Below are 72,089 nucleotides of genomic sequence, written 5' to 3'. Positions count from 1 at the left end.
CTCCAAAAATCCCGAAATAAATTTTCCCCGGCTTCTAAAATCAAGCCGGACTAGATAAACATTTATTTGGGGCCTAAATGCTAATTTTGAAAAACGCGCATTTTTCCTAAATTCAAATAAAAAGCGAAAAACTCCAAAATAAATCTTATTTGATTTTTTATTAAATCTTCATTATTTCTTTATTTTGGGAAAGTCATTTTATTCCCTCTCTGAATTTTTGGTAGTAGAAATAATTGAAGATAAAATAAATAAAATCAATGATCCTATTTTCAAAATTTGAGAAAAACCCCAAATATGAAAATAACGAAATCCCCAACTCTCTCCGTGGGTCCTTGAGTTGCGTAGAATTTCTAGGATCGAGCCAACAATGCAACAAAATATGATACGCAATGATGATCTATGTATAACATTCCAAATTGAAAATTTGGGATGTTACAAACCTACCCCCCTTAAGATGAATCTCGCCCTCGAGATTCGGGTTGGCTAGCAAATAGGTGAGGGTGGTCCTTGAGCAAATCTTCCTCTCGCTCCCAGGTGGCTTCCTCCTCGGTGTGGTGGCTCCACTGAACTTTGCAAAACTTGATAACCTTGCTGCGGGTAACTCTGCTGGCATAATCCAAAATCTTAACAGGTTTCTCTTCATAGGTCAGATCTTCTTTCAACTGAATCGTTTCCAATGGCACCGTATCTCTCAGTGGTATATCAGCCATCTCTGCGTGACACTTCTTCAACTGTGAAACATGGAACACATCGTGAACTCCTGACAATCCCTCAGGTAATTCCAACTTGTATGCTACTTCTCCCATGCGTTCCAAAACCTTGTATGGCCCCACAAAACGTGGCGCTAACTTTCCTTTAACTCCAAAACGCTTAACTCCCTGAAGTGGAGATACTCGAAGATAAACTCTGTCTCCGACTTTGTATTCTGTCTCCTTGCGTTTCAAATCTGCATAGCTCTTCTGCCTTGACTGAGCTACCTTGAGCCTGTCGCGAATCAACTTTACTTTCTGTTCAGACTCCTTAATCAAATCTGGTCCAAACAATTGGCGGTCTCCAACCTCATCCCACAACAACGGGGTTCTGCACCTCCTTCCGTACAAGGCTTCGAAAGGGGCCATCTTCAAGCTAGATTGATAACTATTGTTGTAAGAAAACTCCGCGTATGGCAAGTTGTCATCCCAACTTGATCCATAATCCAACACACAAGCTCTAAGCATATCCTCCAAAATCTGATTGACTCTCTTGGTCTGTCCATCTGTCTGTGGGTGGAAAGCTGTGATAAACTCCAGTCTGGTTCCCAATGTTTCGTGCAACTGCTTCCAGAACTTCGAGGTGAATTGGGTCCCTCTATCTGATACGATACTCCTCGGAACTCCATGCAAACATACAATCCTCGTCATGTATATCTTAGCCAATTTGGCACTGCTGTAGGTAGTCTTTACTGGGATGAAATGAGCTACCTTTGTCAAACGATCGACTACGACCCAAATCGAGTCATAGCCTGAACGAGTCCTGGGCAATCCCGTGATGAAATCCATGCCTAGTTTGTCCCACTTCCATTCGGGTATAGGCAATGGTTGCAAGAATCCAGCTGGCTTCTGATGTTCTGCCTTCACCCTCTGACATACATCACAAACTGCTACATACTCTGCAATATCCTTCTTCATTCCGGTCCACCAGAATGTTTCCTTCAAATCCAAATACATCTTTGTATTTCCGGGGTGGATCGAATATGGTGAATCATGTGCCTCTTGCAGAATCAACTTCCTGATCTCTGGGTCATTGGGCACATAAACACGGTCCTCAAATCATAGGGTATCGTACTCATCCTCACGAAATCCTTTAGCCTTTCCCTTGCTCATCCGTTCCTTAATAGTGGCAACTTCCGTATCTGCCTTTTGAGCTTCTCTGATTTTATCCATCAGTGTAGACTGAATCTCCAATGCTGCTACATAGCCTCTCGGAACTATTTCCAAACATAGCTCTCGAAGGTCCTCGGCTAACTCCTTGGGTATTTCTCCCGTCATTAGAGTATTGACATGGCTCTTGCGGCTCAACGCGTCTGCTACAACGTTAGCCTTCCCGGGGTGATAATGCAATCTCATATCATAATCCTTAATAAGTTCCAACCATCTCCTCTGCCTGAGATTTAACTCCTTCTGCGTGAAGATGTACTTAAAACTCTTATGATCCGTGTACACCTCACAATGATTTCCAATGAGAAAATGTCTCCACGTTTTCAGCGCATGCACTACGGCTGCTAACTCCAAATCATGAGTAGCATAATTCAACTCATGGGGCTTAAGCTGTCGTGAAGCATACGAAACAACTCTTCCCTCCTGCATAAGCACTGCTCCAAGTCCTCGTCGTGAAGCGTCGCAATACACTTCATAATCCTTGGTCTGATCTGGCATAATCAACACTGGTGAGGTAACCAGACGTTTCTTCAATTCTTGGAAACTAGCCTCACACTCCTCAGTCCAAATGAACTTAGTATCCTTCTTCTCCACTAGAAGTACTGGCGATCCCCAAGGCGAATAACTTGGGCGAATAAAACCTTTATCCAATAACTCCTTAATCTGCTTCTTAATTTCCTCCAAATCTTGGGCTGGCATCCTGTATGGTCTCTTGGATATAGGCCCAGTGCCTGGCAGTAGCTCAATTAAGAACTCAATGTCTCTATCCGGTGGCATGCCTGGCAACTCTTCTGGAAATACATCAGGGAAATCCCTTACCACTGGTACTTCTTCCTGCACAACTCCTGATAAGGAATTTACATGTGCTCTCCTCGGCTCATGCCGTGATACATACTTGATCCTTATCCCTTCTGGTGTTGTAAGCAAAATTGTCTTACTGGCGCAATCAATGTTTCCTCCATACATCGACAGCCAATCCATACCAAGAATTACATCCAATCCTTGGGATTCCAATATAATCAAATCCGTGGGGAAAACATGCCTTCCTATACTCAACGGCACCTGGAAGCATCCTTGACTGACCATAAACTCATCTCCCGGTGAACTTACTAGCATGGGTGTCTTAAGAGTCTTAGTGGGCAGGCTAAACTTATTCACAAATCCCCTTGATATGTATGAATGCGATTCACCAGTATCGAAAAGAACAACTGCAGTAAATGCCTTAACCAAAAACTTACCTATTACTGCATCTGGCTGAGCTTCAACCTCCTCCACGGTAACGTGGTTCACTTGCCCCCTGTTGAAAGGGTTTGGCTTCTTTCCTGAGCTTCCATTACCATTTTCATTTTGGGCTTCAGGACAATCATTTGCATAATGCCCCGTCTTGCGGCACTTATAACAGGTGATATGGCTCAGGTCTGCTTTGGATGGTGTTGACGGGGTGGTGCGGCTTTGTCCATTGCTTCCTCCATTCCCGTTTCCATTCTTTGCGCCATTGTGATTGTGCGAGCTGCCTCCTCCATGAGTATGCTGAAAATGTCCTCCTGACTATGGGGTAAAGCGTGGCTTCTGCTGAGCTCCAAAATTATACTTCCCCTGTGCATACTTCCTCTTACGATTATCAATCTGCTGCTGCTTCCCTTCAATCATAAGAGCACGATCTACTAACTCCTGGTAATTATTGAAAGTGGCTACCATCAACTGCATGCTCAGCTCATCATTCAGGCCTTCTAGAAACTTCTCCTGCTTAGCTGCATCCGTAGCAACGTCATCTGGGGCATAACGTGCTAGCTTACTAAAATCATCCACATACTAGCCAACTGTCCGTCCTCCTTGGCGTAAGTTGCGAAACTCACGCTTCTTCATGGCCATAGCTCCTACTGAAACATGGGCAGTACGAAAAGCTTGCTGAAACTGATTCCATGTGACAGTATCTACAGGGTAAGTGGCTGTAAAATTCTCCCACCATGCTGCTGCGGGTCCGTCAAGCTGATGCGCGGCAAACTTCACCTTCTCTCCATCTGTGCATCCTGCAGTGGTTAACTCCCTCCCTATCTTACGGAGCCAATCATCTGCTACTATCGGCTCGGTGCTACTGGAAAACACCGGCGGATTCAACCTTAAGAAACGTGCCAGATGGTCAACAGGTGGTGGTGGTCATGGGTTGTTGTTGTTGTTGCCTTGGTTATGTACCAATGTTTGAATCAAGGTATTCTGCTGCTGAATCAACTGAGTGATCTCTGGCGGGAAAACAAACTCGGGGTCGCGTCTCGGAGGCATTTGAGGGTTTAAAGGGAAGAGTTAAGAATAGAATGAGGTCTAGTGAGAAAACACTACCCATATGCACATGAGACAAAACCACACAATATCATTCCAATCAATTCAAACAAGGGCATACAACGGTCTAGCTATCGTTACAAAAAGTGCTTGGACTAAAACTAGTTAAATGGTGGAAAATTCTACTGCTGTTATGGTGGTCATCTAGAAAAACTGCTCCGATGCAGATTCCATGATATCTGCTCCAGCTTCATCAACATAGTCATCATCGCTGTCGTCGGGATCTGAGCCGGTGTCGTCGATGATGATATAATTATCTAGACATGTAGGTTCATCCTCTTCTCCTCGGGGTGCTGAACCTCCCATGAATACTCCAATCTTCTCCTTAAGGTCACTGTTCTATCTTACTAGAGCGACGATTTCTTCCATATAGTCTTTACGTGTAGCCTTGAGTTCTGCTTCTAGCTCCTTAATCCTGGTCATAGCCTTATGTAGCTCCTCCATATCTGCGCACATCTGGTTCTCCTGGCGTCGGATGTGTTGGTTTAACTCCTGAATATAAGCTGCGATTGATCTGTCCCTCCTGGTGGTGATCATCTCCCAATGCTCATCTCGGCGCCCACAAATCTGGTAGATAGTATTCTTGAGATCGTTGTGGTAAACTTCTCCAATTCGTCCCATGGCGATGTGAGCTACCATGCTCTTTCCTAGGCTCCATGTTGGTGCATCAAAGGTAAACTCTATTGGTTCCGTGACTGGTGCAAACGTCCTTCCTGGAATGTAGACTTGAATCCTCCAGCGCTCCTCTTCGGGTAAAGTGGCGTTGAAAGTTCCAGTGAAGCTTGGTACTCCTATGTTCAAGTATCTAGCGGCGTCCTTCAAGTGACATCCAAAAGGTGAATTCTCATCTGGTTGCGCGAACTTGATCCTTGCATCCGCCATCCTAAAGAATAGAAAAGATGAGGAGTCAGAAATGAGAAGAAAGAGTAGTGATCTAGGGCTTAAGCTTAGTGGCCGTGTCCTACAGTCAGCGTGTGCTCTGATACCACCTTGTAGCGATCAGACCTCAAACAGTCTGATCTCTGTGCTCAGTGTCATCCCTGGATCAGTAATGCTGACACCACACAGTACTTGGAGGATTTATAACAGAGTAGCAATCACACACTTATTACATCGAATGTCTCAAAAGAGAACTTATTGAAATAAATATGGCTTAAGGCCATCTAAAACGATAACAGCGGAAGGCTTGGAAGATAAGCGAGTCCATCAACTCCAACGGCATCACTGAGTATAGAACCACGACCTAAAAGCACCTTACTCGTCGTCTGAAAAGTCTGCAACATGAAACGTTGCAGCCCGAAAACGGGTCAGCACATGGAATATGCTGGCAATGTAACACATAGAGAATAACAATGGAGATAGGCTATACTACATGCATATTTGGCTGGTGGTAAAGCTCTATGGTTACAGTTTTTGCATAAAGCCAATTTTTCCCTACTGCAAAGGAATAAATTTATTTAACTATCATGGTGGTTGTTAAACATTGAGAATGGTTGACAGCATTCTCAATCCCAATTAAAAAGTACTCATTAAATCCCAACAGTATTAATTAAAGTAACATGACGAGATTCACAGGAAAATCAAGTACTAGATACTCAAGATGTCCATAACCGAGGACACGGCTAACCATGATTAGTTTATACACTCTGCAGAGGTTTGCGCACTTTTCCCACAAGACTCGATCGCCTCCGTTTGATTCCTCGCACTACATGATGTTTGAGAAACGGATGACCGAGACATAGTCTTTCGGAAGCACTAGCACCTTACTTGTGGGTAGACCGGTACACCTATATTCCCCTACATCTGCTAGTCTACTCGTAAGAGTTCGCACAACTTAGTCAACTATGCCAGAGCCCATAATGGCTTGTGGCTGCACACATAAGTTTCTAGTTTGAATAATCTCATGATCCCTTTGAGCCTGGGTGGCGGTCCGAAGAAATACAGGCAAGTCCTGCTAGAAAACAGGTGCCTCAATCCACCCAGATGTGTATTCAAGTTGCCACCTTAAATAAACCATTAATTTAACAATGTCACATCTGTCATGGATATTCACTCACCCAATCCACGTCTACTAGCATAGCATGGCATAATAAGCAAACGTAGAAGTAACTCCCAAAGGTTTGATAATAAAACAGGTAATAGGTACTACCTCAATCTACTTCCCATCCCACAATTTAATTAGATCCTAATCATGCAATGTTTGAGGATAGATCTAATGCATAAAAACTGGGTAGTAGAAAGGTATGATCAAGTGTTACTTGCCTTGCTGATGATCTGCGAAACCTAGAGACTCGAAGTAACAGGCGGCGCACTCCGGGTATTCTATCGCAGACAAACAAACAAGCATACAATAAGTACTCATCTAATGCACAGGTAAAACTCGAATAAAAGATCCAACCAGAAGGTTCAACTTAAGAACTCCGGTTTGCAAAAAGAATCAAATCAAATAAAGCAACGAAAGTCAAACGGCGAAAGAAAACAGCTCCGTTTTACTAATCTGGATCTAAGTAAAATTTTACAGAAGCAAAAACTTGTTTAAGTGATTATTCGGAAAGAGGGTTTTGAGACGAAACTCCAGGCGCTTGAATCGCCTGATTCCGATAAACGAGCGAAAAGTTAAACTAAAACGAAAATCGGATCAGAAATCGCGATCAGAAAATAACCGTGGAAAATCCGAGAAAAGAAAAAAATGACGAACGGATTAACGAACGAACGTTCGTTAATTAAATGAATCTGACGAAAACGTTCGTTAAAACGAACTAATGGATGAACGTCCGCTAATTAACCTAAACCGGAAAAAAAACCGAAAACTAAAATAAAAACGAATCTAAAAAAACCGTAAAGAAAACCGCCCGGTTTTAAGAAAACCGGCGGCACGCGGTTCGAGGCGGCGGCGGCGGCGAAGTCCGGCGGGTCCAGCGACGGCGGGCGGCGGCGCTGGCGGCGGCGGCGGCGAGATCGGGCTAGGGTTAGGGTTTTCGGCGGCGGGGTGGGCCGGCGGCGGGATCGGGCTAGGGTTAGGGTTTTCGGCGGCGGGGTGGGCCGGCGGCGGGGCGACTTGGGCCGGGGGGCGCGGGCTGGGGCGGCTGGCGGCGGGGTCCGGTGCTTTATATAAAGCGCCCCCGAGCGGAGTCCCGCTCGGGTACGGCCCCGAGTCGGTGCGCGTTTTTTTTAAATAATTACGCTCGGTAGAAAAATAAAAAGAAATACTAAACGGACTCCAAAAATCCCGAAATAAATTTTCCCGACTTGTAAAATCAAGACGGACTAGATGAACATTTATTTGGGGCCTAAATGCAATTTTGAAAAACACGCATTTTTCCTAAATTCAAATAAAAAGCGAAAAACTCCAAAATAAATCTTATTTGATTTTTTTATTAAATCTTCATTATTTCTTTATTTTGGGAAAGTCATTTTATTCCCTCTCTGAATTTTTGGTAGTAGAAATAATTGAAGATGAAATAAATAAAATCAATGATCCTATTTTCAAAATTTGAGAAAAACCCCAAATATGAAAATAACGAAATCTCCAACTCTCTCCGTGGGTCCTTGAGTTGCATAGAATTTCTAGGATCGAGCCAACAATGCAACAAAATGTGATATGCAATGATGATCTATGTATAACATTCCAAATTGAAAATTTGGGATGTTATAATCTTGGTGGGAGCGATGGGAACAACTCGGTGGGACTGATGTGCAAGGGCTTAGGGCAAACTTCATCCCGGTGGCACCGATTGCATCATCTCGGTGGGACCAAAATGAATGCAATGAGCAACAGAGAATTAGCCAAGCCAACTCGGTGTGACCGATTGCAATAACTCTGCGAGACCAGAGTGAATGCAAGAAGTCATAAAGCGCTGGCAAGGCCATCTCGATGGGACCGAGATCCGTATCGATGTGACCAAACTGTTAGGGTTTTGGCAGTGGCTATGTCAAGAAGAACTCGGTGGCTCTGGATGGGAAATATCCGTGGGGCCGAGTTGGAGTTTAGGTTTTGGACAGATTTGGATAGGGAAAGTGGTTGAGGGTTTTGGAGCAATAACACTAAGCACTTTGAGCAAGTAGACCATTAAGCAACACATCATCCCCTTTTAATAGTATTGGCTCTCCTATGGACTCAATGTGATCTTGGATCACTTAAACAAAAATGTAGAGTCTTGAGATTTTACCAATCCTTCACTAGTGCAGGATGCTGCTAACGCGACACTACGATCAGAGACCGTTCGAGAAACTTTGTGCAATGCAATAATCGCAAACGGTGGTGTCAGAGAACCGTCAAAAATGTCCAAAATGTTTGTGACGATGGATGCATCAAACACAGTTCGGATTTTAGTTGCGTGTGCGATGTAGGGCATACGGTTCAGTTCAATTAACTGTTTGCAATGAGGAGTACCAAAAGAAACGGGCAGCGAGATGAAAGCGTGTGTGATACACAGCATACAGTTCACTAGGATGAACTGTTTGTGATTAGGCAACACAAAAGAAACGGTCAGCCAGATCAAGGTGTGTGCGTATGCAGCATGCGATTCACTCGGATGAACTGTTTGTGTTGAGACAAGATAACATAAACGGTTTAATATAACAAGATGTGTGTGGTACGCGGCAAACAGGTCTGTAATCAGAAATGTGTGCGAACACCGATAATAACACAAACGGTTGCTGCTAATATGACGTGTGTGTTGTGCGATGGGATTGCATACAGAACAACAACATATATATTACATGCATGATTAACCAAATTAAACATCCAATCACATAGGTGACTACTACAACCATGGCATTTGCACACACCAAAGTAAACTACTACATGCATAATTTCATAGGTAGCTACTACACACATGACACTTCCACACACCAATAAAGTAAACTATATATTACATGCATGATTAACTAGCATAAACAATCATCTAATCATCATCTACTTATGACGCTTGCTCTGCTTGTGGCTCGATCCAGGCTCGTCGATTTTGGTAACGAGGCACTTCCTCATGTCAACGATCCGCATGTGCATCTCGTAGCATGTGTACACGCTCTTGGCCGCGAACCTGAGGTGAGGTTCATCCAGTCGCCGCATCCAGGCCCTGTTCCAGGATACAGGATTTGTTCTTTGGGCATCCCGCTTCATCTTTTTGTAGTAGGAGTCGATGATGGCTGAGGTGAGTTTGACCAGGAGTCCTTCTTTGTGCTACCCCAGACCCTGTAGTGGTCACGGATTTCGACAAGGTTCTGGCAGGCCAAGCCCGTAACACTGAGCGCTTTTACATCGTCGGTGGTTTCCACCATGGCGAACTTGTAGTTGGTGCTGTTGACAAACCTGTTGAAACGGTCGCAAGCCTCTCTAGACATACAGTAGTGGTAGATGAGGACATGATGGCGCACGCACAACTGGGCAATGACAACCTTCTGATCTATGCTGGGACTACCGACGATGTACTGGAGGTCGATGCCGACCACCTTGTAATTGTCTCCAGCAAGCAATTGCTCAACGGTGTTGATGTAGTCATCCACCACGGCCGGGTCGATGGTGTACACCACCGAGAGATCGGTCTCCCCCGCGTGGGTCTCCACTTTATGCTCGCCGAACTCCATTGGACCGCCGCTAGACATCCCCTCTCTATGTGTCGTCGTGGGTGTGCTTGTTGTGTTGTGGGGTGCGATCAAAAGGTTGAAGAGACTAAGGTTATAATGGCCGCAGTAATTAAAGGGGAAGCCGGGTGGCCCGGAATATCGATTGGGACGCCTTGATGGCAGTTCTAATTCACAGCTCGTAACTCCATCGTGCCGCACGTAACTGCATTGCGTGGCAACGCGCGCGGCACAACTGCATGCACGTAACCCCAACGTGATCGTGTGCAGGCCCAACCGCTGGCAGAGCGCGCGCGGAGGGACGCGAGCAGAGCGCTCCATGGTCGCCTCAACAGCGAGCAACCATATATATGCATATAGCAGTTGAACATGCAAGGAAAAGCTATCCACAAACCGAGCGCGCCGACGGACGCGAGCAGAGCACGCCACAGCGTCTAACGGCGAGCACAGCGCGCTGCGGCGCCTAACTGCGAGCAGAGCTTGCCGAGGGACGCGAGCAGAGGCCGACGCCGTGTGTGTTGTGGGAAAACGCTAGCTGGTATATACCTCAAATTTAACCAACAAAATGATAATGCATGTTACAAAAATTATATAACGGGAAACTATGTTCAAATATGAATCCGACGATATAATCTTTGGCGACATGCATTCATATTTTATTAATTAAATCCTACTTATAAATCAGGACGGGCTTATAGTAGTTAATTAAATCTCAAACATTTTTTTATTAAACGTATGTGTACGTGTCCTTTCGTCCTTCTTTCGCACATCTTGTCACCCCGCAACCGCAGACGGTTCGAGCGAAAGCTTGAGCAGCGTGTGGGGTCGTTCTTTTGGCCAAACGGTGCTGAGCCCGTTCCCGCGCAACCGCGCAGGTTCTCGCGCAAGCTTCCCGCCCGACTCGGTGAAATCCGCCAAGATCCCAATGCTTATCAGCCTACTATATAAACCCTCACGGCCGGCGAGTACCGCGTCGCATTTTCCCCTCCCTTCCTGTAGCTTATCTCGTCTGCTTCTCCCAAAATCGGCAATGGCATGGGACCGTCGTCGCTCAGCCACTCCACCGTCATCAAAGCATAGCTCCAACTGGGAGGCTACACCGCGACGGCGGTGCAGTTCCCGACGTAGTGTAGTGCGCGCAGCATCCCAGTTGGGTGTGCGCAGAACACGCACCACATGCTCGGCCGCCAGTGCCCGTCGACAGCTGTTGCCGCCACAGCTCCGTCGAAAGCAAGAGCCATCACCTGCTCCGCCGCTGTGGCCATCACCCCACTGCCGGCCATCGTGGCATCACCCGCTCCGCCACTGCGGCCTAAAGGCGGGAGGTGGTGGTCGTGGCCGCCACCCCATCATTGTCCACCGTGGCCGCTAGCCCACCATCGATCGCTACGATCATCACCCGCTCCACCACCGCCTCCCGCAGGAGGGAGGCGGAGGTGGAGGCCCGCACGTGCGGCAGCGATCTTGCGTGCTACATCAAGTTCCTGCGGGAGGAGGAGCGCCTCATCGAGCACGCAAAGAGCCTTACCGCTGCCGTGGCCACGGCACACGCCAACGCAGAGATAAGGAATCAGGAGATCTACGAGGAGAACCACCGCTTTGAGAGGGGTCATCTGGAGCGGCAGAGGGTGTTCGAGGTGAGCGTTGCTGAAGGTGCAGCAGCGGCAGGCACCGTATTGCAGTTGTCCAGCTCGTCGGTAGCCTCCTCCTCCTCTTCCTCTTACTGAGCACGCTCGGCAGAGGAGAGGCTACCGGAAGTAGTACAAAGCCCCTCCGTAGTAGTATTTAGGGGCTATTTTGTTCATTTCATCTGACTATAGATGTGGTGGAACTGTACAACATACTTAAAATTAGCTAGTATATATAGTTGAACTAGCTATTTCAGTACGTGGTTGGCAACAATTGGGGAAAAGTTTGGTCAGTTCAGCTATAAAGTTGAACTGTTTGTATAAATTAAGCACGACTGCTTAATCTATGAATGAAATCTATGCTTTATTACTAAATTTAAGTTGCCAAAATTAGATAGTGCTAGTGATTTTTAGTTGCATATTTTGACAAATCGCAATGTTACAAGGATTGACAAATGGCAATGTTACTAGATCAACAAATGTCAATCTTTCCAGTTTGACAAATGGCAATATACCCAATATGACAGATGCAAATCTTACCAAATTGTCTGTACGTGGTTGCACACGGGTCATCCAAAAAACCGTTTGCGTTGAAGGGGGTAGAAATCCTGCTTGCCAAATTTTCTCTTGGCTTAGCGCCGAAGTCTTGCTTTGCATACCTTATTCAATCTGAACTGTTTGCGTTGAAGAGATGCACAAATCCTACGCATCGAATTTTCCCTTGGCTTACTGTGAAAGACCATAGCTCTCACTTTTCATACAGGTGTTCTATCTAAAACGTTTGCAATTAAGAGCTGCACAAATCCTTCTTGGCACATTTTCCCTTGGCTGACTGGGGAAGCTGTCAGTGTACATACAGTTGTTCTACCTAAAACGTTTGGGATGTTAGAGTGGCAGCTAGTTGTTTCAAAATGCCTTTGTTGATTGTTATTCGAGTGCGCCTTCTCTCAAAATGGACACGAAAATTACCACAACATGTTGGGTGCCATTCCATGATAGCATGCCAAGTCTCATGAATTTCAGACGAGTTTTGGATTTACTAGACTTTAAAACAAAGTATCTCAACGTTTTGCCGGCAGTCGATAGTGCTGGTGTTTGAAATTCATTCCCATTTCTTGCATGGGACCTAAGCATGCACCCAAGGACACAGATTTGATTTTTCAACAAATTTATATGCACTGGAGCTTGTGCATGTAGTTCAAATTCGAATTATGCACATAAAATGCCTAGAAAACCCATTTAATATATAACAAAGTCCAACGAACCCCAAAATTTCCAAAATTGAACACAAAACTCCTATTGTTCTATGTCGACAGTAGATTTTTTTTGAAAGCAATAACAAGTAAAGGGTATCGTTTCGTCCCCATAGGTGGCACGTTCCCTACCGAAACCATCAAGCTTGTTGTCAGAAGCTATGGTTTGTGAGAAGCTTATACTCAAACCTGCCCCAAATGGGATAAAAAATTACCATGGCATGTCAGGTGCCATTCCACGATAGCATGCCAGGTTTCATGAATTTCAGACGAGTTTTGGATTTACTACAATTTAAAAACCAGGTATCTCAATGTTTGCGGCCGAGTGACGGTGGCAGGGTGTTTGACATTCATTCCCATTTCTTGCATGGGAACTAAGCATGCAACCAAGGACACATATTTGAATTTTCAACCAATTTATATGCATTAGAGCATGTGTATGTAGTTCAAATTTGAATTATGCACATAAATGCATTGAAAACTCAATTAATGCATAAGAAATGTGCTAACGAACCCCAAAAATTCCAAAATTTAACACAATACTCATGTTGTTTTATGTTGATAGTAGAGAAAATATTTAAATCAAGAAGAGGCAATGGCTATCGTTTCATCCAGAAAGGTGAAACGTTCCCTACCGAAACCATCAGGCTTGTTGTGAGAAGCTTTGGTTTGTGAGAAGCTTATACCCAAACCTGCCCCAAATGGGACAAAAATTTTACGATGACATGTTGATGCCGCTCCATGATAGCATGCCATGTTTCATGAATTACAAACGAGTTTTGGATTTACTAGAATTTAAAAATCAGGTATCTCAATGTTTGTGGCCGAGTGACGGTGACAGGGTGTTTGACATTCATTCCCATTTCTTGCATGGGACCTAAGCATGCAACCAAGGAAACAGATTTGAATTTCAACCAATTTATATGCATTAGAGCATGTGCATGTAGTTCAAGTTTTAATATGCACATAAATGCTTTAAAAGGTCAATTAATGCATAAAAATATCCAAATGAACCCCAAAAAATTCCAAAATTTAACACAACACTCCTGTTGTTCTATGTTGACATTAGAGCAAAAATTGAAATCAAGAAGAGGCAATGGATATCGTTTCGTCCGAAAAGGTGAAACGTTCCCTATCGTAACCATGAGGCTTGTTGCGAGAAGCTCTGGTTTGTGAGAAGCTTATACCCCAACCTGCCTCAAATGGGACAATATTTTTACCACTGCATGTTGCTGCCGTTCCATGATAGCATGTCAAGTTTCATGAATTTCAGACAAGTTTTTGATTTACTAGAATTTTAAAACCATGTATCTCAATGTTAGCGGTCGAGCGACGGTGGCAAAGGTGTTTGACATTCATTTCCATTTCATGCATGGGACCTAAGGTTGCAACCAAGGACACACATTTGATATTTCAACCCGTTTATATGCACTAGAGCATGTGCATGTAGTTCAAATTTGAATTATGCACATGAATGCATAGAAAACTCAGTTAATGTATAAAAATGTCCACGCGAACCCCGAAATATCCCAAAAAATTGCAACCATTCATGTTGTTCTATGTTGACGCGAGAAATTTTTGGAAGTAAGAAGATGAAACAAATATCGTTTCCTCCCCAAGGTGGCACGTTCCCTACCGAAACCATCATGCTTGTTGTGAGAGAAGCTCTGGTTTGCGAGAAGCTTGTACCATAACCTGGCCCAAATGGGACAATATTTTTTTACCCCAGCATCTTGATGCCGTTCCATGATAGCATGCCAAGGTTCATGACTTTCATACGAGTTTTGTATTTACTAGAATTACAAAAGCAAGCACCTCAACGTTTGCCGGAGAGCCACGGTGTTGTGGTGGTTGAAATTCATCCCCATTTATTGAATGGGACGTAAGCATCAAACCATGAACACATATATCATTTTACAACCAATTTTGGTGCACCGGGGCATGTGCATGTGGTTTAATTTTGAATTGTGCACCTAAAATGCCTAGAAAACCAAGTTACCGTATAAAAATGTCCAAACGAACCCTGAATAATTCCAAATTTTTGGACGACACACCTATAGTTGCATGTTCACTACAGATAGAAGTTATAGCAATTCAAACACCATCCTTTGCAGCTGTGACCCCATGATGTAATTCAAATCAAGATGAAAAATCAAGTAGATCCCACATAGTTTATTATCACCGACCATGCGAGATGCAGTACAAAATATCCTGGAGCACCGTCGGTGTATAGTACGCCTATGGCTTACAAGAGAAGGTTCGTCGGCTACAGTCCACAGCCGGCGTGTCAAGCACACTAGCTCGCTCCCCAAATATCATTCACTGTTCAATCGTCGCCGGTGAAAGATGGGGACGTGGACTTGCGTCCCAAGGGCAACTTCGGCGGCCAACTCCGGCAAGAGCGCGGCCGCAGCCGCCAAGCGCGTGCTAACAAGCTTCGTGAGGGCGACCAAAATCTGTGACCGGGCAGCCAAGGCAGCCCAAACGGCTGCTGTTGCTTCTCAGGCGGCGGCAGCAACATCTGCTTCGGGGATAGCAACTGGCGAGAGCGGCACAACAGCTGTCCGTTCCGCAGCGGCGGCCTTAGCCCTGATGGAGGCTGCCCAGGACCATGTCGAGGCCGCCCCACACCCAGCTCGTGGCGGTCACCGCACAAATCGAAAGAAGCTTCTCCGACAATGGTCGGCAACCCACATCCGAAGAGTTGGCAATCGCCGAGAGCGTTCAAGCAGCCGTCCATTCTTGCGTGGCATACCTTGCCACTATGGAGCCCGTGAAGGCCCAGATGGCGGCCGCCCACGCCCAGCTCGTGGCGGCCTTTTCAAAAGAGATGGCGGACGCGGATGGCGAGATGCTTGCCGAGTATGGTGCGATGGATGCCATGGAGCCCCTTCCCCAGTCGACCGTCGGGCGCGAGCTGGACATGGAGGAGGCGGCGGAGATCGACTAGCACCAGCCGTAGTAGTACTCTTTGTTTTGTTTAATTAAGAGTGTCAGTCTTTAATTTGTTAGAGTAATGTTTAGGCCAGCTAGCTCTGTTTAATTGCTGAACTTGCTCGATTAAGAAGTGTGGGTGTGCTATAGTCTCCTTTGTGTACCCAAATTATGCAATGACGTGGATGAGCACTGTAACCAGGGAAATTGGAACCAAAATTTTTGACATTCAAACTCATCACACACGGGTTAACCTATCTGAATTGTTTGTGATGTTCACATATCTACACAGTTTTGAATAAGGGACCGTGTCTGATGACACTTTGCGCGCCAGTTTTTCCGTTGAAGTGATTCCAAATTTTCGGCTTCCGCGGAAATATCTACCTCCCCGCCCCTCCTCCTTACCAAAAGCCAAATTTCCCCCGTTTCCGCCTTCCTTTCCAAGTTGAAACCTTCACTCCTTTCTTGCAGCACCGCCCCCCTCGTCGGTGACCCTCCTTCATGCTGCTCGGCCTCGCCTATCTAGGCAGGTAATCCACACCCGACCCCCATCCTCCTCCTTCTTCCACATCCCACATGCCCCGACCGCCGGCCCAAGCGCGACACCTTCCACCCAAATCACTGACCCCTCCACCAAATAAGCGCCGCCCTAAGCCATGGTGCACGCAGTATAGCCAAGATCTCAAGGAGCATTTGGCAGCAGAGAAGCAAATCGCGGCCGCACGCGCGAATGAGGTTGCGATGGCTGTCATTCGTGCCGACCCCCAGATCTTGGAGGAGCACCTTGACATTTGCTAGCTATGCCGGTTAAGCATGCTCGGTTTATCCGTTGCGTATGTCGCTCCTGCCTTTCCTTAACAAATTCTAGTGAATTGTGCTATCTACTTTTTACCATGCAATCTATTGCTCTAGTGTATATGTTCTATATGTCATGCAATGTGGTGCTCATTTATTAACTGTTTGGGTAATTAGTTGTCGTGTTCAGTTAACTGTTTGGTTCAATTCTGCAAATGTGATGTTCAATTCTTCAAGGTGCAATTTTGTATTGTCTTCCATGTGAGAAATAAATTGAATTTTTCTTTACAAAATACATGAGAAACAAATCCAATTGCTATATTTCCAAGTTATCAAGCATGCTTGGTTTGGTTATACATTGTGCAATGTGGTGCTCAGTTAACGTTTGGTTTATTTGTGTTGTGGTGTTTAGTTAACTGTTTGGTTCAATTCTGCAATGCGATGTTCAATAGTTGTGGGTGTATTCAGTTGTTGTATACCATGTGAGAAGCAATGGGAAGCACTGAGGTTTACAATCAAGGTTTGCACATGCATGGTCTTTTGTCTAATAGCAAATTATTGTGCAATTGCAGGAACCATTCTAATACTTAGGTTTTAAACAATTTGGCCTTGCACATGTAGGTCCTACTGTCAGAGGTTTTGACTCGACCCTTTTTGCATATGGGAAAATGAGTTGTTCATGAATATCAGTCAAGTCAACAAACTTAGAAAAGAATGTTAGAATAAAGAAATTAGCGACAAAAAACAACAAGATCTTTGTCTACACAATGAAAAAAACATCAGTTCACTACAGGATGGTACTAACTATTATACCTTGTCTTTTTTATTCCTTTGCCCCATTTCTAATATAGAGAAGATATTTATACACATCCTTGTTTTCAGGCCTTTCCAAAACAGTTCACTGGCGATTACCTCTCAAACACCCATGGTTCAATATTGAAGTGTTCCTGAAGAGGACGAAGGATGAACGGTCAATCATCCACAAGCACTGGCCTAAAGTTGCAAAGACATTCAACATCAATGAAGGCTCAATATTCGCCTTCCGCTTCAACAATTTTTCTGATGAGATGCATCTGTCTAAGTACCGTCTATGATGCTAATTTCAAAAGGTTCTAGATGTTGCATGTGAAACTTGGTGCTGGTGCAGTTGTGTAATGGGATAGCTGAGTGGTGAAGCTATATCATGTTGTACTCTGATATATTTCAGTTATGAAATCCTGCTTCCCTAATATGGGAATGAAATATATTATGTGTTTAATATGAATGTCAATTAGATTAATAAATGGATTATTAATAATAGGGCAATTAGCCTGCTAATTGGTTTTTGCTATTACAAACGGTTATTGAGAAAATACCGTGGGCGATGACCTAAGGCAACACACACAGTTTGTAGGAATAAACCGTGTTGGATAAACAATCACACGCGACATTCTCTTTAAAACTGTTTGCGTTAGGCCACCTTGCGCAAACGTTTACCGCATAAAAACTGTGTGTGATGGACAACCTTTGCCACACAGTTTCTTCTATGCACCGTGTGTGATGCATTCAATAATGCAAACGATAAAATTTTTAATATTGTGTGCGATGGGAATGCCATCACAAATGATTTAACAGGGAAAATTGTGTGTGATGTACCTACGAGCGAAAACGTTTTCCTTGCAGCGACTGTGTGGGATGTATATACGAACGGAAACATTTCGCGGGGACTGACTGTGTGGGATGTACTTACGACAGGAAATGATTTCGCCTATATAATTATATTTTTTAGCACTACTGTACGTATAACCGTATTTGCTGGCTCGCCGGTCGCACACGACCTCATTTTGCTGGGCGTGTGTGCCAGGAGGGCATATCCCCGATGGTTTCTGGGTCGTGTGGGAAGAACCCCTAATCGCCCACACTCACTAGGCGACGGTTCCAAATGTCGTCGCGGAAAGGGATTTAAAACCGTTTGTATAGCACTGACGTGTACCAGTGCTTGTCCTTGGCATTTTGAAGGGGTTCCACATCCTCTTGTCCTTGACAGTCCACTCTTGAACATAACTGAAATATGCTAGATAAAACTATCAGTCCAACAAAAGATATGTTGACATTAATTACGAAAATCACCCGGAAAGCACTTGTGCTTTCACTTGGGACTAGATTTTGAGCCCGATGGCCAGGCCGGGCCGGGCTCGGACCCGTAGTATTTGTTGTTTAAGGAAGAGGCCTGACCCGAGGCCCGACAATTTTTTTTGCATGATGGGTCGGGCTTGGGCCTGATTCTTAGGCCTGACGGCCGGGCCGGGCTCGGGCCTAGGTTTTCTGCGTCCGGCTTCGGTAGGCCTGGCCCGGCCCGACGAATGGCCAAGTATACTCTCAGGTGAGTAAGATTCGAAAATTAGAAATGCTAACCAGAATTCCTGCTTATCCCTAGGTTGCTACTATGTACTACCTTCACTTTGTTTCTTTCTCGGTTATTTTATTTTCCGTTTCGTTGCACTGTATTTCTTTAGTATTGTTGTTCTTTTTTCCTTTGTTTTCCTTTTTTTTTCAGTTTTCATTAGTTTTCTTTGTTTCCTTTTTGGTTTAATTCTAGATTTTTTGTATACATTTTGAATTGTTTCAACACACGCATTTAACATATTTCAAATACATAATTAACATTTGTTAAAACACATTTTTATGTCTACTATTTTGCATACACATCTGCACATTTTCTGTATACATCAGAAACATTTTATATATACTTGTTTAACATTTTTTAACATGATTAACACTATTCAGAACATATATTTTTATGTCTACTTTTTCCTTACACAATGTACATTTTTGTATACATCAACAATATTTTTTATATACGCATTTAACATTTTTAAATACATGATTGACAATTTATAAAAAATATTTTTTAGTCTATTTATTTCCATGTAATGTACATTTTTTACATACATCACCAATATTTTTTTATACATGTTCAACATTTTTTCATGTATATGTTTTGATGTCCATTTTTTTCCATACACATTTATACATTTTTCGTGGACACCAGGAACATTTTTTATACATGTTTAACATTCCTTAAATACATGATTAACAATATATATGTTTGATGTCTATTTATTTCCATACACATTGTATATTTTTCATTTTTATACACATTTAATATTTTAAAAAGAAAAACGCTATCAATCACCCGACGGATCGCAGCCCCACATCTGCTGCCTTCTTTGCATGCCACATGCCTCATGAGCATCACCACTAGTTTTTGCAACTAGCTCATTGTTGCAATCTCTCTCATCGCAACAATGACTCTGTTGCGGGATCTAGATCCTTGAGAGAAGTAGCCTCTCATGCTCCCCCCGAGCTCCCGTCGGGTCACCGTCTACCCACGCTGCTCCCACTGCCTCGAGATCCCGTCGAGTCATCGCCTTCTCGCGCTGCTCCAACCACGCCACTTGCTCCCGCCGCTGACTAGCACGATGGCAAGCTTCTCTGCGCGAGCTATACGATGTTGCAAGGCGTGCAAACCGAGACCGAGCTTCCCTATCAGCTGTCACCTCCGTGTGTTGATTCATCCGTCGCCGCCGGCGCTTCGTGCCGGCAAGCACGCCGACAAGCTTCTCCGATGTTGCAAACAAATTTATGTAACACGAGCTCTGTTGCAATTACGACAGAAAATGATCAACAAAGTTTTCTGCAAAACATCGTGTGTTGCAATTTTTTATGCAACATTACCTTTGTTGCAAAGATTTTCTAGAAGAAAAATAAAAGCTTCGAGGTGATGGCAATGAGCATCCTGATGCAGAATGCCTTCTGCAACATCACTCTTACTGCAAATGAGTGGTTGTTTATGTGGGTAGATCAAACGGCCATTAGCGTGCCCATCCTATGGTCATATTTTCTTATAACCCACCGGCCGATGCGTATCGTCGCCCTTTCTAAAATGTGCAATCAACATTTTTCAAGTTTGTATGTAAAGTATTTTCTATAATATATATATATATATATATTTGAAATATAAGAGAAATTTAAAAAGATTTCTATATACACTACTTAAAAATAAGGTAAGGTTTTCGTTTCACCTTTCTTCGCACCACCCCTTCGTCCAACCTTCCATATATATATGATAATCAATTGCCTTAATTTACTTACCTTCTGAAACAATTCTATTTTAATTTACTTACAAACTTTTAATCAGAATATAAGGTAATTCACGGTCAGAATTTGATGACATTTATTTACATAATTCTTTTATTATTGACAGGTAAATCACAAGCTAATGTACTAGAATATGTATATTCCATTGCAATGCATGGGCATTGTTCTAGTAAAGAAAAACAATCAAAAGCAAAAAAGGTGAAAAAAGGAAGAAAAGAAAAAGGCGTTGAAGGGCTCTGTTCCCCGTTGTGCCGGTCCATTCTGGTAGCCTTGTTGCGAGGCTGCGCCCTTCGAGAGGGAATTTCTGAAATCACTAGTTAAGGAGTACTCCTTGCGAAGATCACTCCAACTTTTCCAGGTTGCAACAAGTGGCGCGCTACATGTGCGCCACTTGTCGCAACCAGGGAGTTTTTCCTTTTTTCGTAGATCCGTTTATCCAAAACGTTTTATCTCTTAAACCGTGCGTCCAAATCTTGAACCGCTTTCGCAGTTGGATTCCTCGCGTCGAGATCTTCAAAACTAGATCCCATGTTGATAGGTTTTGACGAAATTTTTTTTCACGAAAAAACCGGACAAAAAAACCAACGAAAAAACCGAACCGCGAACACGGGTTTTTTCCCTTTTCGAAAGAGGCACGCCGTGCCTCTGACGAAATCACCGTGCCTCTCGCGGAAGCAAAACCGTGCTTCTCGCGAAAGAAAAAAAAACAGAAAACGCATTTTTTTCCTTTCCGAAAGAGGCACGCCCGTGCCTCTCGCGAAAGCATAACCGTGCCTCTCCCGGAAGCAAAACCGCGCCTTTCGCGAAAAAAACAGAAAACGCGTTTTTTTCCCTTTCCGAAAGAGGCACGCCCGTGCCTCTCGCAGAATCAAAACCGTGTCTCTCGCGAAAGAAAAATAAAATAGAAAACGCGTTTTTTCCCTTTCCGAAAGAGGCACGCCCGTGCCTCTCGCGAAAGCACAACGGTGCCTCTCGCGGAAGCAAAACCGTGCCTCTCGCGAAAGAAATAAAAAACAGAAAACACGTTTTTTTCCGTTTCCAAGACGCGAAAGCACAACTGTGCCTCTCGCGAAAACAAAACCGTGACTCATGCGAAAAAAATGTGTTTTTTTGCCAAAAATATTTTTTTTGTCGAAAAGCTAGGGAAGACCGGTAGAAAACCAAAACGTAAAAAAAACCCGTTTAAAAAGCCGAAAACGCATGCGGAAAAATAAAAAAACAAAATTCAGATGGAGCGCCCAGAGCGCGACACGTAGCGAATGGCTGAGAGCACGCCAAGTGGCGCTGATCGTTGCGAGGCTCCCGAAGGAGCGCTCGTTAATTTTGCTCGCGGGAATTTCCTATATGACGCACGTTGTGTCAAATTGTGTGGGAATCCCCGACGGGCCGTCCCATATCGCGGCGCAAATTGCGACCACTGACAACAGAAGGAGGAGTTGGGCTGCTGTCCCTTGATATTACATGGGCTGGACAGCCTGCACTGAGCCTCTCGCAATATTATCGTCTCCACCTCCTGCGCATCGTCACCGAGTTCCCGACTCTCGCCTTCCGCCGCCCGTCCAGGATTCCGCCGACGAGGAGGACGCAGCCTCTCGTCCAGCACTCGTTCGACGAGGAGGACGCCGCCGCCTCGCGGCTCGTCTGACCACGCCGACGGCGACTTGCATTGCCTCGTATCACCACTGACAGGGAGTACAATTCCCAAGTCGCTTCCCTTTTTCCGGGAGTGTTGGTACCGGCCGGTGCCATGGACCGGGATCCCGGGGGTATCTTTCGCGGCGACAGTGATGAGGATGAAGGCAGCCTCGATGTCCGCTCCCTGCTCCGCACGCTCCCCCGTTCATATTCCCCATTTTCTTCTATTGGTGCGTGCGTCGCGATGTGATTTGATCTAATGCCAGGGTTTGCTGATTTTGGATGCAGGAGAGATTGGCGAACAAGGAGATGGTTGTTTACCTATAGACGCCTCGCCCAAGATGTTGGCGCTTGCCCAGGTAAATCACAAGCAGACAATTCGAGAGCATTTTGATACTGTAATTTGGTCATAGCATTTATTGCGATCACAAGTTTTTCTATGTGGCACACCTTTCAAGTAGTATGTCTGGATTTTTGGAGATGCAAAGTAGGTAGCTAATCTCAGAATATTTTGAGAGTTTGCTTTCGGTCAAGGATTCTAGGTTATGGTTTAGAAAGAACGATTTTGGGAATAGCATGGTAAGGGTAAAACTTGCTGTATTTGCTGGGAGTTGGTTTGTGAAATTTGTGAAGTTCTGTGGTTACATACATTTACTAGGTGTAGCTTTTTTTGTCTCGTCGTTTCTTGCAGCCGGATAAAAATCAGGAGACTCATTTTCATACCACAGTGAACCACATCACGCAGTCCATGAAGACACAGAAAATCAAGAGGCCGCTTGACGAAGTTGCAATATGTTTCTTTAACACCGTAAGTTGCTACTCATAGTTGCAAGCTTTAACTTGATGCTTGATTAGTTAACTTATTTATCGCTGGTCAAAATAATGTGATTTTACCATAACTAATTGTTCAGACCAGGCAAAGGCAGCATATTTGAGTTCCAACCTGTTAGTCGAGATGTTAATCATTGCTGCTGTATTGCTCTCCTCTCATTTTACTTCATAGAATTGCTGTTACTAGGCCTGATGAATGGACACTGAAGTTTGAGATTAAATTATGCTTTTGAAGTCCACCTTATTCTCATCAAATGAACTGATTAGAACTGCCAGTTGTTGAAAGAATAACATGTTGCGACCATTTGTTCTTTCATATATTAGGCAGTTAAATGAGTTGAAAATTGACCTAAACTGTTTTTTCTGCACCAAGTCCACTTCATTCATCATCAAATGAACTGATTAGAACAAGTGTTGAAAAAATGACATGTTGCTATGATTTATTCTTTTGTCTATTAAGCAGTTAAACATCTGAAAAATTGAGCTAAAATGTTTGTTTTGCACCGTGTTGATTACTATATTTCAACCAATAGGTGGCACTATCTGGTAAGGTTCTTTATAATCTTCCTTACAGAGTGCGACTTTCTCGAGCACTTATGGAGTGGAACTGATATGCTAATATTACATGGTACACTTCTTTGATATAGTTGCCACATAACTCTTGCAGAAAGAAAAGAGAAATTTACAGGATCTGGCTGGCGTATATGTTTACAATGCCACAGAAAGAGATTCTCTCGATAGGCCTAATGAAGGATTGATTACCGAGTTTTCTTGCATAGAAGGTAATGCTATGAATTGTTCTTTCTGCATAGCTGATCAGAGTTTGAGTGATACACATGCTAGGCTACTTTCATGTACTACAGATTTGTATATAACTCTTGCAGAAAATTTAAAATTGTATAGTTGGATGATTGACTTATATCACATTATGCATGCATAAAAATCTTGCTACAAGACTGGAACTCGGACATTGTAGTATCTCAATTGATTCTGGCATTTGCATCTGATGCTGATTTCATCTTTTGTATTCTCTTGATCATTGAAAATTGCAAGGCCCATATCCATGTTTCTGGAAAGTTAGCTACGAAATCATTAGTAGCAGTACATGGACATCCTAAGCATGGTGCTTATTTCATTTTGTTTTCGCCTAAACAGAAAGGCCCGATGGATGAAATTGGAGTGGGATAATTGTGTATGAAAAGCTCAGCAATTGTGATTTTACTATATTCTTTGTTTTCACTCATGCTAGATTCTTTTATGAACAACATTGGAAGTCAATATGGAATGACCTCTGGATCTAAGGAAAATGCCCTGTACAATGCTCTTTGGGTTGCACAGGCACTACTGTGCAAAGGGTAACTCAACTTTTCTCTTTTGTTTCTTAAATGTCATAGTTTATATCAATTAACACATTCCAGTAGCCTTAAACATTTGCATAGAGGTGTAGCCTGTATACAAGTATTAACTGTACCTTTCTTGGGGGATACAGTACTACAACAAACTTTAAATTTCTTTGTATCATGCACAAAGATCTAGTTTGCATTAGCTTGATCGTTGTGCATATTATACTTACAAGTGAATGTAACATACTTTAGGTATTTTAACAATATTTTGCTGAATGCTGATGCATATATTTACATGTTAGTGATGCCTTAGCTATCATTTAATGTAATGGTTAACACCTATATGGTTCAACTTCAATGATTCCACTTTCTTCATTAAACATTTGTCAGATCTCTGAGGACTCTGAGTAAGAGAATTCTCATATTCACCAACCAGGATGATCCTTTTATTGGCATTACAGGAGCAGCAAAGACTGATATGATTAGGAGAACGATTCAATATGGAAAAGTTTGTCTATGACACAAACATCTATTCTTTTTTCATGCAAAGTAATGTGGTGTGTTCCTAATGATCTTTTGTTTTTGTTCTATAATTACTTGCCAACCTTCAGGATGCACGAGCTCTTGGCCTGTCTATCGAACTTCCATTGAGCAAGTCTGATGAGAATTTCAACATGTCCCTGTTTTATGCGGTAAGTCTCTTCAACTCCCCTCTACCCTTGTATCAGTGCCAAATGCTAAGCAACTTCGATCTCCCAGGATTTGATTGGTCTGGACGAGGATGAAATAGTGCCATATATGCCATCTTCTGGTGAAAAGTATTGTTCATTCTTTAAGCATCAGTACTTGTTGATTTTTTCCTTTGTCTTGTTGGTTACAGAAATGCAAATACTCAATAGCATCTTATTCTTCCCATTACCTTGCACAAACACAAGTAGAGAACAAAAATTGATGGTCGACTGTGGGCTTGCAATTCTTGCGAAAGTAGATAATCTGTGTCACAGAACTAGATCTGAGAGCAAATTTACAATCTGTTGTGGCTTGTGTCTATATAGACTTGTTATTGTCCTCCCAATGAAATTTGTCCGTAGTGGGTGTCAACTCCGTGCAGTGTCCTCCACATGTTTTAAGGATATAGTATAAAACATCTGAGTTGAATCGTTCACTTGTCATCTGTTTAATTTACAAATATTTTCATAACGTTTTTTGCTATTCTGCACGGAATTTAAGTTAATTAACCTCAGGGACGCTTGTATGAACTAATCCAGCTGTAAAACCATTGGTATGTGTTTGGGTGTAGGGAACCATCTCGGAAATTCAATTAGGCTCCCGGAACCATCTCGGAAACTCAATAGCCTCTTGGCTCGCTCCCGCTCAAGGCGGCTCGCCATTATGGCGACCTCCCTGCTGAGGCGATCCGCTGCCTCCTCCATGGTGGCCTCCGCCGTACGAAGCTTCTCGGTCATGGATTCAAGTCACTTGCGAAGCTTTGCACTCTCCTCTTGGTGGTGGAGGAGCGCGTCGCTCGTCTTCCGCTTGAGATCTTCAAGCTCCGCCTCCATGCATCGGAGCTCCCTGTCCTTGGCCCTGAGCTTTACCCTCGTCCTCTCCATGAGGGCTTTGAGCTTGGCGTCCTTGGCCTGGAGCTCCATCCTCTGGGCCTGAACCTCCTCCGCGAGGCGCTTCGCCTCGAACTTTGCCACTTCCTGAGCTGCCATGGGAGGTGGAAGAGGAAGGGGGAGGGGAGAACTGGAAGAAAGTAAGGAGTAATCCGCCTCTCCTTGGCATTTGTAGCCGAGCATGATGGATCAGCTCCTTGATCATGAGGGTCAGCGATCCTACCAATGCACGTTTGGGTTCCCAAGACGAACTCAAGTGGCGCCCTGTCCCGTCTACTTGGGGAATTAATGGAAAGCGGCATCATGTCCGCTCTCACTGGCGCAAGAACGAAGAGGCTCAAGACTCAGCCAGCCGCTCGCGCGTACCGACGCATTCCCAAATACTGACGCGGCGGGTTTGATTCCCTCCACCAATGTGAAAAGGGCGCCACGCATCGTGGGGATACTAGACGTTCAGTGTTCCGAGATCTAATTCATGTTTCCATCAAGAGAACATAAATCTAGTTACCAAAAGTGCAAGAAAAAACTAAAGAATAGAGGATTTAACTCAATCTCAAAAAAGGACTATGCAACCAAGGATTGAATGGATATGATTCTTGATTAAAAAGTCACACAGTTCATCTATACATTATTATCATTATACTTTGCTGCTGCAATAGGGCCCATTTTAGAGTTTGGCACAGGGCCTCCGATTTTGCCGGCCCGGCCCTGCGACCATTCCAATTGACTCGCATCCGGCAAGCAGTGATAGCCAGCCACCGCACCCTCCGCGTGGTGTACTGGTTCTGCGTACGCAGACCTTTAACAGCACGTGGCGAGGGGGCAGGCGATCCAGTGGAATACCAAGACGCAAGGGGTGACTCACCCCAGTATTCCCTGCATGGTGCACACCTGCACAGAGGCGTGTCATGCCTGCATCGGGTCAGCATCTTGGGCGGTGGTGACAAGACATGCACTCGTTCCTGGAAGCCAGAGGACGACGACACTTCATCAAGCATTTAATGAACCCACCTATCTCTTCATGGTAGGTGCCCTCTACTGTAGCAACTATGGTGTCCGTTGCAATATAAAAGGAGAACCGGGCTACAGTGGGAAAAGGGGGGGGGGGGGGCGGAGATTTTGACAAACACAAAACTGGATCTACTCCAGGGTTGGGTTGGACACTAAGGACATAGATAGGAGCAACACTGCACTTTCCGTTCTTGGAAGGAACATGTAGGTCACTGTCAGCCAAATCAACCACACACAAAGCAGGAGTAGCGTCTTACGCGGTAATGCAGCCCGGACTTGGGTAGATTGTTGTGTCCTTGTTAGAGTATGTAATGGGCCTAATGGGCCTGGGCTGGCGGTATAGCCCGTTAGTCTTAGGGTTAATTAGAGATAAGGGTCGCTTGCTTAGGGGTCAAGTAAGCCTTGCTTGGGAGTCAAGTAAACCTCTCTATATAAAGAGAGATGTATCAATCTAAGCAAGCAAGAATTAATAAGGAAATCCCTTCCCTCTTGCCCGGCCGTGGGTAGAAAGGCCCCCGGCCGGCCCTCTCGCGCCCTCCTTCTAGCAGCGCCATTACAATTTGGTAACAGCTAGCTTTGGTTTGATCATGTCTTCAACGCCGCCAAGCCTGTCTCTTCCTCTGCGGTCACCTCGTCGCCTCCGGCGACCACCACGACCTTCGCCCCGCTCCTACCCGCGCCGGGATCCTCCGTCGCGCCCGCCCCCAACGTCCTCACCCCGGAGGAGGTGTCCAGGGTGCTGCAGGACCTAACCCAGGCGGTCCAGGAGATCCTCCTGTTCTTGGCCGGGTCCTACGGGGCGCACCCGGCTGCGCCGCCCATCGCCGCCCCCACGCCGCCGTGGTTGTCGTGGCAGCCGCCGCACCAGGTGGCCTTCTCCGCGCTCGTCGGGCCGCTACAACTGCCATCCATCGCCACCACCGCCCAGCCCTGGCTGCAGTGGCAACCGCCGCTCTTGGTGGCCTCCGCCGCGCTCGGCGCTCCGCCGCAGCAGCCGCAACCGCTGCCCGGCGCGACACCGCAGCAGCCGCTGCAGCTGCAGCAACCACCGCCGGTCAGCTCCGCTGCCCAGTATGGGATGCCCTACGACGGGACTGCGACGACCTCGTTTCCATCAGCGTCGCCGCCATCCCAGGGCGTCTGCATCCAGCAGATCAAGTCCCCGCCGTCGCCGTCACCGCTTTCGTCTTGGATCGCTACCCGCCATGTGTCGGCGGCGGTGAGGTTGCAGGCTGCTGCGCGCGGCCTCCTAGCGCGTCGGTGTGTGCGGGCGATGCGTGATCTGCAGCTGCCGCTCCTCCAAGTTGTCCTTCGCTGCGCAAAGGATCTCGATCTCGTTCGCTGCGTCGGGGATCTTGGGCATGCGGTTTCCCCCACGGGCGGCAGGCATGCTGTTTTCCCCGCGGGCAGCGACCTCAAAGTCTGCGACATCGGCGGTTGGGGGAGGGGGGGGGGGGAGGGCGCACCCCTCCTCGTCATTCTCCATCGCAAGCCCTCCACTCTTTCCTATGCGGTGCAGACCAACAGCCGTCCGGCGGGGAGAAGGCAGGGTGTCACCGACAGGAGCGCACCGCGTAGCACCACTGCTTTCCGCCGCCGGCCGCCGCGAGGGCGCCTCTGCTGGTCGCTCTTGCGACCACTTCCAGGTGGCCATACACATGCACTCCTTTGGTCCAGGTGGTGTCCATGGGATCCAGGTGGCTGTACACGTGCACGTCCAACGTGCGGATGGTGTCCACTTTTTGTTGAGGGGTCCAAAATAAAGCGTCCCTGTCCATTTCAGGTTGAGAGTATTAAAACAAGCCGTGATGTAAAAGGCTTGTTTTCAGGTGTTAGGTTTGTGTTGCGTAGAGTCATGGTTATAAGTTGGTTAGGCTGCAGCTCGAGGACAAGCTGCATGTCGAGGTGGGGTGTAGTGTTAGAGTACGTAATGGGCCTAATGGGCCTGGGCTGGCGGTATAGCCCATTAGTCTTAGGGTTAATTAGAGATAAGGGTCGCTTGCTTAGGGGTCAAGTAAGCCTTGCTTGGGAGTCAAGTAAACCTCTCTATATAAAGAGAGGAGATGTATCACTCTAAGCAAGCAAGAATTAAGAAGGAAATCTTCAGTCCTTGGTAGCGCCCTCCTTCTAGCAGCGCCATAGCAGTCCTCTTGGCACCTTTTACGTTGAGATTGATCCATGCTTTGCGCCCCGTCTGCGAATTGGCAAGGGACATCTTCAGTCCTTGGTGTCTCACGTGTGTTCTGCACACGCGCGACGACTGGCTGCAATACAGATAGGTTGCATCCATAATACAGGCCATGGCTACGCCCTTCGATCCCAAACTTCTAGTACACGGTTACAAAGGACATGGAGCCTTCCTTTTGTGTTATGAAGGCCCATACTACTCAAAATTCATGGCGATTGATGATTTTGATCTAAGTTCAATGGAGTCTCAACCAAAACATACTACATGGAGCCTCAACCAACCTACCGTATCCCCCAAATCAAACACACCTAAGTTTCATCAAACCACTCGATCTGCTACTGTTTGTCTCACTAATTTTTCAAATCGTAGGATGGCTGCTGACAACAAGATGCATTTCCTGAAGCTGGAGGAGGAGGTGGTGATCCCGACTACGTTCAAATGTGCCATTACTTAGTAAGTTTCAGTGTTTCATCAACGCACTTAAAGTTCCAGTCCTCGATTTGTTGTGATGTCTCCCCTCGCCTGTCACACACCACACCCACTTATTTTATATTTCTCTATGATGCAGTGACTTGCTCTTCAAACCGGTGGTCTTGGGTAAGTTTTGATTCATTCTATCCAGAGTTACACACATGTTTTTCACTGAATTGTTTTATTGATAATATAGTTTGTGGACACACCTTCTCGTTCTGGAGTATTGCTGAGCATATGAGCATCTTAGTTGACACTCTATGCCCCTTGTGCAAGACGCAGTTTGCACATTTTCCAAAAATATGTGAGACTTATCATACTTTGGTTAAGAAATTGAAACCAGCGGAGTATGCAAGAGTTGAAGCGGAATTTTTAGGTGCGTAGCATTGACTACTCTAGTCTACTTTTGTCTTACCACACCTTACATTTTTTCAATTATATTGTTGCGATTGTCTTGCAGAACAAGAGAGAAGCTTGGGGAGATCATCTCCACCAGTTGATGGTATTAGTTTTATAATAGTTATCGAATTGACAATTTCTTTACTGTGTGCATTAAGGCATTAACTCCTTAAATAGTTGGTTTGCAGGATGAGCTTTGTTTTGAGTGTAACAAGCTACTATACAAGCCATCAGTCTTAAATTGTGGACACGGTATTAAAATTAGAGTTTTTGCCTACGTTTAGTGACTTCTTAATGTGAAAATTGATATTTTTTCCTTCTGTTTTTTTTTCTGAAGTTTGTTGCAAAAGCTGCTTGCCATCTAGTGATGGGCTATTGGCATGCAAGCGTTGCGGAGTGTTCATCCAGGGAAGTTTCCCTCTGTGTGCATTTCTCTGGATGAGATCATCCAAGAGTTCTTCCCGCGGGAGTACGCTGCAAGGGCTGAGGCTGTTGGACTAAGTTTTGAGCCTTTATCATCGGGTAAGCATCGGGAACGTGTTCAGTTGTTTCTTGCCTTACTAAAATATTGATCACACTTGGGTGGGGGAGAGATAGGGGAGCTGGACTCAGGAGAGAGAGCTAGAGAGGTGTGCTGCATGTGGGCACACATCGTCACACTTGTGATTTAGGGTTGCTTATCTTACACTTCTATTGTTGGCAAAATGATAGTCTGGGCACAAAACCTAGGGTGTAGCATCCACCCTCGTCGACCTGATGTCCATATGGCGTATAGCCTGAAAATCTTGGTGTAGATTATGAACGGCAGAGACATGCTCACTGCTATGTGTTCCGTGGTGCTCTGCTCCGGAGCCACCGGTCTACACAAGAAACTAAAGTTGAATCGCTCTCAAACCAACTGCTTTGGAAACTTTAGGTTCAGAGTTTGATTATCACATTGCCTTGCCTGCGTTCGGTACCCTGGTGGTTTACTGAATGCGTGGTGCAGCCGTGAGGTCACCTTATCCACTCCGCAACTCACTAGGAATGCCATCTCTGCCCAAGTCTCTTCTCCTGTCGGGACACCTTAGTGGATTACTACCGTTTATGGGCAAATAAAGCTGAAACTGGTAAGATCTCCTTCCTGGCTGAGCCCCATGATGCTCACACGGCTTGCTCTTCCCGTGGATGCTTTGTGGATCTTCGACCCGGGACCGCACCAGATCGTCAGCCGCAAGCAGAATGCCTTCATGGGTGGGCGGTCATTGCATGATAACTTCATCCTCTTCCGAGAGACTGCACACTCTCTCTACAACAACTCGTGTGCTACACAAATTGGACCTATCCAAAGCCTTTGATTCAGTCTCTTCCCTGTCTTCTTTGAAGTGCTCAAGAGTTGGGAGCATCGGTTTCAGTGACCAATGGCGAGATTGGCTTGCAATCCTCTGGCCCTCAGCTAGCACTCGAGTCATGCTCAACGGAGTGCAGGTCCACCAATTTGGCACAGAAAGGGGCTGCGCCAAGGTGACATGCTTTCCCCAATGCTCTTCGTCATCGCGGTTGATGCCCTCAGCTGTCTTCTCCACCACGCCACCACACTTGGTGTCCTGGAGCAATTGCAAGCGCTGTCCCGTGGCCGGAGTTTCACTTTATGCAGACAACTGGGTCATCTTCTGCCATCCCTCCGTGCACTGGCGGAGCTTAGGCAAGGCCGAATGGGCCGTGGCCCGCCCAGCCCAGCCGAAAATGGGGAAGGATGAGATGAAATTTGGGCCTCAAGTACAAGTACTATGTGTAATTCTTTAGTCCGGCCCGCCCAGCCTTTTTCCTGTAGCTCCGCCACTGCCTCCATGCATGACCTCATTGCCTCCGTGAATTTTATCGCTTTTCGGTGAAGCCTCACATCGGTGCACCAATTACACTGAAAGCTTGGCCATGTCTCTGCACTGTTCACCCGATGAGGTGGCCTTGGTCGCCATCCAGCTTGGTTGTGGAGGAATTCCCACTTCCCTACCTCGGGTTCACCTCACTGTGCGCCGACCTACTGCTGCTATTCCCTATTATCTTGTGCTAGCCAGCGGAGTTTGGTGGAATTGGTGTCAAAGACCAGGAGCGTCCCGGGGTCGCTCTACACCCCCACTTGCTTTGGTTTAGACGCACAGACAGTCAGCGATCCTGGAGCGGCCTTGAGTTGCAGTTCTCAGCTATAGAGAAGGCCATGGTTTTCGTCTCCACCTTCATGTGTGTCAGGAATGGAACCAAGTCCCTCTTTTGGAAAGGTCGATGGCTGGATGGCCGTGCCCCCAGCAGGACTACACAACTGATTTATGGGCATGTGCCCAAGAGGCTTAGGAAGTAGAGGAAAGTGGCTATGGCTGCGCATAACCATTCTTGGATGCTCAACATCCACGGATTGCTTGGCTTGCGTGAGCTCATCCAGCCTTCACGCGCTGTGTCCCAAGTGCAATTCAGTGACCAACCTGATCACCTCCTTTGGCGTTGTACTGAGAGCGGCACCGTGCAAAGCCTCCTTCGGAGGTTCCACCGGATGCAGAGCTTGGAAGCTTACCTGGCCCTCGTGGGCACCGGCACCACGCGAGGTGAAGGTCTTCTTTCTGCTTGCTGCCCGTGATAGATTCTAGACCGCTCAACGGCTTGAACGCCGCAATCACCCTCACCAGCCAGCCTGCATGTTCTGCAACCAAATCCTTGAGACTATGGCGCACTTCTGGTCAAATGCTCCTTCGCAAGGCATGTGTGTAGGAAAGCTCTGGCTTGGACCAGGTTCCCTTTCCGTCCACTCGACCCCGGTGAGCCTCTTGTTGATCGATGGCTCATGGCCAGGGCTTGCTCGCCCAAGGATCTTCATAAAGGTGCCACCTTGAGATGTCCTTCTCACCTCCTGGATGCTGTAGAAGCACTGCAATGACTGCACTTTTAACAGTGCCAATGCGTGTGTTGTTGTGCTACTGGGGCTAATCAAGGACGAGGCCAAAGGTTGGGCCCAAGCCAGCGAATAGGGCTTAGGATGTGTTCGCCCGGGGAGTGGGATGTCTGCCAAACCCCAGCACTCTGTTTCGTGTACCCTGCCCCTGCTTGGGGGTTTGTAGTTTTTTCTGTCTTTGTGAATATATTGAGACGCAAGCTTTGCGTTTTCACGAAAGAAAACAAGATTGATTATATATAACAAAAAATGTTGGCCATCTAATCATTTTGCTTCTATTAATTCATTAATATGATTACTGTTTAGTTTGAGATGAAAATAAATCTATAATAATGAGTTGCCGTTCATGAACTTGTGTTTCTTGACGTTTAGGTAGTTCGCTCAACAATGATAGCAGAAGCATGCCTCACAGGGTTGGCAATGTGCACGTTGGTGTTGGATGTGACAATTGTGGAGTAAGTGAAGTTGTACATACCTAGATTATAGTTTGTAATGGCCACATTAGGGCACTCACAAACTTGCATATTATGTCAAACGTGTGTGCAGGCAGAACCGATTCGAGGTAACAGGTATAGCTGCATGGACTGTGCGGTGGGTTACGATCTTTGTGAAGACTGCCATTCAAAGGGGTCAACATGCGGGGGGCGATTTAACCAGCAACACCTGCCTGGCCATAGAATGGAAGCTAACAATACACTGCTCCTGAAAAATGTTATGGACTACAACAGTATCACAGATAATGAGCTATGGAACGACAATGAGCAGCCTCAGCCAGGGGGTGAGGAGCATGATGAGGATAATGGGGTGGAGGAATATGCGGAAGATGAGGAATATGAGGAAGATGAGGAGGATGTTGAGGATGTCGATGAGGAACGTACAACCTGCAGAATTGTGTAACTGCGGCTCATGTTGAATCGTGATGCCATATACTCATGTTGAATTCTTAAGTGATTATCGCTTCACTAAGAGTTGCTTTGTAACCAAACAATTAGGGATTTTAGTCTGATTAATGGATACAACATAATCTGGTAACTAAACTAGCTGAAAGTACCCTGTCCACGTTTGTTTGCTGAGCAGAATTTTCTTGTGCTTTTTGAGCTCCTTCGACGAGCAGATCTTCACTTTTCCGGAGATATGTATGTCTGTTGCTTAGGATGCTTCGGAAGAACTAGAGCTAGCGAGAGTCGCCCTGCACGCTTTGGCTTCTGTAATTTTCCTTTCACCCAATCACATCAAAGCCATTGCGCACGCTTGGTTACCTGCATGACTTTTGACCTCCTTGCGCATTTGTGGCTGAGTTTATACAATACAACCCAAAAAAAATGATCTGCACTTTTAGCATATGTGGCTGAGTAGATACAAGCAAAAATATCATCAGACCCAATAACCATCGGGACAATGGCGCATCCTTGTGATGTCCACGTCGGACAGGAAGGACAAAAGGAACGCGACGCAGGAGTGCTGCTCAACATTGACAACCGGCCTGACTGTGGGTCATGCTTGCGTATTGGTCAGAATAATAGAGATCGATATCTAACCTAACCCGGGTCTCCTCGACGATTCCCTTCCCTCTTGCCCCGCTGGAATTGGATCCTCTACCATAGAGAAGGAAATTTAGAGAAGCTATGGTAAAAAAAAGAAGAAGACTAAAATGACTAAAATGATTTTGTAAATTGCTGATCTGATGTGTACATTTAGAGTAGAGGTAAAAACACACCAAGTCCTGAAACTTGTCCAACATGTGATGGTTTAGTTCTAAAACTTGCAAAAGTGAACTATGTAGTCCTAGAACTTGCACACAATGTGCAAATTTAGTCCTGAGCCAATCAGAGGTAACCAAGTGGCGCCAGCTGGCCCGGCCCATTCATCGCTGAACAATTCGCAGATACCTCCTGCCGTTTTGTCAATTCAACCAGTAGTATACCCATTGAATCCTTGAATCCGGCTGTCGGTTAACCCACGGCGGGCGGCACGGCCATGCCCACTGTGCCGAGCATCCGCACGGTGGCCGCCGTCTTCGGGCTGCTGCTTCTCGCCTTCGCGCTCTCCTCCACCGTCATCTACCTCGTCTCCCCGGCCCGCGCAGCCCCCCCCCCCCCAGCATCCTCCTCCTCAACCTCTGCCCCTTCTTTGCCAGGTGCTCGCCCGCCTCGCCGCTCCGCGTCTTCACGTAAGACACCCCCTCCCCCCGCGCTTCCACATCGCCATGATGACCGCCTCGAGGAATGGCCGCGGAGATGGGGGACTCCGAGGGGAACTCCACCACGTTCCTCGCGTGGCCGTCCTCCACGGGCAGGATCATGCGGCAACACAGCATGGAGTACTGGATGATGGCTTCCCTGCAGCAACAACAACAACAAGGAGGAGCGGCGAGGCCGTGGGTGTCGGAGGCCGTCCGGGTACGGGATCCAGACGCCGTCGATGCCTTTTTCGTGCCCTTCTCCTCGCTCAGCTTCAACGTGCACGGCCGCAACATGACCGATCCCGATACCGAGGCCGACCGCCTCCTTCAGGTAGCAGACGCTCCTCCACACTCCCTTATCACACTGCTTTTGCTGGTAGCTCTGTCCTTTGGCCTAGAATGGATCATCTCGGCTCTGATTGAGACATCTCTACTCTGAATTGTGTTTTGGACGCGTCTGGCTGGCGGTCGTTGGCTCGCTAGCGCTCGCGAGCGGCCGACCAGAAAAGGTAAGCAACTGTCCCCCTGGTCCTTCCGGGCCAGCTGTTCCCATGCGCTTACAAAGGAAAATCAGGATCCCCACCACCGGTCACTTTCACGTGATACCGATCAACTTCCAACGCCCCCTCGCCCACCCACTCTCCCCGCTGGTCGCCCAGCTTCTTCCCCACGAAAGAAAGGGATCCATGGCCATGAACCAAATCCTGTAGAGCTGACATGGCAAAGCACTCTAGGTGAGGAGATCTGGGTCAGAAAACAATAAGAGAAGAGAGGCTTACCAGGCAACACCATCAGGTGAGAAAATTCTTTTGCTCTCCCAGATCAAACCTTGTTCACTTTCCCCTGCCAGTTCCCCCTGAATCTCCCAAATCAAGTAAAAAATCTCCATGATTGGAGGGAGAAGGAAGACCAAGAAAAGCACTAGAAAATATGTGGATATGATATTTGCACAACTGATTCACTTTCCTGTGCAAGTAAACAATTGTTTCGAACCAACTATCTCCCGGATGTGTGCAACAAACACACCCAGGGAGAATTTTAGCAGAAAAAACTTGATGTAGTCCGTGTGCAACTAAACATGGTTTGAAAGCCAACTTTCCACTAGATGTGTGCAACAAGAACACCCATGGATGAGTTGCAGATACCATGGATTTCTAGCCAACTGAACATGTATTCTAGCCAACTAAACATGCATTCTAGCCAACTTTGTACCTGAATGTGTGCAAATAAACACAATAAAAAATTTGTAGTATCAGTGGAAACAAAAAAGCATAATTGTGCAGCTAAACATGCATTCTAACCAACCTGTGCATGGATGTGTACAAGTAAATACAAATAAAACTGTAGTATCTGTGCAAAAAACACCTGATGTTTGTGCAACCACACACATGATCCACGCCAACTTCTCTAGCGAAGTGTGCAACAGACAAACAAACCAAGCTAACGAAACCACAAACCATAGTAATCGTCACGCATATAATCTTGTCCCACACAAATTGCTGACCTAAAAGTGGAAAATATGTTCAATATACTAAAAGTAAAAACAGAAAAGCCGATGAAATCTATAACTATATGCTGTCATGTAAATCTTCTTTCTTCTTTCATCTGGACCTGTCATCTCAATTGTAGCATCAAATTATGTGCAGAAAAATCTACATCAGCTCCTTGCCAAACAAACCTGCACATCATTACAGCAACACAAAAATGTGCGAAAACATTGAAGTAAAAGTCCTATTTTCTATCTGTGCAACCTATTTACTGCAGAATGTGCAACAAACACAACCATTCTGTGCAAACAAAATGCAAACCTGTTGTAAATAGATTTTGATAAAAATACAGAGTTTGTGCAACTAATATGTCATACTGGTGTGCAAGTACTTATGATTGTGTCGTTGCACAAAAACAAAATGTTTGTAGGTTGTTTGAAACTCTTTGATGATTAATTTTATCATTTCACTTCCATCTTTTTAATGTGAAGGGCGCGTGTAGCAGCATCAAAAGAAAGATGATTGATCTTAATGAGTTTCCTCCTGATCTTAATGAGCTTCCTCATGATATGGATCAACATCAACCCAGCATACCACTAGGAGGTAATGCTGATTATGAGACAAAAAATGTGCACTCCATGCAACCAAGACCTGAGCATAGTCCTATGCGCCATGAACATGTGGCAGGGCAGTCATCAACCTGTGGTGTCCCTGTAGTGGTGTCTTTGCAGTCAAATAGCCATACTCTAAATGACACGGGCACTTGCTGGTCCAACCAGGACTAATAGCTAGGAGCTCGAGTTGTTGATAGTGCTGTACAAGGAGAAGAAGGAGAGGATGAGGTTGGGTCTCAGCCCATGGAACCCTATGTTGGCATGAGGTTTGACAACCTTCAAGTTGCTAAGGATCATTACAATAGCTACGCCCTACGGATGGGTTTCTCTGTCAAGATGAACACCTCGAGGCGGACACTTGACACAAATGAATTGGTAAAACAACAGTTTGGTTGTGAAAGTGCAACTAATCCTCGGGTGGTTCTGGTAATTCATTACAACATATAGCTCATTGAACTACAAGTTAAATATTTTAGAAAGTTCAATGATTGGCATGTGAAAGCACAAGTGCTCCCTGGGTGATTTTGGTAATTAATGTCAACATATTTCTTGTTGGACTAATACTTTCATCTTGTATACTTCAGATAAGTTCAACAGTGGAGTGGCATGGACAAGAGGATGTGGAACCCCTTCAAGATGCTAAGGACAAAGGATTAGCTCAAGCTCAAAGCTCAGGACTCTACATTTCCTATTTTAGTGATCCAAGATCACATTGAGTCCATAGGAAAGCCAATACTATTAAAAGGGGATGAGGTGTTGCTTAATGGCTTGCTTGCTCAAAGTGCTTAGTGATATGCTCCAAAGCCCTCAGCCACTTTCGCATATCCACATATGTCCCAAACCAAAAGTCAAACTCGGCTCAACCAATTTGATCCATCTGGCGCCACCGAGTTCATTTGACATAGCCACCGCCAGAAACCCTAATTAGTTCGGTCACACCGATGGGATCTCGGTCTCACCGAGATGGGCTTGCAAACTCTCCGTTGTCTATTGCAATACGGTCACACCGAGTTTGCCTGACCAACTCTCTGTTTTACTTATTACCAAACCGGTCCCATAGAGTTGTGTAATCGGTCAAACCGAGATGAGATTTTACCCTAACCCTTGCACATCGGTCCCACCGAGTTGATCATATCGGTCCCACCAAAATTGCCTAATGGTCATATATGCACTGAATCGGTTCGACCGAGTTTTCTGATTCGGTCCCACCGAATTTGGTATAATGTGTGTAACGGTTAGATTTTGTGTCAAGGCTATATATACCCCTCCACCCTCTCCTCATTCGTGAGGGAAGCCATCAGATCTTGCCTACACTTCCACTACTCATTTTCTGAGAGAGAGCCACCTACTCATGTGTTGAGACCAAGACATTCCATTCCAACCATATGAATCTTGATCTCTAGCCTTCCCCAAGTTGCTTTCCACTCAAATCATCTTTCCACCAAATCCTATCCTATGAGAGTGAGTTGAGTGTTGGGGAGACTATCATTTGAAGCACAAGAGCAAGGAGTTCATCATCAACACACCATCTATTACCTTTTGGAGAGTGGTGTCTCCTAGATTGGTTAGGTGTCACTTGGGAGCCTTCAATAAGATTGTGGAGTGAACCAAGGAGTTTGTAAGGGCAAGGAGATCGCCTACTTCGTGAAGATCTACCCTAGTGAGGCAAGTCCTTCATGGGCGATGGCCATGGTGGGATAGACAAGGTTGCTTCTTCATGGACCCTTCATGGGTGGAGCCCACCGTGGACTCGCGCAGCCGTTACCCTTCATGGGTTGAAGTCTCCATCAACGTGGATGTACGATAGCACCACCTATCGGAACCACGACAAAAACATCCGTGTCTCCAATTGCGTTTGCACACTCCAAACCCTTCCCTTTACATTTTTGCAAGTTCCATGCTTTACTTTCTGCTGCTCATACACCTTTGCATGCTTGCTTGATTTGTATTGTGAATGGTTAAACTTGTGCTTAAACCCCACCCAAACTTGAAAAACTTAAAAACTGCCAACTTTGTGTGTTGAGTGTCTAATCACCCCCTCTAGACACCTCTTCTCGATCCTTTCAATTGGTATCAGATCTTTGGTCTCCATTGCTTTGGTTTAAACAGCATTGGAGGAAGATGGATGAGTCTACTTTGGTGAGTCTTAGACATAGAGTGCATATACTTGATGGAGAGTACTTTCATGAGTGAAAAAATGAGATGCGTGTGATTTTCAATGAATATCATTTGAACAAGTACATTACTAGCCCTTGTGCACCTCATGTTGATCCTATGCATCCTACCCTTGATGAGTCAATTGACATGATTCACAATCTTAGGACTGTTAATCTTATCACTAGAGGTTTGCCTAGAAACTTAATAGGTTACTTGCCTACTCTTAAGTGTTCCTCACCATATGGAAATCTCTTGAGAAACGTTTTCCAAATTATTCCTTGCAAAATCTAGACGAAATTCTCCATAAGTCTATTGCTTTGAGTAAGATGAATTCCAATGATCCTATGTTTGGTGATTGTCTATTTGAGCTTACAAACGTGGAAGACATCGTGGACCCTGGAGAGGTGCGGAGGTAGCTCCAATTGGTAGGCAACTTCCCCTCGTTTGGCGAGAATGCGAAACGGTCCAATGTAACGAGGAGCCAATTTGCCTTTGATACCGAAACGATGGGTTCCCTTCAGAGGGGTGACCCGAAGATAAGCCTTCTCGTCAACCTCGAAAGTCATAGCCTTATGTTTTCGGTCATATTGACTCTTTTGACGAGATTGAGCTGTTTTCAACTTTTCACGAACGATACGAACTTGTTCTTCTGCTTCCTGAATCATATCCGGGCCAAAGAATTGTCTTTCCCCGGTCTCTGACCAGTTAAGGGGTGTTCGACACCGTCGTCCATAGAGAACTTCAAAAGGGGCTTTACCCAAGCTAGATTGATAGCTGTTGTTGTAAGCGAATTCGGCAAATGGAAGACACTTCTCCCAGTCCATTCCGAATGAGATAACAGAGGCTCGAAGCATGTCTTCTAGAATCTGGTTGACGCGTTCCACTTGACCACTTGACTGAGGGTGGAAAGCGGTGCTGAAGGAGAGACGGGTTCCCATAGCATTTTGGAAACTTTCCCAAAATCGAGAGGTGAAAAGACTTCCTCGATCCGAGTTAATTTCCAAAGGAACACCATGGAGAGACACTATACGGGAGATGTGCCAATTGACTAGCGGTTATACTCTCACGAACAGGTAAGAAATGGGCTACTTTGGAAAGACGATCGACCACGACGAAAATAGCATTATTCCCTCTCTTGGTCCTGGGAAAACCGGTAATGAAATCCATACCAATTTTATCCCATTTCCACTCAGGAATAGCTAAGGGTTGAAGGGTGCCAGCAGGCCGTTGATGCTCTGCTTTTACACGACGACAGACGTCGCAATTAGCAATATACTGAGCAATTTCTCTCTTCATCCTAGTCCACCAGAACCTCTGGCGTAGGTCCTGATACATCTTAGTACTACCGGGATGAATGGTGAGAGGAGATTCATGAGCTTCCTTAAGGATTAATCGCCTCAGGTTTCGCACTTTGGGAACCACTAGTCGATCCCCGAAGTATACGACCCCTTGATCATTAATGGAGAAACAATTCGCAACTCCTTTCTGGATGTTTCTCTTGATGCGGGAAATTCCCGGATCTACCTTCTGTGCTTTGATAATCTGATCCGTAAGGGTAGGTTTTGCCACCAAGGTGGAAAGAAAACCTTGAGGTACAATGTGAAGATTAAGCTTCCGAAATTCCTCATGGAGAAGCGGTTGACTTTGTTGTAACATCAGGTTGTTACAATAAGATTTACGACTTAGCGCATCAGCCATGATGTTGGCTTTCCCTGGGGTGTAGGTTATTCCTAAGTCGAAGTCTGTGATCAACTCAACCCAACGTCTTTGCCTGAGATTCAGATCCGGTTGGGTGAAAATGTACTTCAGGCTTTGGTGATCAGTGAATATTTCGCAACGATTACCGAGGAGGTAATGTCGCCAGGTTTTAAGTGCATAGACTACAGCTGCAAGCTCTAGATCATGAGTAGGATAATTCTCCTCATGTGGGTGCAATTGCCGTGAAGCGTAGGCAATTACGTGTCGATCTTGCATGAGAATGCAACCTAGTCCTTGTCGCGAGGCGTCGCAGTAGATAACAAAGTCCTTGGAAAAGTCTGGCGGTACCAGTACGGGAGCAGAAGTCAGGCGTCTTTTCAGTTCCTGAAAACTGTGCTCACACTGTGGAGTCCACTCGAACTTCTTATCTTTCTTGAGGAGTTCGGTTAGAGGTTTGGCAACTTTGGAGAAGTTCTCGACAAAGCGACGACAATAGCTCGCTAAGCCTAGAAAACTCCGAACTTGCTTGACCGATTCAGGTGGAGTCCAATTAAGGACGGCTTGAACTCGCTCAGGGTTAACAGCAATACCTTTACCAGATATTACATGACCCAGATAGGTCACTTCTGACAACCAGAATTCACATTTAGAAAATTTGGCATAAAGGCGATGCTCTCGAAGTTTCTTCAACACTAGCCTTAGATGTTCGGCATGTTCCTCCTCGTTCTTGGAGTAGATGAGGATATCATCGAGATAAACTACGACAAATTTATCCAGATACTCCATGAAGATTGAGTTCATTAACCGAGAAAAGGTGGCTGGAGCGTTGGTTAAACCGAAGGACATGACGGTGTACTCGTATTGGCCATAACGAGTAACAAAGGCCGTTTTAGGAATGTCCCCGTTTCTGATTTTGATTTGATGGTAGCCCAACCTCAAATCCATCTTGGAGAAGACTGAGGATCCAGCGAGCTGATCATACAGGTCGTTGATCCTGGGAAGTGGATATTTGTTTTTGATTGTGACCAAATTGACAGGTCGGTAATCTACAACCATCCGGTCCGTACCATCCTTCTTCTTGACGAATAGGACGGGGCAAGCCCACGGAGATGAGCTAGGTCGGATGAAACCCTTTTTCAAGGACTCATCGAGTTGTTTCTTAAGCTCGGCTAGTTCTAGGGGTGCCATCTTATAAGGTCTTCTAGCAATCGGAACGGTTCCTGGAATGAGGTCTATTACGAACTCAACATCCCTGTCAGGTGGAACACCTGGTAATTCCTCTGGAAAGACATCCGGGAAGTCACGGACTACCGGAATGTCCTCAAGGTCTGGCAAAGGGCTGGCGTTAAGAGAATATAATTGTCGCTTGGCTATTCGGGTTAAGACATTGACTATCTTCCCCGAAGGATGGGTGAGTTGAACAGTTCTAGAGAAGCAATCAATTTGGGCATGATGAACTGACATCCAGTCCATACCCAAAATGATATTAATATCTGAAGATTTAAGGGTTATCAAAGACGCGAGAAAAACAAGTCTGTCGACTTGGATTTCATTTCCATAACTTACCCTAGAGGTCTGCCATCTAGAACCAGGGGTAGAAATTTCCATAGTGGATGGCATGTCACAGAATGCAACGTTATGCAAACGAGCATAATTTTCGGATATAAAAGAATGAGAGGCTCCTGTATCGAAAAGAACAGATGCCGGGTGGCAATTAACAAGAAGCGTACCGAGAACGACGTTGGGATCCTCTTGAGCTTCTTCGGCCGAGATACAGTTGACATGGCCACGTGAAGCGGTGACCGGCTTGGCGTGGAATATTTTCCCTGTCGGCTTGCCACGGCCAACAGCTTTAGCAGACTGGTTGGGGTTGGTTTGGGGACACTCACGCATATAGTGACCAGATTCCCCACACTTGAAACAAGTCACGGAACTGGTACATGGAGGAGCATTGTTAGTTGGACCCCCATAGGGCTTGGCTGGAGCAGACTATTGAACAGGGCGAGGCGCCTGGAAAGATGGCCTCGGTGTGAACCTGGGTGGCAGGGCGGTGTTGGGCACCCACACGCGGCGCTTCTGAGGACCAGCACCGGATGAGGAACCCATGTCACGGCCATGCTTGCGTGTTGCGTCATAGTCAGTCTGACCAGTTTCAGCACTGATGGCTTTGTTGACAAGTTTCTTAAAAGATGTGCACTCATGCAGACGGAGGTCGCGGCGAAGCTCAGGACTAAGGCCCTTACGGAACCTTGCTTGCTTCTTCGCATCAGTAGAAACTTCCTCAGTTGCATATCGTGCGAGGTTACCAAACTCCCTGCTGTAAACATCCACAGAGAGTCAGCCTTGGGTGAAATTACAGAATTCCTCACGTTTACGGTCCATGAGACCCTCCGGAATGTGATGTTCACGGAAAGCCTCGCCGAATTCAGCCCAAGTAGTGACATGGCCTGCTGGGCGCATAGCTCCATAATTCTCCCACCATAGACTGGCGGGGCCTTCAAGATGATATGCAGCAAAGGTGACCTTGTCAGCCTCCGCTACCAGCGCGGAACGCAGCTTGTGAGCGATACTGCAAAGCCAGTCATCAGCGTCGAGAGGCTCGACGGAGTGGTGGAACGTGGGTGGATGTAATTTGATAAAATCACTGAGTGACACCACGTTAGTCCTTTGATGGTGTGCCGTGTTCTGTTCAATACGCTCCAACAAACGGTTGGTCTCCCGCTTGTTTCTCTCAGCTTCCATCATAACCTCGGCCAGGGAAGGAGGATGAGGCAGATTTGCATCCCTGACTTCACTGCCTTCGGCCTGCTCTTGAGGAGCAGGGTTAGTGCGCGTGTTGACCATCCTAGGTAAACAAGACAATGATTTAGTCAGGATGATAAAATTCCGACATAGGATATAAAATGTAAGGAATAACTCGAAATGCAAGATGATCATCCGTATGACATGGTAAAATACAGAAACTGCTTCTTTATTCCATCGTCATACACACCATACAGGGTTTAGTACAAGACCAAACAAAGTACTATTACGGTGAAAAGAGGATTACATCTCATCGGAGGCATTCCAAGCTCCTATACATTATTTTTCTACACCTCCGGAAAAGTACAGACTAGGTCATATCCCACGAGTCACGCGGGACGATAGACGACACAGCTAGTTGTGAACTAGTGATACTACCACTAACTCAGACCGATCCGTAGTAGTCCTCGTAGAAGTCACCTCCATAGCCTGGAAGCTCAACATGATCATCCAGAAACAGACGATCTCGCGGAGCTTGTGGACCATAGGGGCTAGGATGAGGCCTTGGACCAACAGACGGTGGCCTGCGGGGACCGCGAGGTGGGGTGATGCCTCCTACATCACGCCAACCCATCACGTCTGGCAAAGCAGATCTCACAGGATAGAGATAGCGCATATCTGAAAATCCAGCTTGCACCGCCGGTGCGAACCGAGTCAAAGTGGCCCAGTGGTCAGCACGGGTATTGAAGTGCTCTAACCTTAAGGCCCGATTTTCACGGTCCTTATCCTCGAGCATCTCAGCAGTGGTGCGAGTCCGTGAATCCTCCTGGGTGGGATCAGCATAGATAGCCTGGAGATACCCTTGTGCTCCCGGAAGTGATCCTGGCATATACCGGAAATCAGAGTCCCGAAATAGACCAGATCTGACTCGCATAATGGTCATCACAGAGTAGGCGGCGTCCTGCACAGCCATCTCAATAGTAACCCCGAGTCCATAGGAGCAGTGAAGAGGCTCGGTGGATCCAGGATAAGATGGAAATATCCGGACAGTGCAGAGATACTGGCTTTGATTAAAGTCTCGGAATTGCTCTTCGACCGTGTACTCAGGATACCAGCGGTATCCAGCCTCAGTCATTACCCTGACCAACTTGGCAGTATGGCCGGGTACATCCAGGCATCGAGTCAGGCGAACCACTTGATTGAGGTCACGAGTGGCCATCTGAAAACACAATCATAATGCAAAGGCATTAGAATTTCTAGCAAAATTTCGGCAGCATAACAGCTGTAAATGCTCAAGAAGGATTTGAGACATTTGACAAAGGATTTCATACACACTCAACATCATCATATCCAGGTTCTGGATCCATTCTAACAACATAATGTGGTAAAAGAACTGAACTAGGCTTGTATCCATCATACCTATAAGGTACTACTGATTAGTAACACGTGATCCTGATAGAGAGTATAGATCCTAATTCCTTAACCCCCGATGGAAGAATGGACTGACTCAGATCAGAATGTCATAAGATAAAGGAGTAAAAAGAGCCTTACGTTCCAACCCACAAACAATTCCCCTACATATAACTAAAGAATTTCTAGACTCAACATCGACCAGTTTGGCTTGGAGAACCTACAGGCAGTCCGGCTCTGATGCCAACGCTGTCAGGACCCCGACTCGATGTCACATCGATCTAGCCGGTAACACCTCATATTACTTTGCGGCCTCACGCACGGTATCCCCACGGGTGTCGTCTTACCTTTTCCCGGGACCGTTTGCGCCTTTTGGCTCACGTATATGATAGTGTCGCTAGCATCCATATGATAAGGAGCCCGGGCTGACATGACTAGTCGTAAACCCAAAGTGGCACAGACTTACAGGGACAGGCATCCATGACCCAGCTTCGAACGTGTCGGTCATCAGCAAGTGGGTCCGGGCTGTAGCACTGGGCTAGCAGGACTCCGGTAAACCGGGCTGTAGCGGGCTAACAGGACTCCGGTACTCAAAGCATGACATTTCCCCGAAGGGACAGACACAGGAACGAAGAAGGACACATGCCGGCCAGCCTAAGTGTTCCAGAGCAGTAGCAAGCTACCATGGCTCAGCGGTAACACTAGGAGACATTTCCCGGTAAGAGAGGCTACTAAAGATAAACAACTAGATAGTCAGATCCCACACATACCAAGCATTTCAATCATACGCACAATATGCTCGATATGTGCAAATACAACGAAGCATCACAACATGACTCTACGACACAAGTACTTTATTTAAGGCTCAGAGAGCCATACATAACACACGCAAAGATACGGGTCTCACGACCCTACATACAAGTCATACAGTCATACAAACCAGCAGCGGAAGTACATTGTCTGAGTACAGACAACTAGTAAAATAAAAGAGGCTTGGAAAGCCTAGCTATACTACGTGGTCCTTCACAAGCTGAGGATCACCACCTGGGTCTTTAGCCTACTCGTTGATGTCAACGTCTACATAGAACCCATCAGAAGGGGTTGCAGCGTCTTCTGTAAAAAGTAAATTATAACAACATGAGTACAAAGGTACTCAGCAAGACTTACATCAGATCCTACATACATGCATATTATCAATAAGGGTTGGTGGAGTTATTGCAGCAAGCCAGCTTTGACTCTTGGCTAGACTATCCTACGATACTCCAACTTGAAATGGTTTTGCGCACACGAGTCCACTACTCACCACTTCAATACACTACCGAGGAACCACCTCCGTCTTCCTACGGAAGAGCCATCCTCGGCACTCACACTTATCTTGAGGCTTTTAGTAGTTTCCATTTACTTGTCTATGAACTGTATAGGCAACCAAGTAGTCCTTTACCGCGGACGCGGCTATTCGAATAGATTATGATAACCCTGCAGGGGTGTACTTCTTCATACACGCTCTCACCACTTACCGTCGTTTACACGACATGTACTCGGCAACCTTCAAGCGGAAGCCCAACGTGGGTGTCGGCCACGACCTACCTAATGACCTAAGCCTCCAGTCCAGGTTTATTGCCTATTCAGGTTCCATCCGCAGGGAGTCCGGCCGAGGTTTCCCATACGGCCCCGAACGATGTGAACAGGGTTCCCGGGATACCTAACGGGTATTCGGTACACCCGGCCACGTACCTACCGCGTCACAGCCCACCCCTACGGTCAGCGCTGTCCACGGCCTCCAGTAGGCTACAAACACCAGAAACTACTTGCAACTCCTGGACGGAGAACTAGGGTGAATAAGAAGTCGAGAGGGTCCATTGGTTTCGGGCCCAATGCATGGTAGTAGCTGATTCTTAAATCACACATACAGATCTCAGTGCTTAAGGTCGGCTTCAATGAAACAACCCACCATGTACTCCTACATGGCCTCCCATCGATACCTTTACCAAATCGTGTTCACCATACCACTCTCATTACCGACATAAACATTTCACTCTAGCCCATCACCCAGATGAACCAGACCTGACACGACTCTAAGCATAGCAGGCATAGCAAGGTAGGAACAACACATACATATGGCTCAATCAACTCCTACACATGCTAGTGGGTTTCATCTAGTTACTGTGGCAATGACAGGTCATGCAGAGGAAATGGGTTCAACTACCGTAGCACACAACAGTTTGAAACGCGTTGTCTTAATGCAGTAAAAGAGAGCAGAAGCGAGAACATGGGATTGTATCGATATGATCAAATGATTGGTTGCTTGCCTGATGGTTCGATGCACTGATACGGATCTTCGTTAGGGTAATCACGGTACTCCTCGGAGGCAGAACCTGTCGCAAAGGACACCGATACACAACCATCACCAAACAATGTGCAACAATATGATGCATGCATGAAACATGGCAATATGAGTGTGTTGGGCTAATGTAACTAAGACCAGAAGGGTTTGAACAAATTTGAATCAAAGATTCAAATTTCAAACTCAAGCATGGCCTTTTAAAGTGCTTTTCCTTGTTCTGCTTAAAACATCAATTTAACTTGTTTGATCATGCATGAAAATAGTACAGATGGATAGATTGGATTTTTCTGATCATTTTTCATATATAATTTGTCCAATTTGGAGTTACAGAATAAAAGTTATGAATTTTTGAAGTTTAAATAATATTCTGGAATTTCCTGATTTAAATTAAATCCAGAAATATAATTATTGCGCCAGCATGACGTCAGCATGACGTCAGTGGTCAACTGCGGCTGGCTGGGGTCAAACCTGACGTGTGGGGTCCACACGTCAGTGACAGGGTGTCAGGACCCCAACTCGATGTCACATCGATCTAGCCGGTAACACCTCATATTACTTTGCGGCCTCATGCACGGTATCCCCATGGGTGTCGTCTTACCTTTTCCCGGGACCGTTTGCGCCTTTTGGCTCACGTATATGATATTGTCGCTAGCATCCATATGATAAGGAGCCCGGGCTGACATGACTAGTCGTAAACCCAAAGTGGCACAGACTTACAGGGACAGGCATCCATGACCCAGCTTCGAACATGTCGGTCATCAGCAAGTGGGTCCGGGCTGTAGCACTGGGCTAGCAGGACTCCGGTAAACCGGGCTGTAGCGGGCTAACAGGACTCCGGTACTCAAAGCGTGACATTTCCCCGAAGGGACAGACACAGGAACGAAGAAGGACACATGCCGGCCAGCCTAAGTGTTCCAGAGCAGTAGCAAGCTACCATGGCTCAGCGGTAACACTAGGAGACATTTCCCGGTAAGAGAGGCTACTAAAGATAAACAACTAGATAGTCAGATCCCACACATAGCAATACACATTACACGTACGCATAACATGCAAGTATGTGCTGTACAACATGGCATCACAGCATAACTCAACAATCATATAGATAAAGGCTCAGAAGAGCCATCAGAGCATTTATTGCAAACAGGGGTCACAAGACCCATCATACAGAGCATACAAGCAACAAGCGGAAGCATTACATGTCTGGGTACAGACATCTACAAATGAAAAGGCTGAAGAGCCTGACTATCTACAACATCCGATCAAGATCGTAGCTGAGGTACTAGCTACTAGTTGAAGTCCACGAGAACACTAGTAAGACCGAAGTCTCCGCTGCAAAAACATAAATAAAGCAACATGAGTACAAAGGTACTCAGCAAGACTTACATCAGATCCTATCATACATGCATCTGTATCAAGAGGTAATGTGGGGTTTAGTTGCAGCAAGCCAGCTTTGACTCTGTGGCTATCCTATTCTACGACTACCAGAAACTCTGGAGGTGAAACAACGTACACGAGTCCACTAATCACCACACAATACACTACTATGGATTCATCCCCGTCTCCCTACGAGAAGGCCATCCATAACACTCACACTTGTCTTGAGCATTTTATAGTATCCACTTCAAGTTGTCTATGTACCATGTAAGCATCCAAGAAGTCCATAACCGCGGACCCGGCTATTCGAATAGATCATGTTAACCCTGCAGGGGTGTACTTCTTCACACACGCTCTCGCCACTTACCGCCATGTACACGTCATGTACCTCGGCAACCTTCAAGCGGAAGCCTGGCGAGGGTGTCGGCCACGACCTGACTAACCACACAAGACTCTAGCCCAGGTTTATCGCCTATTCGGGTTCCATCCGCAAGGAGATCCGGCCGGGGTGTCGCTTACGGCCCCAAACGATGTGTACAGGGTTCCCGAGCCCACCAACCGCGTGCCACTCGGTACACCGTGCCACGTGTGCCTAGTCTGTCCCAAGCCCACCCTGCCGGGTGCCACTTGGTAGAAAAATAGCACTACCTACAAACACCAGAAACTAGTTGCGACTCCTGGACAGAGACCAAGTTGGTTAATAAGTCGAGAGGGGTCGAGTTACCGGAACCCAATGTGTGGTAGTATCGAGTCATTGGACAACATACACAGAACTCAGTGCTTAAGGACGGTTCCAGTGAGACAACCCACCATGTACTCCTACATGGTCCCTCACCGCTACCTTTACCAAATCGTGTTCACACACTTAACTCTCAGCAATAGAACATATCGTGACACTCCAATTCATTCCCAATGAACCAGACCTGACACACTCTAAGCAATAGCAGGCATAGCATGGTAGGAACACATCAATGGCTTCAATCAACTCCTACACATGCTAGTGGGTTTCAACTATTTACTGTGGCAATGACAGGTCATGCAGAGGAATGGGTTCAACTACCGCAGCACAAAGTAGCAGATGAATCGTTGTTGTCCTAATGCAATATCTGAGAGCAGGAGCGAGAGAGTAGGGTTTTATCGAAATGAACAAGGGGGGGGGGGTTGCTTGCCTGGTAAATCAACAAGGGAGGCACTGCTTCACAGACAGGTACTCTGGAACGTCTCCGGAGCAGGACCTATCGAGAAGGAACGGTGCCGGCAATCAATACACAATCATATGCAACAATATGATGCATGAACATGGCATGTAGATGTGATGCTGTTGAGCTAATGCAACTAGTGTTCAATTTGCTTAAAGTCCATTTGAACCAAAGGTTCAAATGCATTTCTAAATTAGGTCTCTTATATATGCCATAATGTGTTTTCCCATATTCAGCATGTATAAGTTGGTTTTTCATGCATGAAACTAGTACAGATGGAAAGGTTGCATTTTTCTGATAATTTTTCATATATAAATTATTTAAATCTGAGCTACGGTTGAATTGATATGAATTTTTGAAGTTTAAATCAATTTCTGGATTTTCTGAATTATTTTAATTCCAGAAAATGTATAATTGTGTCAGCATGACGTCATCATTGCATCAGCGGTCAACGCGGCTGTCCAGGTCAATCCTGACGTGTGGGGTCCACACGTCAGTGACACTGGGGTTAAACAGGGGTTAAACTAACTTAATTAAAAGGTTAGGGGCACCGGGGCCCACATGTCAGCCTCAGGGGGGGGGGGTTAGCGTGGTTGACCGGTCAATCCCGCCGGTGTTTAGCCGCCGGCGAGGCCGAGCGCGGCGGAGGGGCTCGGGATCGCCGTTCCGGCGACCATTCGGGCGGCGGAGACCACCCACGCGAAGCCCGCGCTCACGCGCATCCAGTGGAGCACGCGGAGGGCTGCGGGGGCGGCGGAGCTCGCCGGAGCAGAGCTCAGGGCGGCGGCCGGAGTTCGGCAACTTGTGGCCGCGGCGTTGTGGTGCACGGCAGTGGAGACTGAGGGTTCCTACGGGCTCCTGGCGCCACCAGGAACACGGGGACGCGCGCGGAAGGGACCGGCTTGGGCTCGTGCCACCGTGGCACCATGGCCGGCGGCGAGGAGCAATCGGCTCCGGTGAGAAGGCGGCTGGAGTGCGGGGACGAGCGCGGGGAGGAGGGGAAATGGAAGAGGAGCTCACAGCGAGGTCGATGAGCAGCTCGGTGGTCTCGGGGAGGCAGCGGAGGCGGCGAATTGACCGCGGTGAACTTCGGTGGCCGGCGACGGAAACGGCGATGGTGGCGGCGTTGCAGCACGTCCGGGAGGTCCGTAGCTCAACGAGGAGGTGGAGGGGGTTGTGGCGGAGCTCGGAAGCGGGTCGGGGAGGCGAGGGGAGGCCAGTGGCTACGGCGATGCCCGTCGGCGGCGGCGGTGGTTCTCGGGTGAGAGGGAGAGAGAGCAGGGGGAGAAGAGGAGGGCGAGGGAGAGTGAGAGCGGTGCGGGGCAGCTGCGTGGCTTCGTCCGGGGCATCGAGGGAGTCCGGGGAAGCAGGAGGTGGCCAGCAAGGGGGGAGGTGGCGCGCGCGCGTGCCGGCGAGCGTCGGGCACACGCCCTCGTCCTTCTGTCCGAGGAGGGAGACGACAGAAGGCAGCGGGGGTGGGCTGGGCCGCCAGCTGGAGATGGGCCAGGTAAGTTTCTCTCCCCTTTTCTGTTTTCTTTTCTAATTTTCTGACATTTGTTTGATTTAATAAATATATTAAATCATTTAATTTTATTATGCCAATTTTTGTAGGGGCTAATGGTATTATTCCAGGGCTCTTTTATAATTGGCATAATTTTTGGACCATATTTCATATATATAGAAATATATTTCCAATGCAAATATTTATCGAATTAATCCAAATGGCCAAAATAAATGTCCATGAGCTCCTAAAAATATTGTTTTGATTTTTATCTCTGTCCAATATTTTCAGAGGGCAACATGAGCATTTTCTTGGACCCTTTTGGAGAAATTTTTATTTGGGTCATTTTCAAAAAATGATTCTGAGGTTTCCACCAATCCTCATTTCAAATTTAAATGAAATTTAAATATGAAGCACAAATAGCTAGCTAGCCTAAGTCATACCAGACTAGGAATGTGACACAGGGGGGTTTAACAGGGTTAAATTAATCCTAATTAGGGATTAGTGGCGCTGGGGCCCACTGGTCAGTGTCAGGGGGTTAACTAACAGTGGTTAGCGCTAATCCTAATTAGCTACAGGGCTGGGCCCACCTGTCAGGGACTCAGGGGGGGTCCTGCCGTGGTCAAGGTGGGTCAAACCCACCGGCGACATGACGCCGGCGAGGCCCGAGACGGCGGCGCGATGCGGAATCGCGCTACAGGGCACGGGCGAGGCCGTGCTTGGGCTCGTTGGAGAGCCCTTGCTCCCGCGCGTCGAACGGTGGTGGTGGCCGAGCCTGGGGTGGCCTGTACCGACGACGGCGAGCTCGTGAGCGGCGGCCGGAGTTCGGGTGCGGTCGGAAACGGCGTTGCTGTTCGCGGGCGAGGGAGCTGAGGCGCTGGGGATGCTCTACGGGTCCTTACGGACTTGTTGGACTCGCCGGGGTGACCAAATGGTCACCGGAGCTGCGTCGACGGCGAGCTCGGCGATGGCGGAGGTTCGGCCGTGGTGGAAATGGGGTTACGGTGCGGGAACGAGGGGGAAAAGAGGGGGAAGCGGTGGCGGAGCTCACCGCGGTTGCAGTGGGCGTCGAAGCGGGCTCGGGGACGCGCTGGAGACGGCGAATCGACGGCGATGGTCTCCGGTGGCCGAGGAGGGGAACGGCGACGTGGCGGCGATGCAGGGCTTCCGGAGGCCCGTGGAGCGGTGGGGAGGAAGAGGGAGTCGAGGCGGAGCTCCTGAGCTAGTCGGGGGAGCGAGGGGTGGCCGGTGACGGCTGCTATGGCGAACGGCGGCGATGGTGGTGTTCGGCCGTGTGAGAGAGAGAGCGAGGGAGAGTGAGAGAGAGCAGGGGGGAGGCGTGGCGTCGTCCGGGGCATCGAGCGAGGAGGGGAGGGCAGGCAGGCAGCCGAGCAGGTGGCGTGGCGCGGTGGCGCGCGCGCGCGCCGGCCACACTCCCCTCCCTCTATCGAGGACGAAGACGACAGAGGAGGGAGGCGGGCTGGGCCGCCTGCTGGCTGGGCCGGCCAGCTGGCTGGGCTGCACAGGGAGAAGCCCAGGTAAGCTCCTCCTTTTTCTTTATTTCTGTTTTTCTAATTTCTGACATTTGTTTTGATTTAAATAATATATTAAATCATTTATTTAACTTATGCCAATTTTTGCAGGGGCTAGATATATTATTCCAGAGCTCCTTTATAATTGGCATAATATTTGGACATATATTAATATATATAAATAATATATTTCCAATGCAAATATTTATGCATTAATTCCAAATGCCCAAAATAAATACCTATGAGCTCTTAAAAATATTGGTTTGATTTTTATCTCTGTCCAATATTTTCAGAGAGCAACATGAGCATTTTCTTGGACCCTTTTGGAGAAATTTTTATTTGGATCATTTTCAAAAATGATTCTGAGGGTTTCACAGATCCCCATTTCAAATTAAATGGAATTTTAAACATGATGCACACACTCTGATGCATGACTAACTAGGGTGTGACAAGGTGTACCTCCCCTGTCCATACTTCCTCTTGCGATTGTCAATCTGTTGCTGCTTGCCTTCAATCATAAGAGCCCTGTCTACTAACTCCTGGTAGTTTTTGAATGTTGACACCATCCATTGCATGCTCAACTCATCATTCAGTCCTTCCAGAAACTTCTCCTGCTCAGCAGAATCTTTAGCTACGTCATCAGGGGCATAGCATGCTAACTTACTAAACTCATCCACATACTGGCCCACTGTACGTCCTCCTTGGCGCAAGTTGCGAAACTCATGCTTCTTCATGCTCATAGCTCCAGCTGAGACATGGGCTGTGCGGAAAGCCTGCTAAAACTGGTCCCACGTAACAATGTCAATGGGGTAAGTGGCTATGAAATTCTCTCACCATGATGCCGCGGGTCCATCAAGATGATGTGTGGCAAAACACACTCCCTCCGCATCTGTGCATCCTGCAGTGGTCAGCTCTCTTCCAATCTTGCAGAGCCAATCATCTGCAACAATCAGCTCGGTGCTACTAGAGAACACCAGCAGATTCAGCCTTAGGAAACGGGCTAAGTGATCAACATGTGATGGGGGTGGTGGGTTGTTGTTGTTGTTGTTGTTGTTGCCTTGGTTCTGATTCTACACTAAAAGCTGCATCAGGGTATTCTGCTGCTAGATCAATTGAGTGAGCTCCGGTGGGAAGGCAAATCCATTGTCACGTCTCAGAGGCATGCTACCTCTTGAGCACTGCGTTGGTTTTCCCTTGAAGAGGAAAGGGTGATGCAACAAAGTAGCATAAGTATTTCCCTTAGTTTTGAAAACCAAGGTATCAATCCAGTAGGAGGCTACACACAAATCCCTCGTGCCTACACAAACAAATAAGAACCTCGCAACCAACACGATAAAGGGGTTGTCAATCCCTTCACGACCACTTGCAAAAGTGAGATCTGATAGAGATAATAATAAGATAAATATTTTTGGTATTTTTATGATATAGATTGAAAAGTAAAGATTCCAAAATAAAGTAGGTCGGAAACTTATATGATGGAAAATAGACCCGGGGGCCATAGGTTTCACTAGTGGCTTCTCTCAAGATAGCATAAGTATTACGGTGGGTGAACAAATTACTGTCGAGCAATTGATAGAAAAGTGCATAGTTATGAGAATATCTAGGCATGATCATGTATATAGGCATCACGTCCGCGTCAAGTAGATCGAAACGATTCTGCATCTACTACTATTACTCCACACATCAACCGCTATCGAGCATGCATCTAGAGTATTAAGTTCATAAGAACAGATTAACACATTAGGCAAGATGACATGATGTAGAGGGATAAACTCAAGCAATATGATATAAACCCCATCTTTTTATCCTCGATGGCAACAATACAATACATGCCTTGCTGCCCCTGCTATCACTGGGAAAGGACACCGCAAGATTGAACCCAAAGCTAAGCACTTCTCCCATTGCAAGAAAGATCAATCTAGTAGGCCAAACCAAACTGATAATTCGAAGAGACTTGCAAAGATAACCAATCATACAGAAAAGAATTAAGAGGATATTCAAATATTGTTCATAGATAATCATGATCATAAACCCACAATTCATCAGATCTCAACAAACACACCGCAAAAAGAGTTACATCGAATAGATCTCCAAGAAGAACAAGGAGAACATTGTATTGAGATCCAAAGAGAGAGAAGAAGCCATATAGCTAATAACTATGGACCCAAAGGTCTGTGGTAAACTACTCACACTTCATCGGAGAGGCTATGGTGTTGATGTAGAAGCCCTCCGTGATCGATTCCCCCTTCGGCGGAGCGCCGGAAGAGGCCCCAAGATGGGATCTCACGGGTACAGAAGGTTGCCGCAGTGGAAATAGGGTTTCGTGCTGCTCCTGGATGTTTTCACGGTGTTTGGATATATATAGGCGAAAGAAGTTGGTCAGGGGAGCCACGAGGGGCCCACGAGGGTGGGGGACGCGCCTACCCCCTGGATGCGCCTTCCTACCTCGTGGCTTCCTTATTTGTTGCTTGACGTCCACTCCAAGTCTCCTGGATTGCGTTTGTTCCAAAAATAACTCTCCCGAAGGTTTCATTCCGTTTGGACTCTGTCTGATATTCCTTTTCTGCGAAACACTGAAATAGGAAAAAACAACAATTTGGGATGGGCTTCTGTCGGTGTCAAAACCGGCGGATCTCGGGTAGGGGGTCCCGAACTGTGCGTCTAAGGCTAATGATAACAGGAGGCAGGGGACACAATGTTTACCCAGGTTCGGGCCCTCTCTATGGAGGTAATACCCTACTTCCTATTTGATTGATCTTGATGATATGAGTATTACAAGAGTTGATCTACCACGAGATCGTAGAGGCTAAACCCTAGAAGCTAGCCTATGATTATGATTGTTGTCGTCCTACGGACTAAACCCTCCGGTTTATATAGACACCGGAGGGGGCTAGGGTTACACAGAGTCGGTTACAGAGAAGGAAATCTACATATCCGAATAGCCAAGCTTGCCTTCCACGCAAAGGAGAGTCCCATCCAGACACGGGACAATGTCTTCAATCTTGTATCTTCATAGTCCAACAGTCCGTCACAAGTACATAGTCCGGCTGTCCGAGGACCCCTTAATCCAGGACTCCCTCAGTAGCCCCTGAACCAGGATTCAATGACGATGAGTCCAACGCGCAGATTGTTTTCGGCATTGCAAGGCGGGTTCCTTCTCTGAATACTCCAAGGTAGATTTTGAACACATGAATCATGCCCGACTCTGCAAAACAAATTCCACATACCATCGTAGAGAGCACAATATTCCACAAATCTAATCTGCTGACAACTTTTCACAGCATGACATCACACCACGGCCCGGTCATTATTCAAACCGTTTTTTGCAACCTACTACTGCACATATTGCGAGGCGGTTTCATTGGCACGTCTTGCGGAAGCAGAGATCATGTCCCCTTATCATGGGATTCTCATCAATACGGGTGTGGGTAACCCAACCATGCCATCAACACGACGCTTGGGGAATAAGCGAGTTTACATGGCAAGTGGGGAGACACATGGTTTCTACCGTCTTTATAAAGAGATAAGGATTCCCTTTTTCCACCCACGCCTTCTTCTTTCTCTGCTCATCCATTCTCCCTCGCTCGAGCTCCAGCGCCCAAGTTTTCACCTTCTCCGCAAAGCCATTCCAAGCATGTCTGGAGTGGGAGGCAAGTGGATGGCCTCCTCCGTTAAGGAGGAGGACATCACGAAGCTCCGGGAGGCCGGATACCTGTCCGCGAACATCAGGCACCAGCTTCCGGCTGAAGGGCAAATCGTCCCTACCCCGGAACCCCAGGAGAGGGTAGTGTTCCTCTCTCACTTTGTCCACGGACTGGGATTCCCCCTGCATCCATTCGTCCACGGACTTATGTTCTATTAAGGGCTGGACTTCCATGATCTGGCCCCCAATTTCATCCTCAACATCTCAGCGTTTATCGTCGTGTGCGAGTCCTTCCTTCGCATTACGCCCCACTTCGGCCTATGGCTGAAGACCTTCAACATGAAGCCGAAGGTGGTGGTCGGCCAGCAAGCAGAGTGCGGAGGCGCCATGGTGGGCAAGATGCCCAATGTCACTTGGCCCTAAGGCTCCTTTGTGGAGACCGTGAAGGGGTGGCAATCGGGGTGGTTCTACATCACCGAGCCGCGTGACACCAACTGGGCGGCGACCCTCGAATTTCGATCCGGCATCCCCATGTGGCTCACCTCTTGGAAAGAGAAGGGCTTGGCCTGGGGCTCATTGGTGGAGCTGACCGGACTTCAGACCTGCATCAAAAATATGATAAGCAAGAAAATCAAGCTTGTCAACATGGTCCAGGTCATGCTCTTCTGCCGTATCCTTCCGTGTCAGAGACGGGCTTATAATATGTGGGAGTTCGACCCGGCCAAACACCAGATGTTGCGAGAGCTCTTTGACACAATGCACGAAGACATCTGGAAGGTGCTGTTCAAGGCCGCCGAGGTACCACCACCCATAGCCAAAGATCGCGAACTCAGCGCCAAGCGCCCCGCCAATCCGGTAATTTTTTATGTTTTGCAACATGTGCCTTTCCCCAGCATGTTTGTGGGAGGAATCTAAGCCTCCATGCCAATTTAACAGGACTGGGTGGCGATAGCGGAGCAAATTGACTGCCCGGCTCCACTACCCAAAGATCCAGCATCGCCTATCTTAACGAAGATGCTGTTTCCGGTGCCCTATGAGGTGCCGGAGAAGAAGGCCAAGAAGAAGGCCACGGGGACCAGGAAAGGTCTCTGACGCAAGGTTGTACCGGACTCATCGTCCGAAGACACAGAAGCGCGCTCCTCCAACAAAGACGAGGAGGAGGTAGAGGAAATCCCTCCCCCCGCAACCGGGGGGAGAATATAAGGAAGGCCGCCCCGTCTGGGGAGGCCGAAGGGTCCAAGAAGGGAAAGACCCTCCCTCCAGACAACTCCACCACCGCCACCTACAACGACGAGGAGTGGTTGCCCAGGGACAAGCCCCTGGTGAAGTCATAAGTATCCGGACACCATAATACTTCTGGTATGTTTTGCATTATTGCTTCTTATCATGCCGAACATGCATATGCAGTCCGGCCAAGTCTCACATCGGGTTATCCTCCTAGGATGGGTCTTTGGGCCAGTCAGCGATGAACATTGATTCACTCCCGACGGCCACCTCCCCCCGGCCCGCGGACGACACTGAGGTGTTGCCTCAGAGGATACCGGACCAAGGGGAGACAGTTCTGGAGATGTCCCCAGGTGAAATCCCAGCCGCCGGGCTCATGGGGTGGAAGGCCCCCATGGATTCCGATAACGGGGGCCGCAACAAGTCAGGCCCCCAGCCGGATACTGCGCCAGAACCCCCAGTGGTTCCGGATTCAGGCAAGCAGCCTCTCACTAAGGGGGGCGTGCTGCCTGTGCCAATGAACTCTGTCCATCCAGAGGCATCAGACAACTTGCTGGAAGCGCTTCGCGGCGCTTCTAGTGACGAAGAGCACCGCACCATCATGAGTGCAGTGATCGAGAAGGTCCGGTCCGCCAAAAGCGGATTGACCGAAGCCTGCGTCAGCCTCCTAACAGGCTTTAAGGTAAGTAATAAAATTATAAGAAAATATCACAGTATAGACAGTAGCCCCTGATGCTCTATTTGGCATTCAGAAAGAAAGGCCGAACAGAGGATCATATAACATCCGCAGGAGTCTAACAGAAAATGTCCATGTGAATAAGCAGGCGTCACTGCTGGCCGCTGCCACTCATACTGCGGAGGTCTCTGGACTGAAGCAGGACCTGGAGTGGACCGCAGGAGAGCTCGGCCTCGTGAAGAGGCAGCTCGAGGAGAACAAAGGTACATAATACCCCGTTTGTATATTGATAAATAAAAAATGGTTTTAGCTCATAGAAGCGTCATGAAATTTAATAGGGGCCAGGACCGAAGTGGTGGCCCTTAAGAAGGGGCTGACCGAGGCCGAAGACAAAGCAGCCAAGGAGCACACCGAGCGCGAGAACCAAGAGGCCCGGGTCGACGAGGTCCAGCAAGAGCTCCAGGATTTTGTCAAAAAATACGAGTCCTTGGAGCGTGACTCTAAGACGCGAGAGTCCGAGCTTGCTAAGGCCCTCTAGAGCGTGAAAGACGCCAGAGCCGAAGCCCAAAAGGCCCTCCAGGAGATTGAGGCTGCCAAGAAGATAGCGGCGGGTAAGGCATTCCTTATGCAAAGCAAGCATGCAAAGGAGACTTTCCTTTTACCGACTCAAATTTGGAGCTCTCCAGGAGCGTTCGCAGATCTGCCGCGCAGCATATCGGATGCCGCAGAGTTCTACCGAGCCGAAGAAGGGAGCTCGATGGAGAAGTTGTTCTGGCCTCACTATATTGGGGCCGAACATCCGATGCCCTTGAGCGACCAGCTGAAGCAACTGGTCGAACTGCACAAGGCACCCAAACGGGCCATGAAGGACCTTATAGTCTGGCTGTGGCCTGCCGAGCCCTTGCCGAGCAGCTACTTTGGCCTCGTGAAGCGGCTTGTAAATGCCTGCCCGTGACTTGAAGTCATAAAGCGGTCAGTTTGCATTGAGGGTGCGCGCATGGCCTTCGCCCGTGTGAAAGTGCACTGGGCGAAGATGGATGCCGAGAAGCTGGTGACGGAGGGGCCACCGAAGGGCAAGGAGCACCGCCACCCCAAAAAGTATTATGACAGTGTCCTGAAGGGCTCCCGCCTTGTGGCGGAGCTATGTGCTAAGGATGTAATATGTGAATGCATGTACTCATTTGATCCTGTAATATGAAAACAAGTTCATTTGCGCTATATAACGCTTGTTGATTTTTTTACCTTCTGTGCGGCCGTTTATAAAATCTGAGAGTTGGCCAGTCGTCGGCTTCTGCCCCCATGTAACTAGTATTGGGGTGTTCAGGATAAATCTAAACACTCTTTATCCAAGTTTTTGGTCCTTTAAGGAGGTGTTTAGCGCAACGAACAAGGCAATCAGACTATACAACTTTATCACTCTCACTTAGCCATAGAATTCTATAATTTTAAATTTTGGCGTAGCCCCTAGTATTCGGAAGGCCGAACTTGGGGCGCTATACACGCCTAAATCGGGCAAGGCCGATTCCTCACCCAAAGCGGAAAAAATCTTTAAGTATTTGAGACCTCTCGAACAGCGACCAGCTCTCGCCGCATCATGACAGTCAGTTTTCGGCTTTCTCTACTGAGGAGCTCGTCCGAAAGAACCGGGACACAATCGCAGTAGTTCTCCCTGTGCCACCTTAGCCGATATAGCGGAACGTAAGGCAGCAAAACAAGGGAGCCGGGCATACCCAACTATTGACCCAAGACATGATTCGGAGCTGATGCATATAATGCTATAAGTTCAGGGTGCCGCACTGTCGAAAGTGTTCGGACTTTTCTTGCCGTGTTATGGGGTACACTGAAGCCCCTGGCAGACTGAACGTACCAAAATGTACGGGTGCAATTTGTAATAAATAAACAGTCAAGGAAAAAGATGAAGACATGTAATAATAAGCTAACGCTGTACATTATTTTCCATTGTTATTTGAATAATACGTCGAGGCGTATGTATAAAAGTAGTGCGATAAGCAAAATAGGACTATTTGACATGTCCTAACCAAAGGCGAGCTGCGTGTGGGTATGTAAAACAGGTATAGCGGTCGTTATCAGATACCACCTGGGGATTCCCTTGTACGTCAAAGCTCCTTGTCTCCTTGGTGTTTCCGTCCCGTGATGGGTCCGATAATCAGGTTATCGGAAAGAGCCTCGAGAAAATAGGGACCTGAAAGAAAGAAAGAGGGGTGAAGGTATACGGATCCTGGGGCGGCTGAGCCGCATTGTGGACCGCATTCTAGCTATGCCTCCGCCAATGCCCATGGTATTTTAAGTGTGTAGTTATGTACGCGCGACACGAATGTCGCCGCTTGACTGAGACTAGGACGGAGGGCGAATTGCTAGGCGAGCTCTGGACGTGCCGGACGATCCTGTTGCGGAGTACTTTGGACCCGCTTAACAGTGTCCGGGGGCTTTGTAGCCGAATTGGAGGTCTACCTAAGAAGGCTGCTCTGAACCTCTGCTGCGAGGGCCGCAGTGTGCTCCTCCGTACGGAGGGAGCGCTCTGTGTTTCCATTGACTGTTATAACCCCGTGAGGTCCGGGCATCTTGAGCTTGAGGTATGCATAGTATGGTACCGCATTGAATCTAGCAAATGCGGTTCGTCCGAGCAGTGCGTGATAGCCACTACGGAAAGGGACGATATCGAAGATTAACTCCTCGCTTCGGAAGTTGTCCGGAGATTCGAAGACTATGTATAGTGTGATTTAGCCCGTGCAACAGGCCTCTACCCCTGATATAACACCTTTAAAGGTGGTTTTGGTGGGTTTGATCCTTGAGTGATCAATTCCCATTTTGCGCACTGTATCCTGATATAGCAGGTTTAGGCTGCTGCCACCGTCCATGAGGATTCGTGTGAGGTGGAATCTGCCGATGATGGGGTCAAGAACCAGTGTGGCCGAACCGCCATGACAGATGCTGGTCGGATGGTCCCCGCGATCAAAGGTGATCGGACAAGAAGACCATGGGTTGAACTTTGGGGCAACTGGCTCCATCGCGTAGACGTTCCTTAGTGCACGCTTCCATTCCCGCTTGGGAATATGGGTTGCGTATATCATATTTACCATTTTTACTTGTGGAGGGAATTTATTCTGTCCACCTGTGTTCGGCAGCCGAGGCTCCTCGTCGTCTTCACTATGCGGCCCCTTTTCCTTGTTTTCGGCATTCAACTTGCCGGCTTGTTTGAACACCCAACATTCTCTGTTAGTGTGGTTGGCTGGTTTATCGGAGGTGCCGTGAATTTGACCTGAACGATCGAGTATGCGGTCCAGACTGGACGGGCCCGGATTGTTTCTTTTGAATGCCTTTTTCTGCTGACCAGACTTAGAGCCACTGAATCCATCATTGACGACTGTGTCTTCGAAGTTATCACCATTATTGCGATGCTTGTGTCTGTTGAGTCGGGGCTTGCCGTTGCTGTCTCTGGCACCTGTGGTGCCAGGATTTCTTGATGTGCTGTTGCTATGAGCCAACCAGCTGTCCTCGCCCGCACAAAAGCGGGCTATGAGTGTCGTGAGGGCTGCCATGGTCTTCGGCTTCTCTTGGCCGAGGTGTCGGGCACGCCACTCGTCACGGATGTTATGCTTAAAGGCCGCTAGGGCTTCGGCATCCGGACTATCGACTATTTGGTTCCTTTTAGTTAGGAACCGAGTCCAGAATTTCCTGGCTGACTCTCCGTTGGATTATGTGACTTAAATCGTCAGCATCCGGTGGTCGCACATAAGTGCCCTGGAAGTTGTCAAAGAATGCGTCTTCAAGGTTCTCCCAACTGCCAATGGAGTTTGCCGGCAGGCTATTCAGCCAATGCCGAGCCAGTCCCTTGAGTTTCACTGGGAGGTACTTGATGGCATGTAGATCATCGCCGCGGGCCATGTGAATGTGGAGAAGGAAATCTTTGATCCATACCGCGGGGTCTGTTGTCCCATCATATGATTCAATGTTCACGGGTTTAAACCCTTCTGGGAACTCATGATCCATTACTTCGTCAGTGAAGCATAGCGGGTGTGCGGCGCCTCTATGCCGGGCTACATCACGATGCAGTTCAAATGAGTCTGGTCGGTTGTATTCGGCCTGGCTGGATTTGTATTTAGTGTATCCGGCATGGTGATCATCGTCACGCATTGGGGCACGCCCCCGTGATCCGTAGATCGATCTTGGCTGTCCTGCTTTGTTTTCCAACACGTCTCGCAGGTCCTGCGTGTAGCCTCGGGCCTTCGTGTTTTTATTTGATTGGCGACGGGGTGCGGGCTGGTGTTCGGGGTGATACGCCGCTTTGTCCCGGCCACGAGGTGGCCGGTCAGCCGCATTCTACGCTGGTAGTGTAGGCTCTGCTACCTCTTCCTCGAATTGAGGCAATAACCTGCATTTCAGGTAGCTTTTGGTTGGGCGCTATAACGCCCCGTTTTCGATGCGCCAGGTGTCTGCCAGTTATTCGCCGTTGTTGCCATGTCATGTGCTTGCGTGTTGCATTTTGCCATGTCATCATCTGCATTTCATGTCATGTCGTGCATCTCATTTTGCATACGTGTTCGTCTCATGCATCCGAGCATTTTCCCCGTTGTCCGTTTTGCAATCCGGCACTCCTATGTCATCCGGCGTCCCCTTTTTGCCTCTTCTCTTGTGCGGGTGTTAAACATTCTCGAAATGGCCCGAGGTTTTCCAAGCGGCCTTGGTATAGCACCGGTAGACCGCCTGTCAAGTTTCGTGCCATTTGGAGTCCGTTTGATACTCCAACGGTTAATCGGGTAACCGCAAAAGCCTCTGTTGTCTTGCAGCCCAACACCCCTCCAAAGTGGCCCAAAACCCAGCAAACTCCCCTCCATGCTCTCGGTCGTTCAATCACGATCGTGTGAGCAAAAACCGCACCCCATTTGGAGCCTCCTAGCTCTCTCTATCTATAAATAAGCCCTCCCCTCCATTTTTCGCGGATGAATCCCCAAACCCTAGATCAAATCGCCCCCGCCGCGCCCGGACATGTCCGCGCCCGCCGGACAAATCGCGCCGCCGCCCCGCAGCCAGTGGCCGCCCGCCACGTGGCACCTCCGCCGCCACCCGCCGCCGCGGCCCGGCGAGCCTGCAGCGGGCCCGCCCGGCCCATCGCGGCCTCCCGGGCCCCGAGCCCCGCGCCCGCTCGCCGGCGCTCCTGGCCGCGCCTCTGCCGCCGGCCCGCGCCTCCGCCGCCGCCGATGCGCCGCCTCGGTGCCGACCGCGCCGGCCACCGCGCAGCGCCCCGCCGCCGGTCGTCCTCCATCCCCGCCGCGTCTCCAGCCCCGCCGGTGGCCGCCTCCACCTTGACCGGACCTCGCCTGCCGGAGCTCTCCACCGCGCCGCCGCCCGGATCCGCCGGCCGGCACCCTCGCCGGAGTTCCCCTCCAGTCCGGCCGGATCTACCCCGGGTGGATGAGATCCACTAGGTTCCCGATCCAAACGGGCGCCTCCCCCCCGGACCTCGCCATCCCGCCTCTCGTCGTCCCGTTTTCGTCGGTATAAATTTCTCGAAGTCCCGAGATATTTTACATTATCATGCCATGTTCATCGCATCATAACTTGCTGCATACTGCTCCGTTTCTTGCGTGTAATATGTCAAATTGTTCGTCTCAACGAGTACTTCATTTTATTCCATTGAATCATGTTCATTTGAGTCCATCTTGATGCCTGAATCTTCGTTGCAAGAGTGCTATATGATGTTAATCTGCTGAAACTGTTATAACTTGGTGATTTGTCATTTTTGCCATGTTTGATGTGTGCATCTTATGAGCATGAGCTCTACATGTGTTTTGAAGTATGTCATGCCATCTTTATATTGGTGCCATCCATGTATTTTTGTGATTCTTGTACTGAGTGCATCGAGCTCGTGAAGTAGGGTACTTGCTGTTGCTGTTTTGCTAGGCTGATTCTGTTATATTTTGTTGCTATGTAAACCTCCTGCTATAAGTCATTCTATGGATAGTCTGGAGATGTTCACTAAGGATGGTTTGTTATACATGTCATTATCTATCCAGTCATGCCCCTGGTTGCATTTATAGCCTGATGTAATTTGTTGTTATCTTGCTCCAAACTTGCTAAATAATGTTGCTGTCAGCCTGTTAACATTAAGTTCAATGTTGACATGATTGTTGTTAGTGATCAAATCATTCTATGGACTTGTTCTTTCCATACTTAGCTTCATAAACATGTATTATTACTGTTGGTTGCCTTGCCATGCCATGTATTGCTCTGTGGTGAGTGATTCAAGTTCACCAACATGCCTACTTATTTCTGTTCCTGCCATGTATGAATCTGTCATATCATTTGCCATGTTTACATGGGTGCCATCATATTTTCTGTGTATTTTTGGCTCTTAGTCAGCAAGGGACTTTTGTTATATGCAACTAGTAGATTCATGCCATGCCTTTGTTTGCCATGATAAGTTTCTGTAACATGTTGTTTGATAGCTCTAAACATTACAAGCTGATGTTATTTCTGCTAAGCCTGAAACTGTTATTATTTGCAATCTTTCCATGTCCTTTTGAGCACGTTATGGTGTTTTCTGGAGTTAGCGCAGTGTTCATGTTTTGTTGTGCTTTACCTGTACATCATGTCCATCCCTTTTGTTTTCATATTGTGGTACTTTAGCATGTTGTTTTGGTGCTTGCTAGATGCCTAGTTGTTGTTTTGGACAACTTGTCCTTTAAACTTGTATAGAGTGTATGTGTTGAACCGTTGCTCCGTTTTGAGTGTGCTTTATGTGAAACTTGCTTGATTTTGCATGTAGTTTCATATTATCATGTTACATCCCTGTTTTGGTGTGTTTGCTTGATGTTTGGATGCATTTATCATCAATGCCATGTTTAACTTGTTTTGCTCATATCTTCTAGGCCGTAGCTCTGAACTAAATGAACTTTATATGTAACTTGACTAGAATTTCATGTAGATCATCTTGGTGCATCTTAACTTGCTGTTTAACTACTTGAACTTAAGGTTTATTCAGTTATGGACCAATTTCTAAATTTGCATATGAGGACTTACCGGAATTGTTATATGTTGTTTCCGGCCTCATTTAAACTTGCTTTGATGTGTTGTTCTTGTTTGCATCATCTCTTGCCATGAGTAGCCTCATCTAGCTTTCTCATGCATCATGCTTGGTTGTGCATCATGTCTTGTCTATGTGTGGTGTGTTTACTATGTTGTGTGCTTCTTCTCGATAGTTCCCGTTTCGTTGCGATCGTGAGGATTTGTTCGTCTACGCTTGGTTCGTCTTCATGGCTTCATCTTCTTCATGGACTCGTTCTTCTTCCTTGCGAGATTTCAAGCAAGATGACCGCTACCATGGATCTCACTACTATCATTGCTATGCTAGTTGCTTCGTTCTATCGCTATGCTGCGCTTCCTATCACTTGTTCTTCAAGCCTCCCCAAATTGCCATGAACCTCTAACCTTTGACACCCTTCCTAGCAAACCGTTGTTTGGCTATGTTACCGCTTTGCTTAGCCCCTCTTATAGCGTTGTTAGTTGCAGGTGAAGTTGAAGATTTGCCCCATGGTGGACAGGGTTATGTTGGGATATCACAATATCTCTTATATTATTAATGCATCTATATACTTGGTAAAGGGTGGAAGGCTCGGCCTTATGCCTAGTGTTTTGTTCCACTCTTGCCGCCCTAGTTTCCGTCATACCGGTGTTATGTTCCCGGATTTTGCGTTCCTTATGCGGTCGGGTGATTTATGGGACCCCCTTGACAGTTCACTTTGAATAAAACTCCTCCAGCAAGGCCCAACCTTGGTTTTACCATTTGCCTCACCACCACCTATACCCTTCCCTTGGGTCGGCCAACCCGAGGGTCATCTTTATTTTAGCCCCCCGGGCCAGTGCTTCTCTAAGTGCTGGTCCGAACTGAGCTGCCTGCGGGGCCCCCTCGGGGAAACTCGAGGTCTGGTTTTACTTGTAGCTAGTCTCATCCGGTGTTGCCCTGAGAACGAGATATGTGCAGCTCCTATCGGGATTTGTCGGCACATCGGGCGGCTTTGCTGGTTTTGTTTTACCATTGTCGAAATGTCTTGTAAACCGGGATTCCGAGACTGATCGGGTCTTCCTGGGAGAAGGAATATACTTCATTGATCGTGAGAGCTTATCATGGGCTAAGTTGGGACACCCCTGCAGGGTATAAACTTTCGAGAGCCGTGCCCGCGGTTATGTGGCAAATGGGAATTTGTTAATGTCCGGTTGTAGATAACTTGACACCAGATCCGAATTAAAACGCATCAACCGCGTGTGTAGCCGTGATGGTCTCTTTTCGGCGGAGTCCGGGAAGTGAACATGGTTTGGGTTATGTTTGACGTAAGTAGGAGTTCAGGATCACCTCTTGTTCATTGCTAGCTTCACGACCGTTCCATTGTTTCTCTTCTTGCTCTTATTTGCGTATGTTAGCCACCATATATGCTTAGTCGCTGCTGCAACCTCACCACTTATCCATTCCTTACCCATTAAGCTTTGCTAGTCTTGATACCCATGGTAATGGGATTGCTGAGTCCTCGTGGCTCATAGATTACTACAACAACAGTTGCAGGTACAGGTTATGCGATGATCATGACGCGAGAGCGATGTTTGCTTGTTTTGGAGTTCTTCTTCTGCTTCTTGTTCGATCAGGGGATAGGTTACAGGTCGGCAGCCTGGGCTAGTAGGGTGGATGTCGTTTGAGTTTTTGTTTATGTTTCATCCGTAGTCAAATGTTGATCTTATGTATGATGTATTGTTGTATTCGTGTGGCATTGTATGCCTTTGGTATGTATCCCCATCTATTATGTAATGTTGATGCAATGATATCCACCTTGCAAAAGCGTCTTCAAGATGCGCTTCTATCCTTGGTGGGACCTTTGAGTTCCTTTAGGATAGGGTCGCATCTTGGGCGTGACAAGTTGGTATCAGAGCCTCGACCGACCCTAGGAGCCCCCTTGATTGATCGTGTAGTTTGGCCATTGTTGAGTCTAGAAGAAAAATGATTTCAGAGTCTAGTTATATCGGAGAGTAGGAATTCTTTTTACTCCTCAGCCCCTTCATCGCTCTGGTGAGGAATCTTGACGTAGGTGTTTCGAATTACTCCTCTTCCCATTCAAATTTTTCTTTAGGATCACGCAGTTGGTTTTTCGATCGTTGGTTCTCAGCTCTTTTCATCCGGCGCATTTCTCGTCAAGTTGACTCGAGTCTCTTCTTCTTTGCCAAGTTCTATCCTCAGTTGTTTTCTTTTCCCACCCGCCCACCCCTTTTTTCATCTTGGAGCCAGAGTCCGTAATCGAGTTTCCATCCTACTCATGCGAAGTTTTTGCTTTCTTTCCTCAATCATTTCAGCCGGTGTTTTTCTCTTCAAGATATTCTTCGGTTTCCCCTTCCAAGTTGCCTTTGTTTTCCCGCCCTCCCACCCTTTCTCTTCCCGAAGTTTGAGTCTCTTTCGACCATCAATTTCATTCGTACGGAGCCTCTTCAGTCTTCTCTCAATTATTTCAACCGGTGAATTCTCGTCTTGTTCGTCATTCTTCATCTCTTTTCTTTTCCGGTGGACTCAATTCAAGTTTTTGGGCTTGATCACATTCTTTTCCTTTCGTAAAGTGTTCTCCTTACTCGTTTTCCTCTTGTCATTCAATCATTCCAGAGTTCGGAAGACATCTCAGGAGATTCATCGGTGTTCCAATTAATTCGAGGTTGTCACCTCATTCAAATATTTTAATTGTTCCGGTGCATCATCTATCCTTACAAAAATCCTTTTCAACGGTGTTTTCTTCAGTGGGCCCTAACCCACAGGTCTTTTCCCAGGATCTTACCTGACTCTTCTAATTCTCCCGGGTTTATTCTCAAATTCTTTTCAAGTGTGACGTAAGAATGAATTTCATCAGTCACATGCCTTCTCCAAGATTGATTTCAAATTATTTTCATTGTTGGTTCAACCTCTTCGCTTTTCATTCTTCCGGAGTATCTCAGTAATTTTGGTGGTGTTTCTCGTCGTCACTTGAAGATTGAAGAAGAGTTTTGCTCTAAATCTTGTCTGTTCTCGTGAAGTTTCATGGTTTTAGCTTCATGTTATCCTCTCGAATTATTCCATTTGTCAGATATTGTTTTCTTACCCAGCCGGAGCATGTCAGGAGTTGTTTTCCGTTTCTTTTCACCGGAGGCCATCATTCCAGAAGAATTCTTTGTCCTCACATTTCAGCTACCGTTATCCAATTATCCCGGTTCTTCGTTCAAATGTTCTTCAATCATCTCAAGTTATTCCCGTTCCTTTGCATGTAAATCCCCTCAAGCATATTTGTTCTTCTAATTCTTCCCGGTGATTCATTCGCTTTCATCAGTCATTTCCGAATTCTTACGGTGGTTCTTTCAGATTCTTTTTCTTTGGTTATCATATTAATTCATTCATTCGTTCTTTCCAATCCTACCGGTGGTTCATAAAGACTTTCTCAAGTTTTGTGCTATACCCCCCCTTAATCCTTTTCAAGAAGAATAAGTAGTATGCAAAATCCATTGCTTGTCATCAATTTAATTTGATGAAGGATAAGCATACAATAAATCTTATTCTTATTTCCTCAAAGTGATTAATCCCTTCCTTCGGAGTTTGTTCGTGAGGAATAAATTCTAGTTCCAAGTGTATTCATCTTTTCTTTTCCGGAGTTCAAATTTCCTCGGTCATCTCGTCGGAACCTCCATCTAAATCACCGCAAGGCTTGAATCTTTATTCTTTCATCCTTCATCCTTCATTTTATCTCGTCATTCTTTTGTTACCGGAGTTCTTCATGGTGGCTCGTCACGATTTAATTCTTTCTTCAAGAGTTCATCAAGATTCTTGTTGGTGGAGTTCAAGTATCTTTTCTTCTCGCGTCTTGAAGTGTAATTAATTCTCCGTATTCTTTTGAAGTGGAGTTTTGCATTTCTTTGTTCTTCTAAGCTATCCAATCATTTCCGTTTGTGGCCGGTTATCACCTTATGATCTTGAGATGTTACCTATAAGTCCACAACAAGCTTATTCTTTTCGTTGTTGAATTCTCTCAACAACTCTGTTCAATCCTTTCTTCTAAAGATGCTTTCAATTCATTCGTGGCACAAGTTGTCATTTTCTTCTCCGTTCTTTTCATTCAACTCTTTCAATTCTTTCTGGAGGTTTTGTGTCATGTCTTCATCAAGTATCATTCCATCCTATCAAGTTCATGTTCTATTCCTTCCATTTTTCAGCCGGAGTGCTGCCCAAATCCTTCCAGCCTTATTCGTTTCTTATCTCATCCTAACCGGAGTTGTTTCATAGTCTATCTGATTCCGGGAGCTTTCGATTCTCGTCATTCTCGTTATTCCTCTCTTATTCTCGAGTGCTCTCAATTCTTTGCTTCTTCTCTTGAGTTCTTGTTTCACCTCATCCCTTTTCCCCTTCCGTCTCGGTCCTAAGATCTCGGGACGAGATCTCTTGTTAGTGGAGGAGAGTTGTAACGCCCCGGTTTCGATGCGCCAGGTGTCTGCCAGTTATTCGCCGTTGTTGCCATGTCATGTGCTTGTGTGTTGCATTTTGCCATGTCATCATCTGCATTTCATGTCATGTCGTGCATCTCATTTTGCATACGTGTTCGTCTCATGCATCCGAGCATTTTCCCCGTTGTCCGTTTTGCAATCCGGCACTCCTATGTCATCCGGCGTCCCCTTTTTGCCTCTTCTCTTGTGCGGGTGTTAAACATTCTCGGAATGGCCCGAGGTTTGCCAAGCGGCCTTGGTATAGCACCGGTAGACCGCCTGTCAAGTTTCGTGCCATTTGGAGTCCGTTTGATACTCCAACGGTTAACCGGGTAACTGCAAAAGCCTCTGTTGTCTTGCAGCCCAACACCCCTCCAAAGTGGCCCAAAACCCAGCAAACTCCCCTCCATGCTCTCGGTCGTTCGATCACGATCGTGTGAGCGAAAACCGCACCCCATTTGGAGCCTTGTAGCTCCCTCTATCTATAAATAAGCCCTCCCCTCCATTTTTCGCGGATGAATCCCCAAACCCTAGATCAAATTGCCCCCGCCGCGCCCAGACATGTCCGCGCCCGCCGGACAAATCGCGCTGCCGCCCCGCAGCCAGTGGCCGCCCGCCACGTGGCACCTCCGCCGCCACCCGCCGCCGTGGCCCGGCGAGCCCGCAGCGGGCCCGCGCGGCCCATCGCCGCCTCCCGCGCCCCGAGCCCCGCGCCCGCTCGCCGGCGCTCCTGGCCGCGCCGCCGCCGCCGGCCCGCGCCTCCGCCGCCGCCGGCGCGCTGCCTCGGCGCCGACCGTGCCGGCCACCGTGCAGCGCCCCGCCGCCAGCTTTCTTCCGTCCCCGCTGCGCCTCCAGCCCCGCCGGTGGCCGCCTCCACCTCGACTGGACCTCGCGTGCCGGAGCTCTCCACCGCGCCGCCGCCCGGATCCGCCGGCCGGCACCCTCGCCGGAGTTCCCCTCCACTCCGGCCGGATCTACCCCGGGTGGATGAGATCCATCGGGTTCCCGATCGAAACGGGCGCCTCCCCCCTGGACCTCGCCATCCCGCCTCTCGTCGTCCGTTTTCGTCGGTATAAATTTCTCCAAGTCCCGAGATATTTTACATTATCATGCCATGTTCATCGCATCATAACTTGCTGCATACTACCCCGTTTCATGCGTGTAATATGTCAAATTGTTCCACTCAATGACTAATTCATTTCATTCCATTGCATCATGTTCATTTGAGTCCATCTTGATGCCTGAATCTTCATTGCAGGAGTGCTATATGATGTTAATCTGCTGAAACTATTATAACTTAGTGATTTGTCATTTTTGCCATGTTTGATGTGTGCATCTTATGAGCATGAGATCTACATGTGTTTTGAACTATGTCATGCCGTCTTTACAGTGGTGCCATCCATGTATTTTTGTGATTATTTTACTGAGTGCATCGAGCTCGTGAAGTAGGGTACTTGCTGTTGCTGTTTTGCTAGGCTGATTCTGTTATATTTTGTTGCTATGTAAACCTGTTGCTATAAGTCATTCTATGCATAATCTGGAGATGTTCACTAAGGATGGTTTGTTATACATGTCATGATCTATCCATTCACGCCCCTGGTTGCATTTATAGCCTGATGTAATTTGTTGTTATCTTGCTCCAAACTTGCTAAATAATGTTGCTGTCAGCTTGTTAACATTAAGTTCAATGTTGACATGATTGTTGTTAGTGATCCAATCATTCTATGGACTTGTTCTTGCCATACTTAGCTTCATAAACATGTATTATTACTGTTGGTTGCCTTGCCATGCCATGTATTGC

The 72,089-nt window shown here is 47.1% G+C and overlaps 2 pseudogenes; both read left to right on the top strand.

Moving 5' to 3' along the window:
* The first annotated feature begins 22,067 nt into the window (after nucleotides 1-22,067).
* LOC123069529 (ATP-dependent DNA helicase 2 subunit KU70-like) lies at nucleotides 22,068-34,066 on the top strand (annotated as a pseudogene).
* Nucleotides 34,067-34,986: 920 nt separating this feature from the next.
* On the top strand, nucleotides 34,987-35,630 carry LOC123067475 (uncharacterized; annotated as a pseudogene).
* The last annotated feature ends 36,459 nt before the right edge of the window (nucleotides 35,631-72,089 follow it).

The sequence above is a fragment of the Triticum aestivum genome, chromosome 3B (assembly GCF_018294505.1).
Source record: "Triticum aestivum cultivar Chinese Spring chromosome 3B, IWGSC CS RefSeq v2.1, whole genome shotgun sequence".
NCBI lineage: Eukaryota > Viridiplantae > Streptophyta > Magnoliopsida > Poales > Poaceae > Triticum > Triticum aestivum.
This window is presented reverse-complemented; position numbering and strand designations above follow the sequence as displayed.